Source organism: Lactuca sativa, chromosome 5 (genome assembly GCF_002870075.4).
Source record: "Lactuca sativa cultivar Salinas chromosome 5, Lsat_Salinas_v11, whole genome shotgun sequence".
Taxonomy (NCBI): domain Eukaryota; kingdom Viridiplantae; phylum Streptophyta; class Magnoliopsida; order Asterales; family Asteraceae; genus Lactuca; species Lactuca sativa.
This window is the reverse complement of record NC_056627.2, coordinates 36944604-37016692: the sequence shown is the minus strand read 5'-3', so window position 1 is coordinate 37016692 and position 72089 is coordinate 36944604. Positions and strand designations below refer to the sequence as shown.

Below are 72089 nucleotides of genomic sequence, written 5' to 3'. Positions count from 1 at the left end.
CATCACTTAAGTCCCGCATTTCGTCCCACTTCTACTCGGCAAGTTGGTCCTTCAACTTGCCGAGTCCAAGGCCAAAATGCGAAAAAAATATATAAATAGCTGATGAAGGAATACGTACCAAGAACCAGATACTACAAGAGTACAAAAGATCAACACTCAAGACCCTCTACAAGCTCACACACGCTCACAAGAGAAAGGTGATACACACCATTAGGGGTTTCTAGACAAAGGAGGTTAGTAAGGAGGCCAACCAAGGGACTTAAGGCCTTTAAATAGGGTGCAGTACCCTAAAAATTAAGGTTTCTCAATCAGCCTCCAACTCATTGAGTTCCATTCACCAACTCACCGAGTTGGTCCATATAAATGCACGTCCCAAAAATGTAACGCCTGTGTTTCTGGACCTGTCATTAATGTTGATATAATAGTCTAGGTTAACCTTTGTAACCCGTTTTGAAATAATAGAAGTGTATTATTTGAGTATTATGTGTTATGTGCTTAATTGCTTAATTATGTGGTTTGATTAATTAAGAATAAAAATAAGCGTCAAAATTTAAGTGTAAACTTGATATCTTTGGATAACGTTGTAGTAGTTGAAACCAGGTTTCCGAATATATATAGAACGCCCAAATCTGACTTCGTATGAGGAAGTTATGATTTATCGAAGTTTCGGCTTAGCAGTATGCAGCCTGAAATACTCGATTTGAGATCGAGCGGTTTTTAGCCGAAGCAATCTAAACGAGAATCGAAGATGTCGTTGTTGGTATCGAAGCGATGAAAAGTTAGGCGAGAACGGACGTCAAACGCAGAAGTTATGAATTTATAACGAAGTTTTTCTGTCCCGGCCTATTAAAAATAAATAATAAAAATAAAGTCAAAATTAGCCGACGAAGTCTAAACGAAAGTTGTAGAGCGTAGTCTCACCTACGCGTGGATATAAAGAACGTGGAAAACGGAGTTCGTATGAAGAAGATATGAATTTTCGAAGTTTATTAAATAAATTGTATTTAAATTTAATTATTAAACCCGACATTATCCGAAGGGGAGTCACCGGGCTTATCCGAAGTACGCCCAGCGTACTGCTGTACGCCCCGCGTACAGCGAAGCATGACGACCTTCGCACTCGAGTTCTTCGGATGACGAACGCAATGACGATTTCGGACGAGTACGCCCCGCGTACAGGCGTACGCCCCGCGTACTCCGAGGCTCCAGCCTCCTATAAATAGGATGCGAGGGTTCTTGGCTTATTTGCTCATTTCTCCTCGTTTTTGTGCCGAAGCTCTGCGCGTAAACCCCCGAAGCCATCCCGACACCCCGGATCTCATATCCAAGTTAAGAAGGAAGTTTTACGATCCCGAGATCCCGAAAAGTGCGATTCCCGAGCCGAAGCTCTGCCCGCGAGAAGTTCGATTTTTGTAGAGATCTTCCAGATCTGCTGAGGATTACTACTTCTACAAGCTGTAGTGCTGTTTGATCGTCTTCAGATCAAGTGAGTGTATACTACCTTTCATAAACACGATAGTAATACAAGTATGGTTTGAGTGTATTAAGTATATTGTTGTTTATGTGTATAATTTTGTTGTTATAAGTGTGAATGTATATTCATTCTCTACTATCTCATAGATCTGATTTACTTTCTATGAAATAGGTGTTATGTGGGTGTGCCTCATCTGTTGTGTGGAATATGTATTGAATGAAAATGATATACAGGTTTTAAACTATGTATGAAAATATATATTTTTATCTACTAATATGTTGGGTAGAACATGGGTAAATAGTTGGTGTGTAATAAACAGATGAGAGGCCTCGATGTTGTTGTTGCTGATCTAGTTATTCAGCGGAGTATGGATAAGGACCACAGACTCTTTCTAGACAGTCCTGTGGAACGCTAGCAGGTTCATAACCTGTAGGTGTTGTGAACGATGTGTTCACCGGTGTACTCTATCCCCCTCATGGTTGCCTTTAGGATATCTATTGTTGAGGAAACCCCTTAGCAGTAATGTCCGTCCCGATGAAAATCCTAGATTAGGTCCCTTGAGATAGATGTTGTTTTTAGGGACGTAAAGTGAGGATAATGGGAATGGGTAATCGGGATAGTGATTGGTTGGTGAAATTAAATATGAATATTTATTGTGGGTTGAAAACCCTATATGCTTACCAGGCTCCCAAGCCTGACCCACTCAGTTTTATTTGTATTACAGGAAGTGGCGCAAGGGCGTAAGATGGATGAATCATCGAGTTGTTTTGTTTACAAGTCTGTATATGTATATATTTGTTGAATGACTTGTAATGTTATCGTTTATGCTTTATGGTCTGTATCGGAACATGACATCCCGAGTTTTGATTATATATAATGAAAATGCATCTCTTGATGAAATGCTTTGATAAATATTATTTTATCATGTTTTGTTTTGGGAACAAATTCCGCAACACTTTTAAATCAAAAGGATTTACTCTGAAATTATTTTAAAAAGCATAAATGAAATCGGTCTTTTCTGGCCGAGATTTTGGGGATGTCACAAAAAGCCTCCAACATGTCGAGTTTCCCTTCATCAACACGGTGTGTTGGTCCCTAGGAAAGGGAATTTATTTCCACAATTATTCTTCTAGATTTCGGGTGTTATAGTAGGTGGCTTGACGTGGTCAAGGATTATGAATGTGAGATTCTGTATCATCCCGGGAAAACCAATGTGGTGGCTGATGCTTTGAGCCATAGGATGGCTAGTTCTGCGATCGGAGGCCTATATATGAGGATTTCGATTGATTCACCATTATTGGATTTGATCAGGGAGGCTCAGGCCGAGGGAGTCAAGAAGGAAAATTGGAAACATGTGAGATTCAGGGGTGAGATTAACTGGTTTGCTACTGACAGTCGTGGATTATTAACCTAGTATGGACATGTTTGGGTGCCAAATGTTGGTGGGTCGGACAGATTGTGTTGGAGGAGGCACACAAGTCCAGGTTTTCAATACACCCCAAAGTCACCAAGATGTATTGGGATTTAAGGCTTAGTTATTGGTGGTCATGCATGAAGAGAGAGATAGTATGGTATTGTTGGGTTTTACGCACCATAACACTCCTATGGTGCACATGCAACCCTAGATGATTTAGAACTATGCTTTCTCTAATTATACATGCATTTTTCAAATTTCCAAAGCATACAACTTAACTAGGCTATCATTGAATCATAACAACTAGTTAGATAGCTTACCTCTTGTGTAGTTCTTGGCCTTGGAAGCTTTAGCACCTCAAATGTAATGCCTCTAATGTGTTACAAATACCAAATGCAAAGGAGGCTTAAGAGAATAATACTTATATGCTCAAAATCGGTTCTAAACTCTTAGGGTATAGGCTTGACCGATTTTTGACTCAAGGGGGTTTTATAGTGTTTCAAACTCTAGGGTTTCATCCATGTAACCCTAATGCACCATGATCTTCCATATCGCTTAGGCTCCATGGGTTAAAGCTCCATGGACTATTCATGAACCATTTAGCCCATCCTAATGGATCATTGGCCCACACTATAAGAATGATTGATTTACACAATCAACCCTATATATTTAATTAGTATATTTTGACCACTAAATTAATTCCAAATTAATTCTTGACCAATACTAATTAAACAATATGATTCCTCAATTAATATATTATACTTATAGTATATTAATAAATTATCAATAACCTTATTATTAAAAGTCCATCCTATCAAATTGCACTGGTGAAGGCAACCCAAAAGGACCATGCTACAATCAAGTCAAGTACATACCAGTTATAGTTATGGGCTTAGACACCAAATCCAACAGGTATGTCGAGAGGTACTTGACATGTTAGTTGGTAAAGGAAGAGAACCAAAGGCCACATTTCAAGATGCAACTATTGGAGGTTCCCATGTAGAAATGGGAAAATATTACTATGGATTTCATCACCAAGTTACCTCGGGCGACTAAGGGGCATGATGCAATTTGGGTGATAGTCGATCGATTGACCAAGAGTGCCCATTTCTTAGCTATCCGTAAGAGCTCCTCATCCAATAAATTAGCCAATTTGTATGTACGCAATATCATTGCTCGACGTAGTATTCTGGTCTCCATTGTACCTGATCGAAATGTTAAGTTCTACAAGGAACTGAGTACAAGGTTGCATCTCAGCACTACTTATCATCCGCAAACGGACGATCAGAGTGAGCGGACCATTCGGACACTTGATGATATGTTGAAAGCTTGTGTCATTGATTTTGGTGGGAGTTCGGACTCCTACCTTCCCTTAGTTGAGTTTTCGTACAATAACAATTACCACTTTAGTATCAGTGTGCTGCCTTTCGAGCTCCTTTATGGGAGGAAGCGTCGCACCCTAGTGTGTTGGGGGGAGGTCGTTCATAGGATCATGGGAATGACTGAGGTAGTCCTTCAGACGGCATAGATCATCCAAAATATTAGATAGACTTCGGACAACTAAGAGTCAACAGAAGAGTTATGCCGACAGGCATCGATCCAAGTTGGAGTTCCTGGTCAGAGACATGGTCTTACTGAAGGTATCACCCTGGAAGGGTGTAATACACTTCAGGAGGAGGGACAAGTTGGGGCCCCGATATATTAGTCTATTTCGAGTGGTAGCCAGGGTTGACAATGTAGCATATAGATTGGATTTTCCTGAGGAACTCAGCCAAATCCACAACACCTTCCATATGTCTTAGCTTCGGAAGTATGCAGCTGATTATTCAGCGGTTATTCCTATGGATGATATTCAGGTAGATGATCGCCTGAACTATATTGAGAGACCAATGCCAATTTTAGATAGAAAGACGAAGGCCTTGCGCAAAAAGGTGGTGTCATTGGTTAAGGTTCAGTGGTAACATCAGAAGGGTTCCGAAAGGACGTGGGAATCCGAGTCGGAGATGTGGGAGTATTACCCTGAGTTGCTCACGGAAACGGAGTTCGAGAACGAAGTATAGTTCAAGTGAGGGAGAATTATAACATTCCGATGATGAGGTATTTCCAATTTAAACCAAAGTATGAAGATTTATTGTATTTTAGCCCTTGTGTATGAGAAATGTTGCAAAATGGCCCATATTGGCATTTATGTAATTTTTGGCCCGAGGTCACATATGCGGGGCGTATGTGCATGATCATCAAACCCTAATTTTTAGGGTTTGGACCCTTTATATTCATCATAATCTCCCCAATGCTCATTCTTTCTTCAACTACCAGCCCCATTTTGACTCTCTAGTAAACCCTTGTCCCTTTGAAGCCATTTTTGAGCATGGTGTGTGTGTTTTGGTGTTATTGAATGAGGCAAGAAGAAGAGGAATTCACCCTAGAAGTGTAGAGCACCTTGGATCCAAAATATCATCACCCTTGGGCACTCCTTGAAGGTAAAAAGCTCTAAACTTGATGAAGTTATGCTTAGATATAAGTTAGCCATGAAGCTTGTGTCCTTTTGGTCCCATTAGTTTGGTATTTTGAGTATGAGCTACTCCAATCTGTTTAAGCTATCCTTTCAGATATTTTGAGGTGCCTAGAAGCATAAAAATGTGGTCTTGATCATTATTTCCCTCCCATGTATGAGTTAGAAGGTCTTAATGGGTTAAGTAGTTAATGTTTTTAGTGTTAAGCACTCAATGGCCATGCAAGACCATAAAGCTGGAAACTGTATGGTCAAAGATAACATTTAGGGCTTGGATCTATAATTTGGATGTTATGGATTAACTATTAAGCATTTAATGAGTTGGGAAGGCATTCAACTGTGTATGTTGGGCGTACCAAATGGTAGTCATGCGTACGCGGTCAAATCCCCGTATTTTGGTAAGCAATTGAGAATTCCCCGCGTACATATGAGTACGCCTCGCATACCCGGCTGGGTTGACTCGGCTGGTTTGTTGAGTTTGACCAATTTGAACAAAGGGTATTTCGGGTAATTTGATATTAATTTTAAGTTGAGCAATATTTTGAATAATAGGTGTCGGGTAGGGCCGGTTTTTGGAGCATGAATTTATTCAGTTTTTGTTCGAACTAAGAGGCGAGTTTTCTTCACTGTACTCGTGGGTCGAAGGCAACAATTTCGCCCTATTAGATTATGTATCCTGGTTATAGGATAGTTTTATGCTAGTATATGATTGATTAGTAGATCTATATAGTTATTTGTATTTGCTAGTTTTGTGTTTATGTTTGTTTGCTACATATGTCGACATATTGTGGTTGGGTTGAGGCGGTCCTGTTTTGTGCTCAAGGCCAAGACACCCAGGGCAGTATAGATAGGCTGTAGGGCCCTACGAGGTGGTCCAGTCAGGCCAAAGGCTTGTAGAGCAGTCCAGATAGGCTTTAGGCCCTGTGAGGCGGTCCAGTCATGCTGAAGGCTCATTTTTCATGCTCTGTTTGCTATGTTGTGTGATGATACTTTGGGGGAACTCACTAAGCATTGGCTTACAGTTTTAGTTTATTGTTTCAGGTATTTCTTAGGATCGTGGGAAAGCGAAGGCCTAATTGTGCACATCTTCCTAATTCTATTATATTGATTTTTAGAACACTCTGATATGACCTTACTTTTGAAACAATGGTTCTTTTTGTAAACAATGATGGTAAATGGTTGTTTTTGAAAATTTTAAGTTTTTATGATTTTTGGAGCGTTACACATAACTTCTAACACTAGTAAGATCTAGAGAGATAATCATCAAGTTCAGAAATTTATACATCATGGGGTTGTTCAAGAAGTGTACAACTCAGATCTACAAATCTTGGAGGTCCTTCCTTGCTTTCCAATGGTTTCCTTCCTTATACAATGGACACCAAGCACCAAAAATGAGCTTAAAACACCACAAATGAAGATTAGGGTTTGAAAGGGACGAAGAAGGCAATGGAGGCTGATGAGGGAAAATGTCTTGGGAGTTAATGATGCTTAAATATGGCCCAAACTCTAAAAATTAGGGTTTTCACCAATGACGGCTACTATGTCGTGACCAAGGTTGTCAAGATCGGGATCCTACATAGTATCGTTTTTGGGTTTGCAAGATCGGGATCGAGATCCTAAGATCCCACAAAATAAAATATAATTTTAATTTATTATTTTTAAACATGAAAAATATTTCAAACATTTAATTTTTCGTTCAATAGTTATAAAAACTTCAAAATATTAGTCATAAGTCACAACACAATTTGATAAACGGTAAATTGGTAAAGGATGAAAGACATAAAGTGGTAAAAATAATTTTCATTTGCAAAAAAAAACCAAGGGAAGGTAGGATCGGATCGGATCTTGATCCTACGATCCTACCTGCGATCCTACCCAAAATACGATCCATTTACGATCTAGATCATTTTTCATACCTAGGATCATAGGATCGTACGGTCCTACGATCAGGATCACGATTTTGATAAACATGGTCGTGACACCTATTGCCACACCATGACAGTCCATTAAAAGCCCGCTACCCAAACAACATTGACACGTCGTGGTGAGACTCCCCACGCTGTGGCCACCTAGAATAACGTTTGACATTAGAAAATTAATTTTCTACCTGGAATAGGTGTTACATGAGATCAGAAACCATGTTTGACACATCCATTTAGCATGTCCTTACGTCATCAACCTCATTGTTAACGACACCCATTTCTCTTCCGACCCTCCCGTGTAGCCCGCGCAAGTCAGTATAAACATCCTCCCTGATCAATGACACCTCCAACTATGTTTGGAGGACGTTGATGACCATGTATTCTTCCTTGACTCCATTAGACTCGTCCTCTTCCAAACGACGACTGCTGAAGGACCAGACGGTAGGGGGATGGGAGTGACGACATGTTCTTAACGATTAGGGTATGACCTAAAGTACATAGAAAATGTAAGAAAATTTGGAATTTTGCCATTTTAGGGCACTATATTGTGTTTATTTACGAAGGCGGTTACGAATAGTGTTGATTTGGGCCCTACTATTCATACATAATACAACGTCATTCAGTTAAATGGTTACAGTTACGTGGTTGCAATGTCATGTTTGTTGTGCCAAATACTTTGGATGTGGCAAACAAACCGGTTAAAACAAGTCTAATGGACTAAATTGATAAGTTGCAAACAAGTTCATTTCGTCATAAAGCCACAAAAAGTATTAAAAAGATAACCCTAAAAAGTTTATAGGAAATTTGTGTCATTTCCCTTAAACAAATTAAACAGGAGTTAGCAAAAATTATAGAATGTATAGAAGAAATATACAAATCCCGCAAACTAAAACAATTAAAAATACGTCAAATATATTAATTCCACTATGATCAATTGTTGTTTTTATAAAAGATAATTGGGAATTTGACTTATTAAGGTAATTAAGTATTTCAAATGTTCACATATGGGTAATATTGTTTTTTTTTGTACTCATTTACCCAACTAACTTGTTTCAACCGTTCACAAATAACCAACATTACCGGCTATTGTAGGTTTTGGGTGATGTGGCATCTACGTGGCTTGTACGCTGCAATACCCATCACCTATGTGGCATTGAGAAGTGTTTACATTATAAGAGGGGTGAGATACGACAGCTTATTAATTAAAACCCTAGATCGATCGATGGCATCTTCTTCCTCATCCTTTTCTTCCAAACGACAAGACGAATTGCAACCAGATCATCCATGTGATTGCGATTTGCCATCTCGTGTGAAGACATCAAGAACCCCAGACAATCCTGGAAGGAAATTCAGAGTTTGTCAAAACTCACTGGCAATTCATATTTTTTACTTCTTCTTCATCCTTCAATTTAACATGTTTTTATAAATTTCTTGAAGAATGGAAAAAGTGCAAGCTGTAAATTTTGGCAATGGTTGGATGAGGATGAAGGAAGGAAAGATGGAAGAGGGCATTACAGGATGAAAGCAGAAGAAAGCTGCAATCTTACCTTGAAAATTTGTACCTTGGAGAATGAAATCAGCATATGCAGGATGAAGATTGAAGAAGAGAAGAACAGGAATAAATAAGAACTTGACAAAGTCAATTGGAAATTGTTTACCCATAGACTTGCATTAATTTTCTTGTTTCTCTTGTATGTAAAAATGTTGTTTTAAATTATGTATTATGATGTAGTATGACTAAATTATGTATGCTTTTGTGATGTTTTCAATGAAAAAGCTTATATTCTATCATTGTAATGGAATTGTACATTGTAATGGAATTGTTATTAAACTTGGTAGTATAAAAGATAGTAATAAACATTGTTATGGAATTGAATCATTGGAATGGTAGTGTATAAAACTTGTAATGTTATTGTGTTAATCACTTGAATTGAATTGTTCAAACAATGTAATGGAATTGTGATTACATTGTAAAGGAACTGTGATTACAGTTGATATTCTAAAAGTTGGTAATAAATTATAAATAATACAAATGGTATTAGAAAGATGTGCAAAAGATGGTAATACATTATAGACATTCCAGGGAACATTAACTTCAAAAGATGTGTCAAAAGTTTTACATAACATAGTTAAACATTCATTACACCCAAAAGATGTGCAAAAAGTTAAACACTACACACTTAAACATGCATTTAAGCTATTCCAACTAGTTTTCAAAAGATGTGCCAAAAGATTCCAAAGTTAAAAGATGTCAGTCAAAGATGCCAAAAACATTAACAACAGTACAATAAGCCAAAAGTTAATCCAAATCATACGGATTGTCATCACTGCTTCCCTGTTTTCCCTCTCACATCTTTCTTATCTTCAGTTTTGTAATTCTTTCTGAAGGTTTCCTTGCCCTCTTTCCCACTACAACTTGAAAAGCCGGTATTTCCACTTGATCTTCAACTACAATTTGGTTAGCATCTTCAACTTGAACTTGCACTTCAGGTTCAACTTCAGCTTGAACTGCAGGGTGAACTTCAACTTGGTTAACATCATGAACTTCAGGATGATTTTCAGGTTCAACTTCAGCTTGCACTTCATCTTGAACTTCATGTTGCACTCCATCTTGGACTTCAGGTTCTAATCCATCTTCAACTTCAGGTTGCACATCATCTTCAAATTCAAGATCAAAAGAGTCAACATCACTTTCAGGTTCTATTTCAACTTCACTGTCACTGTCAATATCAACTTCATGTGCCAATATAACCTTCACTTTATCTGTTTTGCATTACTTGAAAAGTTAAGTTATGCCAAATATGTTAAGTTATACAAGTTATATATAAATAAATATATCAAACATACCAGCTTTCTTAGATTTCTTTTCTTTGAACTTGCATTTGATGATTCCCCAATTGGTTTCTAAGGACGGGTTGTTCTATTGTGCCCACTTTCCCTACATATGTTGCATTTCATCACACTACCTATTTTTGTGATTGAATGCTTTTTTCCTTGGTTTTCCCTCTTAATCTGATCCCTTTTCCTTTTTGTTGATGGTCTTCCCGGTAGCCTTCTCCTTTTGGGGGGCAATGGGCTGATATAGTCTACATGAGCCCACATGTCACTACCATTTAGTGGGTTAATGGTATATCTGTAACAGTTTAGGTACATTGATGTGGTAAACCATGGTGACACATACTCCTATACATCCCTGTTGAGGCTTGCAATGCAAGCATACCCATGCACACAAGGGTAACCTGTTAACTGTCAAGTTCTGCAGGCACATGTCCTGCTACCAATATCCACAACATATGCATCATACCCAAGTCTGACTTCATACTGTTGATAACCAGATGGTATTACTTTCCAAAACCTGTCCATATACACATGTTTAAAGACAAACATATATCAGTACAAACATGTTTAAAGACAAACATTTCCCCTTAATCTTCTGTTTATATAGCCTCTCCATCACATAAATTCGAATTTCTTCTAACATGGTGATTAGTGGTCTCTTCCCGGCAACTTCAATCACCGAGTTGAAACTCTCAGATATACCATTTTCATATGCATCACAAGCCCTATCAGTCTGAAAAAATGCTTTACTCCAAGTTTTAGGGTCCCTTTCCATCAAATGGTCATAAGCTAGTGGCTCTAATTTCTTGATTTCATTCATGTGTTGTTCAAATTTTGCAGGGGTAGTAGCTGCAACAGCATACCAGAAAAGCTTTCTAAACACTTGGCCATTAAACCTTTTCAGGAAGTTAGCACATATGTGCCTAGCACATTGCCTATGCTCTGCTGCTGGGACCCTTTCCTTCACAGCCTCAAGTAATCCCTGTTAGCAATAGACACAAAATTTAAACAAAAAAAACATAATATAAGCTAAAATAAAGATGAAAATAATAGAAATTGATTACTTTGTGTTGGTCTGATATCAAGGTTGTCCATGCCCAACTCCTATTCCAAGGTCCTCAATTAGAAGGTCAATAAACCACTTCCATGTTTCTTTACTTTCCACTGATACAACAGCCCAAGCAATGGGATATATTGATGGGTTTTGAGCATTCTAACACTTCCTAAGTTTACATGCAACCCTAATAAACCTTGGATCTATGTTTGTCTAAGATACATGCATATAATTATTTTTCCAAGGTTCATATCCTAACTAGCATGGCATGGGGAACATGAATCAAATAAAGCTAGTAGAAATACTTACCTTGTAGTAGTAGTTGATTGCTTGGAGTTTTAGATCCTAGCACCAATAGTGTGAATGCCTCAAATGGAAATCACAAATCACCACAAACTTGGAACTTTGAGAGAATAGTCACTACTATCTTGAAATCGGCCCTCTTGCTTTACTCACTTCAACTAGTGTGATTTCAAGAACCAACGCCTCCTTTATATAGTGTGGTGGATTAGGGTTACATCCATGTAAACCCTAATACCCATGTCTCTTCATTTCCATGAGATCCATGGGTTAAAGCTCCATAGAGTATCCATGGACTTTCCATGCAAGCCTAGCCCATTCCAAATAAGCATTAGCCCACACTATATAAATATAGAAGCCCATATTTAATTAGTAATATCTTTCATCTCTAAATTAATCCTAGATTAATTATAGATCAATACTAATTAAATAATATGATTTTATATTAATATATTAGAACTTATAATATATTAATAAATCATAACTTGTACTATTCTCAAAAGATTATCCATAAATTGTTCGGGTGAAGTGCAACCCAAATGGACCATGCCGGGTCGGGTCAAGTACATACCAAATATAGTTATGGACTTAGACACTATATCCAACAGTCTCCCACTTGGATAAGTCTAATAACTATAGTTGCAAGTATGACTTCAGGAACCGATCAACAATCGTAGCTCTTTAAACTCTGTTGAACTAGAACGCGCCATTTTAGATAAGTGATCATATAATCCTCTGTTCTAGATATCAGCCAGACAAATACATGGAACATGGTCTTACTTATCGTCCAACATTTGTTTCCCGATTTCCGATTTTTTGACATAGAACTTTAACTGAACACGTCAATTTAGTTCTGACCGGGCCTGGTACATAGGTCAAAACAAAATCATCGAGGGGCCCAGATATCGCTTCTAATCCTAGAAGGAACAGATAAACTTCGACTCATATGTTTGTTCTACCACTCATTGAATTATACACAAAGGCACGTTTTATAACATCGAGTTACCAATGCGTTTTCGTACAATCAATGCATAACCAACTCGTAAGTAACAAATCATATCTCTAGGTTTGAAGACTTATATGATATTACCGTCTCACAATCACTCGAGATAAAATTCCATGAAATGATTCTAGTGAGCGTGGGTTGAGTCCAATGTTCAAAACTTATGAGCACTCATGATTGTTGTAGCCATGTCCAACACCTTAGACCTCTGCAACCAATCATGACAGTCTTGATTCATACCTACTTCCGACATATGACCGACCGTGGAGGTTTGAATAATATGATATACCAAACATAATTATTCTGGAAGTCAAAACATGCAAACGAAATATAGTAAACGGTCGACAAGAGATAGCAACACTTTACTCATGAATAAAACACCTTTTATTCATCATCTAATGTCAATTACACTTTACAAGTTTCATAATTTATCTAACTACTAAAACTTATATCATCCTTCAGCCCTATGCTCCGAGCATGTTGGAGATGCTTAACCCTACTCAGTCCCTTCGTGAGGGGATCTGCTGGGTTCTCATCCGATGATACCCTCTTTGCCACGAGGATTCCTTCTTCTATTCGATGTCTGATGAAGTGATATTTTTTGTCAATGTGTCTGGATCTCCCATGATCTCTTGGTTCCTTGGCTAAGGCAACCGCACTATTGCTGTCACAGAAAATCTCCATTGGCTCCTTTATAGCTGGTACAAATCCAAGGTCTCTGATGAAGTTCTTTAGCCATATAGCCTCCTTTGCTGCCTCGCTTGCTGTTATATACTCTGATTCACAAGTGGAATCAGCCACTGTCTCCTGCTTGGAACTTTTCCAAGTGATTGCTCCTCCGTTTAAGGTAAAGACCCAGCCCGACTGAGAGCGGAAATTATACCTATCGGTCTGAAAGCTAGCATCACTATACCCTACAACTCTCAAGCTATCACTCCCACTAAGGGTAAGGACCCAGTCCTTAGTCCTTCGCAGGTACTTGAGGATATTCTTTACCGCAATCCAGTGTGCCTTGCCAGGGTTCCCCTAATACCTACTCACCATGCTCAAATCAAAAGCTACATCAGGTCGAGTACACGTCATAGCATACATGATCGATCCTACAGTTGAAGCATAAGGTAGTCGACTCATTTCTGCTATCTCAGCCTCAGTACTAGGGCTTTGTGTCTTACTCAATCTGGCGTTACTCTGAATGGGTAACTCACCTTTCTTGGAATTATGCATGTTGAATCTTTTCAACACTTTGTCCACATAGGTGCTTTGACTAAGTCCAATTAGTCTTTTACTCCTGTTTCTCAAAATCCTTATCCCTAGGATATAGGCAGCTTCACCAAGGTCCTTCATAGCGAAACACTTCCCAAGCCAGGACTTTACTTCCTGCAGGGTTGGGATGTCATTTCCTATGAGTAGTATGTCATCCACATACAGTACCAAAAAAATGACTATGCTCCCACTAGCCTTGATATAGACACAAGATTCATCTTCACTCCTTGAAAAGCCAAATTCCTTGACTTTCTCATCAAAGCAAAGATTCCATCTGCGAGGTGCCTGTTTCAATCCATAAATGGATTTCTCAAGTTTACACACTCTATTGGGGTACTCTGTACTGACAAAACCCTCTGGGTGAACCATGTAAACATCTTCAGCCAACTTTCCATTAAGGAAAGCGGTTTTGACATCCATTTGCTATATTTCATAGTCATGAAATGCAGCAATGGCTAACAGAACCCTAATAGACTTTATCTTGGCCACTGGCGAAAAGGTTTCATCATAATCAACTCCCGGAGTTTGAGAATAACCCTTTGCAACTAGTCATGCCTTATAAGTGTGTTCATTACCATCCATGTCGGTCTTCTTCTTGAAGATCCATTTGCACCCAACTACCTTAAGATCAGGTACATGGTCAACCAAGTTCCAAACTTGATTGTCATACATGGACTGTATCTCGCTATCCATAGCCTCTTTCCATTTAGTAGCCTCAGGGCCTGCCATGGCTTCCGTGTAGCTGTTAGGCTCATCCAGACCTACTAGTGTCTCATCACTAATAAGTGTCTCACCTTCTGCAGTAATATGGAAACCATAGTAATGCTCAGGTGCATTCCTAACTTTCGTGGAACGCCTCAGAGGTATAGACTCATCAATTGTCTCAACAGGAGTTTCCCCCTCAAGTTGAGGGCTAGGGTTTGAAGTTCCTTCACCACTTGACTCTTGAATTTCTTCAAGATCAATTTGCCTCCCACTGTCTCCTTGGCTTATAAACTCTCTCTCTCTCGAAAGACTCCTCTTCTTGCTACAAAGACCACATTATCACTAGGTCTGTAGAAGAGGTAACCAAAGGATCTTTGTGGGTAGCCGATGAAAATACACCTCTCGCTTCGGGGTTCTAGCTTATCATGAGTCTCGCACCTCACAAAAGCCTCGCAACCCCAAATCTTGATGTGGTTTAGTTTGGGTACTTTACCAGTCCACATCGCGTGAGGAGTTTGGGCAACTTTCTTTGTAGGGACTAGATTAAGAATATGGGCGGCAGTCTTTAAGGCATACCCCAAAAATGAGATTGGTAGAAAAGCTCGACTCATCATGGAACGAACCATATCCAACAAGGTTCGATTATGCCTCTCAGCTACACCATTCAACTGTGGTGTCCTGGGAGGTGTCAATTGTGAGACAATCCCACATTCCCTAAGATAGTCGAGGAACTCTGAACTAAGATACTCACCACCTCGATCGGATCGAAGCATCTTAATGTTCCTGCCCAATTGATTCTCGACTTCCTGTTTAAATTCCTTAAACCTTTCGAAAGTCTCTGACTTATGCTTGATTAAGTAGACATATCCATATCTACTGTAATCATCAGTAAAAGTCAAATAATAACGATTAGCATCCCTTGTGGCATGTTTGAATGGTCCACACACATCCGTGTGTACAAGGTCCAACAAACCTTCACCCCTCTCACAAGAGCCTGTGAAGGGTGACTTTGTCATTTTTCCAAGTAAGCATGATTCGCAACTATCATCTGACTTTAGGTCAAACGACTCCAAGACTCCATCCTTTTGGAGTTGGCCTATGCGTTTCTTGCTTATATGTCCAAGACGACAATGCCATAATGATGCTTTATCCAAGTTATTATTATTAATAGAATCAATACACATTACATTATTTCCTAAGTTATCTACAACAGACACAACTTCATACACACCATCATAAGGTAATGCTTTAAAATAAAGAATATTAAAGAAAGCATCAATAGAACCAACTTCATTATTAAATGAAAAGGTAAACCCTTGTTTATACAATGCATGAAAGGAAATAATATTTCTTTCCATTTCTGGCGAGTAACAACATTTATTCAAATCCAAATTTAACCCACTACTTAGCGACAAAGTATAAACTCCAATCTTGGTGACAGGTGTAACTTTCCTATTCCCCATGATTAAGTTTATCCTTCCTTGCTCCACATTCTCACTTCTTCTTAGTCCCTGCAAGTCACAACAAATATGAATACCACAACCGGTATCAAGGACCCAAGAGTTAGAATTGGGTGAGTTATTAGAAATGATAGTGTAAATACCTGCATGGTTGGGTTTAACTTTCCCATCCTTCACATCTTGCTGGTACTTTGGACAGTTCCGCTTCCAATGGGCCTTTTCATGGCAATAGAAGCATTCAGCCTCTTTTGGGTCAGAAGAAGGAGTGATAAAACCTTTCTTGGTTCCACTTGAAGAAGAGCCATCAAGGTTCCTAACCTTGGTACCCTTCGAAGAACTCTTTCTCTTCTTCCCTCGTCCTTTCCCGATTGCCAAGACAGGGCGGTGTTGGTAGGAGTAGGAGTAACAATCGCCTTACCCTTAAGACCACTTTCCGCGGTCTTTAAGAGTCCTTGAAGTTTGCTGAGTGTGACCTCTACCTTGTTCATGTGGTATGTCATGCGGAATTGATCATAACATGAAGGTAAGGAGTGCAAAATGATATCTATTGCAAGCTCCTCGGTAAAGTTCACATTAAGCTTCAGCAAACGATCCACAAATCTTTGCATTTTCTGCATGTGGCCCGTGATGAGTTCACCATCCTTCATGCGAGTTGTTATCATGGAGGAGATAATTTCATACCTCTCTTGACGAGCACTTTGATGGTATCTTTCCATCAAGTCTTGGTGCATCTCATAGGGGTAGAAATCTTCATAGGATTTTTGGAGATCCGCGGTCATAGTGGCCATCATGATGCATGCCACTTTGGTGGCATCCCTTTCATGTGCCCTAAACTCAGCGATCTCTTGAGGAGTGGCAACCGTCTCATCAATCTCCTTAAGCTCCTTATCGAGGACATATTCTTTGTCCTTGTAGCGGGTAATCATTCTGATGTTTACTACTAGAAAAACAGCCTTTTACAACGCTCATTGCGCGTCGTAAAGGGCTCAGACGACGCGCAAATGCGCGTCAAGGAAGACCCTGCCATAAAGAGAGACGACGCGCATTTACGACGCTCATTTACGACGCGCAATTACGACGCGCGTTTACGACACGCAATGCGTATCAAGAAAGGCCTTGTCATAAAGGAAGACGACATGCATTCGTGTGTCGTAACCTTACGACGCGCGTGTTAATGAAACGCAATGCGTATCAAGAAAGCCCCAGTCAAGAAAGGCCATGTCATAAATGAAGATGACACACATTTTTGCGTATCATAATTTTAAATGTTTAAAAAAAATATTATTTATAGATTTACTAATTTTCAAATTAAATTTGTATTTAATGTCTCATAATAGAAAATAAAATATCATATACAAAAAATACAATCCATTGCATAAAATTTAATGTCATACAAATAATCATATAAAAAAATACAATCCATTGCATAAAATACAATCCCTAACTATCTAACCTATTATTACATTGCTATTAAGAGACACCTTGTTTAATTTTTAATCCAACCTGTCTTCTGGTCTCCCAAGAGCAAATCATTAATATCACCCCTCAATCTTACACCATCAAGTAAAGTTTGTAGAAATAGAGGAAATGAGCTCATAAATGATTAAGTACAGACAACAATATTCAAGGTTAAAGTTGGCATTATACCTTCCTTGATCCTCCAAACAGGAGACATGCCACAACTTTTTTTACATATTCATAGCCAAATATGGAAGGGGCAATCTTGGAACATATGGTTTCATAAACATTGCCTTCTACTGCAAAACTCTTGAATTCTTCAATAGCTTTAACTGATCTCTCATATCCCAAAACCTAAATCTTTTGGTGCCCGTAACAATTTTTTTTAAAGAAGGGACAGAGTGGGGAAACTGTTGTACCTCAAAAGTTTGATGTTCCTTCCTCTGCCTGCATTACAGACCTAAAAATAGCATGCACATCACTAGTTAGATGTTCTAAGAATATATTGTATATCCATAACCTAGACCTAGTTCTTGCTCTTGCAATGTATGGATGCAAGCCATGACCGAATAAGGTATGATGTTATACAAGCTCATGTTTCGCCATCGTGATTGAGTGATGATGATAATTTATAAAACAGAAGAGGAAAAATTCATGCTGGTGGAACTTGTATCCAATCCTCAGGTGATAGCCCTATGGCTGTAATGTTTATGGACCAAGCATTTTGCATGAGTACATTGACTAATATGAAAGGGATTAATTTTACTTACACTAATAGCACAACGTAAAACAATCTCTGAAATCTTGTGAATAATTGGTGTCAACTGTCCAATCAGCTTCTCCTTATGTCCAGGCTGTAAGTACCAGTTGATTTCTCTCTCCTTTTCAGGGCCTAATAGTGTTGCAACTGCCAGCTGGCTAAAAGCACTCAACATTGACCTTTTTTAATTTAATGTCTATTCATGGTATTATTATTTATATACATAAAAAAGATGAATCACACCTTGATTTCCTTGTTTATTTGTATGGTTGTTGCTCTCATTTTCTCAATGTATTTGAACAATGGGACAATCTTATGCCCTTATTATCCGATAACTCAATTTCCATGTCTTCAACTCTTGTCTGTGTCAACAACAAACATTTAAACAAACTGCCACCAAATATTTCAAAATAATGATATGTGAACATACCTGAAGCAGCAACCACTGTACGTTCTTGTAATAAAATAGGATTTTATCCAGATAAACATTATACAACATTTCATTATAAAGTATTTATAGTTTAAAAATAAATTTAGGGAATGCAAAAAAATTAACCTTTTGTAATGAACTAGTGTTGCATGCTCAAACAGACAAACAAAATTACATCAGATTAGCCCTACAAATATCATACATACACATATACTTCCTAGATTACTTGATTATTACCTCTGTGTCTCTAGATTGAATATATACTCATTTCCAAAACAGTTGGCTGTAGGTGGTAATTCTGAATTTGACTCCTTACAACATGGGATGAATCAGTGACTTAAATTCTGGCTTCCAACATTAACAACCTAAAAAGAAATATATATCATTATCATGACATAACTCAACATTTGAGAGAAACAGAAGGATTTCTTACATATAACATTCTCTCATGTCCTGATATCATTAACCGAGAAGAATCACAAGTAAATATAATGAATTGGGCAGAAGGTCTTCTTTAGCAAAATACACCTAGCGAGGGATTGCCTTCTGTTCTTTCAGACACACAATACACCTGGTAAATCTCTTCTTTAGCACCATCATCTCAACTGCAACTTCCATTTGCTTAATTTGCTCATGTAATTTTGAGAAAGTGTAGAAGGGTAAAATAGAAATACCTTCTGGCAGCAGTGTTGGGTTAGGGCAAGCATTGCTGTCATTTGAGAACGAACCAATGCTGACGTGTACACAATGTCAAATGGCATTGTACTGATTCTCTTTCCAGCTTCAATTGCTTATTCTACTCCTTTTCTTGTTAAGGGCACATCAACACATCCAGTAAACAGATTATTTTCATTCCACATTGATTCTTTTCATTCCACAGAGTAGTTTTAAGAACAATCTTTTTTTAAGCCAAGAAAATAATTCAATGAAATATCATCATTGGTACGCCAGTTGATTCTTCTTGATGATGCTTTATCAAATCCATCACACTTAAATAGTAATGACAAATGATGTTCCTTTAATGTTGTATTGGAACCCAAATCACCAATTTTACTTTGCATCCAGCTCGCCCCATAGCCATTCTAATCATATGTCAAACATAATGGAGTTCATAAGTTGCCACAGTAAAAGAGTTGAAATTACAGTATTACACTATTTAGAAGTGACTTACAAGTAGATTTTCAAGTATCAAACGGAATAAAAATCTGAACTGATTACACTTTTTGCTGATGATTTTACTTCTCTTGATCACAAACTTTTGGTGAAATTAATTTTCCTTGCACCCAAATTATACACATAATCGCTGAATTTTTTTCTATCAGTTGATCGATGCACATATTATGCACCCAAATTTCAGCATTACTCATATGCCCTTGTTTTATCAACAAATAGAAATGAAGACGATGACACTTAACAGACCTTGTAAAGCCAATGTGGACTTTATTCACATAATATCATAGCAAGAGCAAGTATTGTGGATGGAATTGTAGATAACCAAAAGCAGATACGCCACCTGGACATACATTCAAAAAATGAATCCAAATCCAAAATGTTAATTACAGTTTTAGAGGTAGACAAAGCTTTGTTACCAGCCTGAGATGCTCTTTACTGGAATCCCGATTAAAAGAGCTCCCATCAACCCTAAACATGTTGAAATTTGAATGAAGCTTCCATAAGTACCACGCACAGCAGGTGGTGAAACCTGTGATTCCAATTCCATTCCACTATGTTGCAATTCCATTTCCATTGCCTTCCCCTGATGGCAACTCCTCATAGTCACCAGTTTCTTGGTTACATGAACACCTGGAAAATACAAAACACAAACACATTACTTTATATATAACCACATTTTATCTCCAAATCAAAATCACTATAATTCAAATAATACTAAATCAGGTTGAAAATAGTGACCACATTATATAATATATTACCACTGTCCAGATGCTGCACTGCAATACAATCTTGAAGATGGGTCATAATAATATCCTAAACTGATGCTGTAGTAGTAACTGTAAAAAAAATTAAAAAATAAAATACAGAAACAATAAGATGCTGTTTCTTTTTGACTAAATGTAAATCTGAATGGAAAACAAAAAGAGATGCATACCCTGAGGATTCATCAAATACATAATCGTTTTCTGTAGATCCAATGCCTGCAAGTGAAAACAGAATTGAGGGGCAATATTGTAATAAACCATCTGAATGAAACAAAAAAAACTTCATGTCTGCTTACCAGCTGATGGATCAACAGTAGATTTGTCATCATCTTCAGCAAACATGTCAAAGGAATCATCCTCATTGTTTGAAGTATTATCTGTAGAAGGTATTCCATTGAGACCATAATCACTCATTCCAGAGGAATTAGGTTGCTTGTTTCCTGAACTAGAAGAGGCCCCTTCCCCTCTAGCATGTGCTAGGTTCTCAAATCCCTTTGTAATTATAAAAACAAATGAAATCAAAGTTTCACTAATAACATTCCCAATAATTAAGAATATAAGAAATACTGTATTATTGATATTTAAAACATTTCATTATTAAACTTATAAAGAAATGCTAATTACCTGCTTCCCTCTAAAAGGCCTCCTGTTTTTCATCATACACATCTGCATAAATATTTATGACATAAATCAGAATGTTGACAAATTTATAATAAATATAAAGAAAAATGTTGAAAGAAGATTATCTCAACTGTAGTCAGCATCCTCCATCAGCTTCATGGCATCTTCAGTTAGTTGATCAGACACAATTTTTGTTTCAGCTAACATCTTTTCCTTTCTATTAGAACTTCCTTTCAGCCTTCTTAAAGCTTGAAACACCTGAAAAGAATATTATACTTATTATTTTCATCAATCAGTTTGAAAAATAATAAAAGAGAATTGAACAATTTGACATAACAAGAAACTTATTGTCTCCCCAGGTTGAAGCACATCAACAATTCGTCTCTTGATATGAGACATGCTAAACACATACGAGAAAAATTAATTCATAGAGTTCACAGAAAAAAAAAAGTAAATAGAAACAATACATCAAAAAACTTTGTTTATGCCCTTGAATTTCTAGGCATCTGAATCTTTCTTTCCAGGTTTTGTCTTCTCCATTGAAAGTCTCTGGTCGATAGAAACAATAGAAAACCTAGATTTTATGTGCTATCGACAGAGAAGAAGCGTCTGGACTCTAGGGTGAGGGGTTTCATTTGAAATCACGATGGTTATTGAGGATTCTTATTCAAAAGCTTGAAATTTCTCTTCAAGGTTTGTCTGTATTTTATATGTTGAAAACACGAGAGAGGTAGAATATCGAGTGAGTTGCCTTACCAAATCTTCCTCATTCATAAATGCAACATATCTAGGGGCAGGTTCTTGACACCGATACGCACCGATTCAATAGCTACCAAGTTCAATATAAAATTGAGGAAAATCGTCTTGAGATGGGAAGTTATTTGGGAAGAACTTGAAGCATTTGAAACCCTAGACCTTGATTCGATGTAACTTGACAATGGCCATTGTAGATTGATAGATTGAAGACCTGGAGCGATCCCTTGTGAAGAAAGCTACGCGATTACAGAGAGTCCTTGTTGACCGAATCCAGAGATTCCGTCAATGGCTCTATCGGGTTTGGTTAAATCCCCAGTTTGGAATGTGCTACATCTGGTTCATGAACTTGCCAAGTAAATTAGGGTTTTTTAATGAAAAATGAAAGGGGTTAATGGATTGGGATGATGTCGTACCTGAGAAAAAAAAAGAAAAAAAAGGAGACCTCGCAGATCAATTACGATTCACCTTCGAGGTTTACAGAGAGACGGGAGGTAGAGAATGAAGGGAGATCTAGAAGAGAGAGTATCAGAGAGGGGAGAGTGAATTGCAAGGATGAAAAATAGATAGAAGATAGAAAAAACAAGGCAGGTTTTCAAAATTTTGGGGATTTCGTTTCCCCCTTGTCTACTAAAAGCGCGTTTCATTAAAATTATAAAGCGACAGGTACAGACGACGCGCGTTTAAGATAAAGCGCCCTCTGTGTTTTTAATTTTTTTTTGAGACACTATATTAAGGGCACGCAATAATGCGTGACGTAAATCCTTAAATTTTTTGGAGAGATAACACTATTTTAAGGGCACGTCCTTTTGCGTATCATTAATCAGCGCGTGTCGTAAAAAGCACGTCATTAAAGGTCGATTTTCTAGTAGTGATTTCTGATCCATTCATTAAAGTTGGATCCATCAAAAGTGACTTTCCCACCCAAGTTCATAAGAGAAAAGGAGCCACTAGGATTAGAGCCAGAAGCAACGTTGTTTGTAGACATCTGATAAGAGAAGAAAGAATGATTAGTTTAGATATAGAGATAGTCCTTAATAAAACACTCAAATGTAGTATTAAGGCTAGGACCCAATCACAATATATTATACTTAGAAGAGGTATGCCGTAATCTAAGTAATAACATATTTGAAAGGTAGGTGAATGACGATTCACCAATTTCCACTAAAGTCGAAATATTAAAAATATTTAATTTGGTTTTTAGAAACTCCTAGATTCTTTTGAGATTCAATGAACTTTTCAAAGACATGTTTCAATCTCGAGTGTGCCCTCCAAGTTTTGTGACTGGGATGCCGAGGATCACAAAACGATGTGTGAAGTAACCATGCAAATTACTTGGTACCCTTAATAAATTACCCCTCAATTGATGTGCCGGTTAACCACACACGCTCCATCGATACTATGATAAATATTAAGTCACCCTTTACCTACCTTGTTAAGTCCAAGTTAGTGTGCCGGTTAACCACACATGCTCCACTAACGACTTAGACAAAGTGTAAAGTGTAATTTCATGGATTAGCACCTTATTCACATTTTTCCTAAAGTAACTAAGATTGGGAATTTAATAAAACATTTAGTTACTTTATAATATTCATCATACTTTTAATGAGAATTTATAAGTCCTTGTCTTACCCATTCGGCTAACGACCCCCACCAGTCAAGCAAGCGGTGGGTGAGAGTGGACACCCATTAAGTTGCCATTTTATAGGCAACAACCTTATACCCACCTTATAGTCCGGCTTCGTGAATGAGGCGTACTAGGGGTAAGACGACTTTAATCTTATACATATATATATTATTATTAACTTATAATATTATAAGTATAAGGGTTGAATTTAACTTTTAAAATTCTAAGGGTTGGAACTAAAGTTTTTAATATGACTTTACTTGTTCCAAAACTTGAGGGCAAGTTTTGTAAACTTTCGAAACTTTTCATTTCTTGTAACTTATGAGTTAAATAGAGTAATAAAAATGAAGACTCTTCATTTTTCTAACTCTTGTGTTCTTTTAATGGTTTTAATTCAAGTGACTTTTGGTTTTCCATAACTTGAGGACAAGTTATGGACTCCATTAAAACACATAATGATCATGAATTAATCTACCACATAGGTCACAAATAATTCCTATGATCATCTAAACATCATAAGATCAAGAACATGAATATGAACACTTTCATGAATCAAAAATTACACTTAAAACTTTGTAATTTTGATAACATGTTGTTGTAAATGGATTAGCAAAGACATTACACCATCTAAAACAATTTTTCAAGTACCAAAACAGTTTAGGGTAATGTTTCTAGTCCATTTCCAGCAACTAAAGTCGAAAATCTGCACTCTGAGGCTTCTACTCGCCGAGTGCATGAACCTACTTGGCGAGTAGGTTGAAGATTCACATGAAATCGGCGAGTCCCCCATGGACTCGGCGAGTTCATCAGGCAGACACCAAGTTTTTCGAATTTTTCCACTATTTGCATCAAGTATCAAACAAACAAGCCTGGGCTTTGATACCACTGATGGGTTTTGAGCATTCTAACACTTCCTAAGTGTACATGCAACCCTAATAAACCTTGGATCTATGTTTGTCTAAGATACATGCAAATAATTATTTTTCCAAGGTTCATATCCTAACTAGCATGGCATGGGGAACATGAATCAAATAAAGCTAGTAGAAATACTTACCTTGTAGTAGTAGTTGATTGCTTGGAGTTTTAGAGCCTAGCACCAATAGTGTGAATGCCTCAAATGGAAATCACAAATCACCACAAACTTGGAACTTTGAGAGAATAGTCACTACTATCTTGAAATCGGCCCTCTTGCTTTACTCACTTCAACTAGTGTGATTTCAAGAACCAACGCCTCATTTATATAGTGTGGTGGATTAGGGTTACATCCATGTAAACCCTAATACCCATGTCTCTTCATTTCCATGAGATCCATGGGTTAAAGCTCCATGGAGTATCCATGGACTTTCCATGCAAGCCTAGCCCATTCCAAATAAGCATTAGTCCACACTATATAAATATAGAAGCCCATATTTAATTAGTAATATCTTTGATCTCTAAATTAATCCTAGATTAATTATAGATCAATACTAATTAAATAATATGATCTTATATTAATATATTAGAACTTATAATATATTAATAAATCATAACTTGTACTATTCTCAAAAGATTATCCATAAATTGTTCGGGTGAAGTGCAACCCAAATGGACCATGCCGGGTCGGGTCAAGTACATACCAAATATAGTTATAGACTTAGGCACTATATCCAACATATATATGGTTATTTGCATCTCTACTTATAGCAGAGAGCAACTGACCTCTGCATATGCCTTTTAGGAAGCAACCATCTAGTCCAATTACCCTCCTACAACCTTCAATCCATCCATCATTCAATCCCTTGAAACATACATAAAACTTTGAGAAATATGTGGTTCCATCAGGCATGACATCTACATCCATCTTCACTGTTGATCCAGGGTTAGTCCTTCTTATCTCTTCTCCATAGCTCCATGTTTTTGCATAATGCTCTTTCAAAGTACCCTCTATCTCCTGAAATGCATACTTTATTGCATTTCTGCATTGACCAACACTTGCAATCAAATTAAATTTCTTGTTGACTTTAGCTTTCAACTTTCCTTATACTCATCTTTGGTTTCTGAAGTATATGATTCATGAAATGATTTGCTATCCATTTATAGGTAACAATGGACCCAAATTTGAACACTCTTTCACAATTATGCATATCATTCAGAGATTTAATCTGGAATGTTTTTTCACTGCTCATCCAGGTTGCCCACGACCTAAAGGGACAACCTTTACCCTGTTTATTTGTCTTACCTTTACAACATTTTACCAATAACCTTTCATGATCACTTTTCTCATACCATAAATCATATCCATTTTCGACTGGATAGTTGGTGATACACAACTTTAATTCCAATGGATTAGAAAACTTCATACCCAAAACTGGCACCATTTGCTCCCATTCTTGATTCTCATTATGGACAGGGAACACAACATCCTTAAGCTTCCCATTATTTGCTTCCTCTTCATCATCATCACTAATATGCCCTGAAAGTTTGTCCAAGAATGGGTCTCCAACAGTTTTATCAAAAGTATGTTCATCTTCATCATCCCATTCATGTTCATATTCCATTGTCATTGAAACTTTAGAATCCTTGTCATCCTCTTCATCCAACTCATCCAACTCATACCCTTTACCATCTGCTAAGAAATCGTTATCAGCCCAATCAAGAATTGGTTCATTTCGGTGGTCAATGTACACATCTAACTCACTCTCAAGACTATCACTCTGCAGACTATAAATTGTTGGATTAGTGTCTAAGTCCATAACTATTTTGGTATGTACTTGACCCGATGGTGCATGGTCCTTTTGGGTTGCCTTCACCAAAACAACTTGATAGGATGAATTATGGAGATAAATGATTAATTATGATTTATTAATATATTACGTGAATAATATATTAAAGGAGAAATCATATTGTTTAATTAATATTAGTCAAGAATTAATAAGAATTAAGTTTGTGGCTAAAAGAGATTAATTAAACTTAAAGGACTGGAATTGTAATTTTAAGATAATTACAATTAGGCCATGGGTTACCTTATAATATAAGGTTGGATGAATTCTATGGGGAAACCCGTTAGAAATCGTCCAAGGCTTGTTAAGGAAGGAGTCCATGGGTTGCTTGGGGCTTAAGCATCCAAATTAGGGTTTCCTTGTTAGATAACCCTAATAGCCTCACTATTTAAGGACCTCTTGGGCACCAAAAACGTGGGCAACTGGATCCTTAGGGTTTCTACACGCTTTTGGGTGTTTCTTCTCTTCTCCTATTCATCCTCTTGCTCTTGGTGTTTGTGAACCATTAGAGGAGTGACATTTGTGACTCTAAGCTTTCTAAAGTCAATACAAGGAGGATTTGAGATTGTTATTGCTACATAACAATCAAGGTATGATCTAAACCCTAATTCATATGTTATATTGATTATTACATACTAGATCTAGGGTTTATAGTCTTGGATGACTTGCATGTATAATAGAGAAACCTAGATCCAAGCATTAGGGTTTGTATGAGCACATAGGATGTTCTTATAGCCAAAACCCATCAGTGGTATCAGAGCCTTGATTGGTTTCTATTGTATTGATGCATTATGTGTTTGTTCAAGCTGCAAAATCATTTTTTGGCCTCCCTGCCTGATGAACTCGGCGAGTCCCATTGTGGACTCGGCAAGTAGGCCCCTACTCGGCGAGTCCATAGGGGTACTCGGCGAGTTCGAGCGTCAGAAAGAGGGGATTTCGGGATTTCTTGCTGTTTTACTCATGGAAACTTGCCTTATCTATTTTAGATCATTAAAATCCAATTTTATACATATTTATGAGTATATCCTTGATTAAACAAAAGATAATTACCAATTGATTAGATAATAACTTCCTTATATGATAAAGTTTGATTATTTGTATTAATTGGGTAACTTATTTTGCAAGAAATTGAAATTAGGTCAAATATAGATAATGACAAAATTAATTGTTTAATTTATATTATTTGTTACTTGATCCTTGTGTTATGAAAAGTTTCAATTTTCCCCCTTAGGTTTTATAATTTAAATTTGAACTTAAAAGTTTTGTTTTTGAAATTTAAATAGTTAAACCCTAATGTTTTGAAAAGGTTTCAAAACTTGCCCTCAAGTTTTGGAATTTAAATTTTTGATTCAAAGTTTAATTTTGATGTATATTTAAATTCTAAACCCTAATGTTTTGAAATGTTTCAAAACTTGCCCCCAAGTTTTGGAATTTAAAAGTTGACTAAAGGTTTAATTTAGGAATGTTAAATTCTAAAACCCTAGTATTGTTTTGAAAAGTTCATATCACACCCTTATGGTTTTATTAACTAATTAAGGTGTATAATTAAAAGAGGTTTAATAAATCCATAAAGTTTTGGTTTACAATATAATTGAATTAAAAGTATAATTATTGAATTTGGCCACCTAGTATTTTAAAAGTGTAAAATACACCCTATACTATATATAACATTAAAAGTCTAACATTATATATATATGTATGAGTAAAAGTCAGTCTTACCGTTAGTAGGCCTCATTCACGCAGCTGGTCTATAAGGGGTGTTTAAGGAAATTGTCTATAAAATGGCGATTGAATGGGTATCCACTCTTACCCACTGCACTCTTGACTAGTGGAGGGTCATTAACCGAACGGGTAGGATAGGACAGAACCTTCCATTATAAGTATAATGAAGTACACAAGTAACTAAATGTTTTACAAAATTCTCAATCTTAGTTACTTTAGGCAAAAGTGAATTGATGCAATTCCATGAAATTACACTTTGTACCCTTGCAAAGATGTTAGTGGAGCATGTGTGGTTTACCGGCACACTAAATGGTTCTAAGCGAAGGTAGCAAAGGGTGACTCAATGTTTGTCATAGTTCGGTGGAACGTGTGTGGTTTACCGGCACATCGAATAGGTGACTGTAGCATGTGAGGGCACCATGTAGATTTGCATGGTTATTCACACCCGCTTTGTGATCCTCGGCATCCCAGTCACAAACTAAAGGGGCATATCGAGATTTAAACATGCCATTGAAAAGTTCAATGAATCTTAAAGGATCTAGGAGTTTTCAATACATTTAAAAAATTAGTCTGTTTTTCGTTTTTCATGGTGGAAAATTAGTGCATCGTCATTCACTTACCTTCAAATGTTCTGCAATTTGGGTTACGGTATCCCTCTCCCGAGTTGTAGAATATTGAGTTGGGTCCTAGCCTTAGTATCTCATTTGGGTGATTTACTAAGGACTCATTCAATCAACTAACTTGAATTTATTTTTTCTCCCGTTTTGTAGATGTCAAAGTACGACAACTATGGTCTTCCCAAATCCCGTGGAACAAGCATTCCACATAAAGATGATATTCCACGATTCGATCGAGGAACAAGATATCATGCTTCACTTCCTCCACCTCCTCCAGTTATTCTCCCTAACCCACAAGATCGAAGAATTGAAAGCTTCAATGTCACTAAAGCCCTATTGGAAATGAAACATGAAGATGGTAAACCCGTGTGTGCCCACGTTCTAGGAATGAAATCACACATCGATAGGCTGGTAATGTTGGGTGTGTCATTCCCTGATAAGTTGGTTGTGAACTGGGTTCTACAGTCACTTCCTGAATCATATAATGAGTTAAAAAGAAAGTATTATATGATGGATCATGACAAAAACCTCATTGACCTACCTTACATGCTCATTGCTGCTGAATCAGAAATGATTTGGCAAAGCAATGGAGCGTATTTGTTGGGAAAGTCAACCAACCATGCTTCCGAGGACGTTCTAGGAGAACCGACCTGCGTTTTCTGCCAAGAGAAAAGGGCGTTGGATACAAGTCTGCCCTAAGAACCTGAAGAGTCCAGAAGATGAGATAGTCAAAGAGTATGGCTGTGCTTTAGGTAAAATCCACTATCTCCATTAAGTTCCTATTCGTTGATTCATAATACATAATGTGATAAGATTACATTTGAATGTTTTGCAGGATCAGTGAAAAGAAAGGAAGCTTAATGAAAGAGCAAGATAAGTCTAATCACGAAGAAATGGATCTCGATCGTATGGATTTGAAGATTAGAGCTTAGAAAGTTATGATAGAGTTGTTAGGAATTTTTCTTTTGACTACATAGTTTTCAGTTGATTTTGCATTGTAAGGACAAATGTTTTCCGCTGCTTTTATGAATAAAATAATTTTTGGTTTGACTCATTTATTTATTTATTTATTTCCTTGCAATGAAATCATTATGAAAAATTGATGTTCGTATATTTCTACAACGAGTGGATGTGATTCTTAATTATGTTTGTGGAAATGTCAAGAATTTACCAAATAGGGAGAGTTTCTCATCGCCCAAGTTTCAAGTGGACAAAAACTTGGAATCATGCAACTTGATTGCACGATGAATGAGAAATTTCATATTTGGAAATTAGATAATTCAATGAAAAGTGTCAAGTGAAGGACTAAGAGATCGAGTACACAAAGTTGTGTGTTGATTAAGTCCACCACAAGAGTAACAAAGATATTCGTCATGATTTACTAAAAGTTTAGTAAATGTGATTATACTTACAAGATTAAGTGTAATTCTGAATTGATTGAAAAAGTTTAAATCAATAGCAGAACGAATAAGAAGAATCAAGTAGGCAGAAAGATAAAAGTTTCTCTATTCTAAGAAGAAGGGAGAGTACTTTTATGCTTTATGATATGTCTTAATGATTAAGAACCATATCTCAATTGATCCTCTAAGTGAGTCTTAGTACAATTGTATGTCTAAGAAGAGGAATGGTTAAAATAAAAAGTCAATCATACTTCATTCCAATAATAAGATTGTGACATTGAGTGACAAGTCTTAAGAAGGTTTATAACATTCATCAAATGTGGAAAGTTGAGATGTCTTGGATTAGACAAAGACCAACGAGGACCAATTTGTGAAGTGTTTTGTCTTGGTAAAAGCTACACTAACTCTTGAGTATCTGTTTGTCAAGAAATGTTTATTGACAAGAGAATCTTATATGTCAAGGAGTCAGTGGGAGTCTTAATGGTCTTGAAAGGTTTCAAGAACAAATCAAAATAAACCTTATCGAACATCACTAGCACACGACTTGAGGTTTACAACCTATCGTGTTGACACTATCTTGTTTCTGTGCGATTCCAATTGAGTTAATTATGCATGTGAGTTCTATGAGTTCTCATTTGAATGCATTAAAGGCAAGGACCTTGATCAATGAAAAGTACATTGATAAGAAAGGGTGAGCTGCTTAACTACTTGGAAGACATGGTGGGCAGCCGTGTTGCCATAAGGCAAGAAATCAAGATTGAGAAGGTTCGGTCCATATGAATTTGGATTTGTCGCAAACTTAGGTTTTGACAAATTCGCATGGATAGGAACACATACACCGTTAAAATCTAAGTGTCATAAGATCCCCTCCTTCATGGAAATGACTGTGAGGAAATGCTTTCACTAAGAGAGATTTTAAGAAGATAGTGATTGTAAAAATTGGATTCTCGAATTCGATTATGGTTACGGTATCCCTTTCCGTGATTCGAATTGTGAGATTTGGCAATTAGTCTGAATTGTTTAGACACACACATGAGCTATCTAAGGCAAAGGTGTATAAGTTTAAGAAGCCTTGATAAAAGATTATCAAAGCATTGGGTATTAGAAATATGAACTTAAAGAAATTCAATAGGCATTGTTTTCTGAAAATTAAGTTGTTTCTGAATACATGTCAAAACTAGTGGGAGCATAAGTGTTATGTTTATAATAATCATCGTGATAGTGGGAGCATAAAAGTTATGCTTGTATTATTATTAAGGCAAGTATTACAAGTTAGAAATATTAATTATAGAAAACAAGAGTCATACCTTGCGAAGTTGTAAGGGTTGAATAGTTGTTTTGCTATAATTAAGGGAGAGAATATTATGCTTCATTTCAAATCTAAAGGCTTAGGTTGTGGAATGTTAATAAATTAGTCAATGATACATAGTGCGTTCTTAAATTTCGATTATGATTACGACATTCCTCTTCATAGTTCGAATTGTGAGAACGTAGCACATAAATTTATTATGGCAGAAGATTGATAAAGTATCAAATCTTTATGTAAGACATTATGCATCATGTCCCATACGCTTCGGGTATAGGATCGATTGAAAATGCAATAATATTTGACCATTCTAAAATTTTCCAAATGTCTAGCGCATTTAGAGGGAAAAGGACAAGAATCGGTTTTGACTAAGATAATTAAACAATTATCAAAGGACAATCCAAAGTTCGTCGAGGATTGGTCGCTTGTGAGTAGTTGGAAGTATGATGGGCCATATCGACATTATTATGAATAGATAAGATTCTATTAAGAATGAGTTGTCATATGACAAATATGGAAATGTTTCTATATTGGGAGTTGGATATTGAGAATTAATGTCTAGATTAGAAACTTTTATGCAAAAGGATGTTCAAAGGAATGTACTTTGAGTGAGAGACATCACATTTGTGGAGTTGTCTTGTAACAATCTCTAATAGAGGACTTTGTAATTTCGTTGGCAATAGTCATTGTGACTTTAGTACAGTGATATTACGAAAGGATCATTGCATAAAATGTCAGAATCTAACATATTCCATAAGTGGCAAGAATCTGATATTCTTTCACTTGTGAAAAGGATTAGGAGTTGTGAAATGAGTATGATTGGAAATGTGTTCATTTGATCTATTTCACAAAGTAAGAACCGTAAGTAAACATTGTGTGCATGCTGAGAGCATGGGACAAGTGTTGTAACAATTCAAGTAAGAAGTTGATTACCGAAAACAACAAATAATGAGTATTCGATATGGTGATAAGTAAAATGTGTTTTATTTATACTCAAAGGTTTGAGGCCATATGGGATTAGTATTATTCTTGTGTTTCACTTTGCATGTGTTGACTTTCTGAATAATTTAATTGGTTTAAGAACAATCAAATTATTCAAACGGACCACATTCGTTCATATGTTGGAAGTAGGTATGAATGAAGACTGTCGTGAATTGGTGTGTGGATTGTCTAAAGTGTATTAGACATAAGCAAATGTTTGCTGCAACGTTCATGAGTGCTTATGAATATGATTTGAGCATTGGATTAAACCCACGCTCACTTGGATCACTTCATGGATTTTATCACGAGTGATTGGTGAGACGATAACATCTTATATTCTTGAAACCGAGATGTGTGAGTTGTATCTTGCGAGTCAGTTGCACATTGATAATATGTAAACGCACCAGTAACTTGGTGTTATAAAACATATTGTTGTGTGTGATTCGGTGAGTGAGTGCAAGCAAACATTGAATCAAAGTTTATCTGTTCCTTTTATCCAAAGTAGGGTGAAAGCGATATCTGTGGGCCCCTCGATGATTTAGTGATGGTACCTAAGTGCTTGGCCAAGCCGGGACTAAATTGATGTGTTCAATTGTAGTTTGTTGTCAGTCGTCATAAATCTGATTTCGGGAAACAACACATAGACAGAGAGAATGATTTAGATCCATGTCTCAGTCTATACGATATCTAGAATGGAGGAATATATGATCCCTTATCTAAAGGACATGCGTATCTGATAAGATCAGAGTTGACAGCGGCTTTAGAAAGCTATGATTGCAGATCAGGATCTGAAGTCGTATGCAGAATAGTTATTAGACTTATCCAAGTGGGAGACTGTTGGATTAGTGTCTAAGTCCATAACTATTTTGGTATGTACTTGACCCGATGGTGCATGGTCCTTTTGGGTTGCCTTTACCAAAGCAACTTGATAGGATGAATTATGGAGATAAAGGATTAATTATGATTTATTAATATATTATGAGAATAATATATTAAAGGAGAAATCATATTGTTTAATTAATATTAGTCAAGAATTAATAAGAATTAAGTTTGTGGCTAAAAGAGATTAATTAAACTTAAGGGACTGGAATTGTAATTATAAGATAATTACAATTGGGCCATGGATTACCTTATAATATAAGGTTGGACGAATTCTATGGGGAAACCCATTAGAAATCGTCCAAGGCTTGTTAAGGAAGGAGTCCATGGGTTGCTTGGGGCTTAAGCATCCAAATTAGGGTTTCCTTGTTAGATAACCCTAATAGCCTCACTATTTAAGGACCCCTTGGGCACCAAAAACGTGGGCAACTGGATCCTTAGGGTTTCTACACGCTTTTGGGTGTTTCTTCTCTTCTCCTATTCATCCTCTTGCTCTTGGTGTTTGTGAACCATTAGAGGAGTGACATTTGTGACTCTAAGCTTTCTAAAGTCAATACAAGGAGGATTTGAGATTGTTATTGCTACATAACAATCAAGGTATGATCTAAACCCTAATTCATATGTTATATTGATTATTACATACTAGATCTAGGGTTTATAGTCTTGGATGCCTTGCATGTACAATAGAGAAACCTAGATCCAAGCATTAGGGTTTGTATGAGCACATAGGATGTTCTTATAGCCAAAACCCATAATAAACAATTTCCACAAACTCCCAATAATCAGCATCACTGTCGATTCTTCTAATACCCTCACACAAGCTTTCCTTTCTCATACAGTAGTAGACATTATCACAGGCTCCATTGGTTAATTTCGTAAGCCACAAAAGAAACTCTTTATAGGTAAATCCCCCAAAATCCACATCACGTACATTTGTTTTTACGGGGTCTAAGTACACCAATGAGTTTGGTGAAAAGAATCCATTGTAATGAAAATCTACAGATACATACATACCTGTAGATGAGGATGCCATGCTAGCAGTCGACTTCAATTCCAAGCCCTAATCGTCGATTTGATGTATCGATTGATTTCTCACCGAAGAAGGTAATCGAGGTGTGTTAGCTGACGATGACGAACCCTAATTAAATGAGAAAAGGGTGTAATGGCCACGTAAGATTCCACATAATGTTTTCAACCGACCTAAATCAATGTTACCGGCTAAAACAGATAATAGCCGGTAATGTTGATTATTTGTGAACAGCTGAAACAAATTAGTTGGGTAAATGGGTATAAAAAAAACAATATTACCCATATGTGAACATTAAAATACTTAATTACCTTAACGATTCAAATTCCCAATATAATTTAAAAAACATATTTATAAAAGTACATAAATATAAATATTGAGCAAACGGATACGAGAATTTGTGTGTGATTTGGACCGAAAATCCATTATCCATTCGTCAATCAATAACAAATATCAAATATTCCAACCCGTCCTCGCCATATATTCTCCTTCTCTCACGTTTCTCCGATCTTTGCGGATCCCTATTCGTCCTCACAAAAAATCTTTTTATTTTCCAGAAAAGTAATCGAATCTAGGAAGGGATTGCACTAATTTCAGTAGAAAATATGCATTCGATGAGCTTAAAGTTGTTTGTGGATTTTAATGATGTCAAATCGAGGCATACGACGCCAGGTCAGGTTAGTTTTGGTGCCGGAGAATCTCCGGTTAGGTTGAGTTTTGGAGATCAAGGGAGGAGGAGTTGTAGAATTATTGCGCATGCTTCGGAGAGAGATGGTGGTGCTGGTGCCGGAGCTGAGGCTGGTGGAGCAGAGAGTCAGAGTCAGCAGAATAAGAGTTCGTTTTTCGCACGGAGTCAAACCTATGCTTTGATGAAACAGCAAATGGAACTTGCCGCCAAGTCTGAGGTTAGGTTTTTGTTCATTTCTACAATTGATTTTGCGTTTATGAAATTCTCAGTCCGATTACTGCTTTCCGTACTTGATTTGGTTGAGGAGTGATAGAAAATGTATTTTTGCTTAATCAATTTGAAAATTGGGGTTGTTTACACTAATAATAACTGAAAATGTTGATATAAATGTAATACATCTGTAGAATTTCGAAGAGGCTGCTAGGCTTCGTGATTCTTTGAAATCATTCGAAGAGGAGGAACCAGTTCTACGTCTACGAGGTTTGATGAGAGAAGCCATTGCAAACGAGAAATTCGAGGTACTATTTTATTATTATTATTATTATTATTATTTTCTGATTTACCGGTTGCTTTACTCACAAAAACAAAGTATCATATAAATTTAAGCTTTTCCACTTGGACATAAGTTTGGGTATATACGAATACAGTTTACAAAGGAAAGCTGTTGAAAGTGCTTTAACTACAATTTCTCCTATTATGCTCTTTTAGGATGCAGCAAGATATCGTGATCAGATCAAAGAAATTGCTCCTCACTATCTATTGAAATGTTCAAGTGATGCTACAACTTTGGTACAATAACTCTCTCTCTTTTTCTTTGGTTCTATTTTACTTGTTTACTTTCTTTGGAATCATTGCTTTAGAATCATGGGAGTGTGACAAAAAAAATGATGATTATTTCAGGGGATTAGGGTTCAAGTTAGGAGTGTGTACATTGAAGGGCGCAGCCAACCTTTGAGAGGCCAATACTTTTTTGCTTACAGAATAAGAATTACTAATAATTCAAATCGTCCTGTTCAACTTCTCAAAAGGCACTGGATAATTACCAATGCTAATGAGAAATCTGAGGATGTTTGGTATGATCCTTATACACTGTCATATTCATATATAATTCATTAACCAAGTTATTATATTTCTGATTTATTCTTACTTTGATTATAGGGGTATTGGAGTTATTGGTGAACAGCCAGTTATTCTTCCTAATAATAGTTTTGAATATTCATCAGCATGTCCTTTAACTACTCCTAGTGGGAGAATGGTGAGTATATATTTGCTTTGTATTTGCTGGATAGATTTTTCAATAAGTGGAATGTTTTAATGAGAAGAAATGGAATTCCTACGTTGCTATTGCTTGCATTTATGTACAATATCTGAATCTGATGACATGGCAGGAAGGGGACTTTGAAATGAAGCATATTGATAAAGTAGGGTCAAAGACATTCAATGTGGCTGTTGCCCCTTTTGCTCTTTCAACGTTTGGTGATGCTACTGATAGTATTTGAGGTAGTAAATAGCTTAATATCATATTCTACTCTTCTTATATTCTTGTAGAAGGTAGTAAATATCTGGCAAATGTTGGATATAAGATTTTTGTTTAAAGAACTCAACTCTAGAGCTACTTGTATAGATTTTCAGATTTTGGGAGTTTGAAATTCGAAAATTGTGTATTCTTGTAATCACGAATCACAGGCAAAAACATTAAAATTGATGTTTGTTGTGATGATACTTGAAACATTAGCATAGAGAGCTTTTGTGGATACTTGTACGTGACACATTTGAAGGAATTTTTGTACCTTTTTTTAAGATATATTTTTCAGAAAAAACGTATCTATTCTCTCTAGGTGGATTTAAACTTAAGTTATGTTGCATACAAATTGCATTTGAACAAATCATTATGCAAATTTTGGGGAAAAAAACTCATGGCAATTATATTATATGTAAACAAATATGATTTAAGTTGTGCGTTTACCTAACAATGATGTGTTTGTTATGTTCTATTTGCAAATGAAAAAAAAAATCACTAAAAATGATAAAATAAAAGGTTAACAAAATGATGTTAAACATGCATCACAAAATAAACACATTTCGTGACATGACATCAATATTTCACAAATTTATAAAAATTTCTTTCATCGTATCGACCTCTCATGTTACAAATTTATTTATTTATTTTTGCAAAATGCCAAAATCCATCCGGCAAATGTGTAAAACACGATTTTTGGATTTTGGTTATATTATTCAAAATTAAGGATGTGACGTCTTGAAATCTTTTTTTAATATAATTTAGATTACTATTTTAATTGCAAAGTCAATCATATCATATGCAATATGTAATTACTTATAAAATTCATCCTACAAATAAAGTACGATGCACCCAAATATGAATCTAACAAGGGACAAAAAAAGACCTTTTAACACTTTTCCAAACCCAAATATGAATCTAACAAGGGACAAAAAAAGACTTTTCACTCATTTCCAACCATATACAAGCCAATCCTTACAATAAAAAATAAGGGGTATAATAAGTATAACAAGAGTTTCCCAAATAATAAAAGTTCAATCAGTGAATCAAAATATTTGGTAAAAAGAAAGAAGTAAACAAAAATTTCACAAAGAAATCAATCAGCGGGAAGAGCTGGGTAAAGAACCCATAGGTATTACAGTATCATTCTCTTTATGTCCCCAAAATTTTGAAGAACTGGCCTTGGATAACAGCCCTGACAAGAATCCAATTGAAGACTTTGATTCCGTACCTTGTTGCACCAAGTTGTTTGGAGGGGCAGAAACGTCATTTGTGCTCCTTATGGACCTTGCTCCAAGATGTACACCACATGGACAAGTATCCATCTTCTTAAAGCAAGCCTTGTGATAAACCAATTCACAAGATTTACACCTCTCAACCTCACCTTCCTGTAAATGCAAAGTGCAAACCCCATTTGTCAAGCATCACATAACAGATTGTACTGCATTTGACATGCATCGAATCTTTTTTTTTTGTGATAAATGTTGAAAAGATGGTCAAATGGCATTTATGTAATTAATAGAAAAAGATTTTGATAAAAAAATTACCTGAAAAGGGAAAATGAGAGAAGATGGATCATCACATGCTTGTCGAGCACCACAAGGGACACCCACATCATAACATATCAAACACTCATCCGTAATATGATCCACTATTTTCTTGGATATAGTTTCCACCATCACTGGTAATGCTGCAAACACAATTACAACCATTTAAAAAAAATAATAATAAATATATGGCAAAAACAGTAGGCAGATAACCAACCTGAAAATATCCCTTTGGAAAGATCAACAAGATCTTTGAGAGCAAAAAAGTCACTGCTTTCAAGAATATATCTCCTGGATCCAACTCCTTTGTATATTGACATACGAAATGGGCAACGAACATATGGCAACATTCGCCCGATTCTTTTTCTCACATTTATAACATGTTGTAGAGGTGGAACTTTCGAGAACAAAAACGGATTCACAGCACTCACACAAAGCATTGGCTGAAAAAATAAATGATATTCATACATCAACAAGAATCAGGGTCTGTTAATGTTTCCTTTTTTACTTAATGGGTTAAGTTAAGCCAAAAAACATGGCTTAATTAATGTATCAAGACACAAAAAAAAAGCATTACTTTACTCATACAGGATATGATTTAGCCAAAAAACAGCATAAGTTAAAATGCCAAATTACCTTGTCATGTGTAGAATCAAGATATGATTTAGCCAGCTGGGACACCGGATACTCTGTAAAATCCCACCAATGCAAAACTCTCGCAGGTAAAATAGCAGTTTCATTTAAATGACAATTCGAACAAAACACCTGTCCACTATATTCACAAACACGAGGCTTCCCCCACCCAAGTGTCTGTACAAATTCCCATAATCTAGTTTTTCCATCATCAAAGTGTTTATGGCATCCTGCACATGTATAGTGTTGTGCTTCCAACATCTGTCTCATCGATTTATGAGGCCTGATTTCAACAATAAGTGATATCGATTGCCCCAAATTTTGTGAATGAGAAACAGGTGAAATTGGACTGTTGTTTGGTGGGGATAGAAACCATATTATGGAAGTAGGAAGACTTGATGAAAACTTGGAGTTCAAAATAGACTGTAAGCATTCTTGAATGAGAACGCTTCTTTCTGACACGACACCTGGCGAGACGTTCCCAAAGTATTTTCTTGATTCCCGGTCAACGGTTGACCAAGGAGAAGGGAGTTCCCATCCTTTGTTGGAAAATGATGTTTTTAATCGGCGATAAAGAGTGAAAAAATCACGGTATCTTCGTTCGACTTCCCATTGGTGGGGCCCGCTAAATACGCGTAATTTGTAGACTGTGTATTCCTTCACTCCGACTAATCTTTCACCGAGTGACACGTCACCCTTTTTTTGGCTTGCGCCGATTACTTGGATTCCATCGATTTTGTAAGGATTTTGGAGAAAAGAGGGAGAGTTGTTGAGAGTTGAAGTTGAAGCGGTTGAGCTACCGTCTCTTGAAGGGAGAGAAACATTGGAATGGGAATGATGATTCCGACCACGGTTGAATCTGGCTGCGGGAGACTCGCCGGAATCGAGTAGGATCTCTTCCATTTCGTAGACAACTTCATCATAGAATTCATTCAGCTCATAGCTTTCTACCTGCAAATTGTGGTTTTGTGTTGTTAAAAAGGGCCAAATGCAATAAATAGCAACGTATTTGTCTATTTTTGCATGCTATCACAACACACACACACAAATAAAAAAAGAAGAAGAAGAAGACTGGTTAATATAGAATGAAGATCATAACTAACCTTACTTGCCATTTCAAGATCTTCAGGAACATCTAAAGGAGCTGGAGTAACATTTTGTCTTTTCTCCACATTAATAGTTGGCAATGATGGCAGTGAATAAGGCTTATGGTCTTTGGGTGTTTCAGCTACATGATCTTCAACATCTTGTGTCAAACTCAAGGAAACATCACCAAATGTAAGATCGTGTGTTGTTTCACTTGATTTTGTAACTTCAGGCTTCGTATGCAACACATCCATCAAAGGGACCTTCTCCACTCGAGTAACCTCTTCCATCTTGAACTGATTGATGTCTTCTGCTTGTTTACCAATGGCTAATGTATCTTCCTCATGCTTCAGGAGATCAATATGGCTCATAGAATGAGTCATGGAATATGTTGGTGAGTCACAGGAAACATCAATCTGATTGTCCACATGAAGGTCTTTCACATATTCTTGTTTCTGTGTGTAAGTGGATTTTGAGGTGTGTCCTTCACTTTGAATTCCATTTTGGTTGTGTCCTTGAATTTCATCTATGACAAATAAATCTTGAGGGGTTTCCATGGTTTCTTGAGTGAAATCATTCCAATCATCTGCACCATATGCTATTGATGATGTCATAAACAATGTATCATCACTATTACTTTTCTTCTCGGGTGAATAATGGACATAACCTCTAGGAGGCAACCCACCAGCTTGTTCCTCATTATCTGAACCATATCCATACATAGAACCTTCAGATTCTGAGTGTTCTAAATGAGACGAGATTTCCCCTTCAGAACATTCATCCAAGTGCCTTCCACCTTCAAATACATTGTTGACCTGATCAACACCCATAAAAGACTCAGAACCTTCTTCCACCCCTACATTTTCCATGTGTTCCTCTGTTGTTTCTGCACTTAAAGATTTATCAGTAGAAGTACTTGGCATTCTTTTGGAGCTAATGTTGTCTTTCCACATTTGGACACCTCCTTCATCTGGTAGATCATCCATTTCATCATATAAATGCATTTCATTTTCCATTGTCATCAACCTTTGTTCCAAATTTCCATTGTTTCTCTCCTTTGAACCTGTAATTACATCATGTGACTCGCTTCTCTGACCATAATTGCCTAATTTGCCCAAAGCTAAAGAACTCTTACTCTCAAATTTTCTTTCAAACTTCCCACCCAAACTGAAACTCTCCAGACTACCTACATCCCCAACTCTGGGACTTCTGATAGATCCGAAATCAGAATCAGTGAAGTCCTGAAATGTACCAACAGAGCCACACAAACTAGGTGTACCCATTGCAGAGTTAGCACTACAGTATCTATCAAACTCTGATTCTCCACATGATGAGTAACGTGATGAAACTGGTGATACATCGTTATTTCTATCCAAAAGTTGCTGGTTTGAAACTTTACAGGTTAACCCCTTGCCATCAAGTTTATCATCATTCAAGCACACGGCTTCAGGAAGAGTTTCACTACCCCCTTCTCCCTCTCCATTCATCATCCTATTATAGGCAGAAACTTATCAAAGACATGTGAATAATAAACTAACAGCACCGCATCTTTCAGTTAATATCGCCAGATGGTAAAAGCAATCAACTAACGACTCCTTTCTTCTCACTAGAGAAGAGATTGCATCTACTTTACAACTTTCCCGCCTTGACCTTCGTACACCACAGAAGTTCTAAATCAGTATCATCAAATTGATCGAGAAAAACTAAAATCACAAGCTGAAACTAGAAAAAAATCAGAGGATCCAGATCAAATGACCCTTAATCTACTGACCATAACGATTTGATTTGATTTGACTTAAAATTTTTATAACTGAGTGATCGTGAAACAATTCGTTACTTCAAATCATGAAAGTGAATTACAATCGGAAAATTGAATTGACGGGTAAGGCAGGGTGCTAATTACGAGGAATAGGGTTATTAATACTTATAAATTTATGGTGAAAAATCATCAAAACACAAAGATCGTATAGTTGAATCGAGAAAGAGATAGAAAGCGGACCTTGTCGGGTTAATCAAGTAACGGCAGGGTGAGAGTGAATGAGAGGAACTCAACCCCAACAATGGTGTTCTTCGAGTTGAGATACGAACGATGCTATTGTTGTTGGCTGGTTTCTCACGTGTTTTCACCACAAATTAATATAAACAGGCCGATAGATCAACAGCTTTGACATTTTAATTAATTAGTAGTATTTAATTATTTATAAATTTGGATGGCTTGTTTTAGTTAAATTGATACATAATTCATTAATTTTTACTTTCTTTTTTTTAATCGAAATCAGAAAAAGACGACTATAACCAAAAATTAAAAATTACATTTCAAAATTTAGCCAAAAATTAAAAAATTATCCATATTAGCCATTTTCGAAGGTGTCCGTTGTCCAATGAAAAATAGGTTAATGGACTGCAAAATTAGATAATTGTGTTAATGGACCCTAAGAACAATTCCAACCATATGTGATTTGTTAACACTAAAAATGTGTTTGCATTCCAATCAATCATTAAAGTTGTGATTTTTAGAGGTCATATAGTTTGGCCTTCATATTTGGTGTGTGAAGTTATCTCAAACATTAAAATAGTGTTTTTTAAAGATTGATTGAAATGAAAACGCCATTTTATTCGCTTTTATAATTGTGTTTTAGTGGTTGGTTGGAGTTGGTCTAAGTGATCTTATATTTTTTTCATTTAATTTGATACCATGTATTTTTATTTTTATCAATTTAATACTTTATTCTGACAATATAAGACATTATATGATGTGAACATAATCTTCAAAGATTACTATCACAAAAATCTTTAAAAAAAATGTCTTTTGACAAAAAAAAATCATGAACGACAATTTCACAATTCTTGACCTAGAGGTGCACAAATTTCTTTTTTCAAACTGAACCGGTTCGGTTTAGCTTATTTAAATCAATACCGGTTCGATTTCAAACAGGTTTCGTCATAAAAAAATCAAACCTATCTAAATCGGTTCCAAACCGGTTTATACAATGCAAACCGGTTCATATGTTACTAAACCGGTTACAAGGACTCTAATCTCGAACAGGTGCAAACCGACGGTTTGGTTCTTGAATTAGATCAATTCATAATGAACCGGTTTAACTTTAAACCGGCTCCGTCATAAAAAAACCCTATGTAAACCATTTTATACGGTGCAAACCGGCAGTTCCAAATTGGTTGATACGTTACTAAACCGATTCTAAATCGTTTACAAGGACTACAATCTCGAACGGGTGCAAACCGACAGTTTGGTTCATGAATTAGATCAATTCATAGTGAACTAGTTTACCGGTTTTTTGGGTGGTTGAACTTGTGAACCGTTTTTTTTGTGCAAGTCTATCTTAGCCTACAAAGTTATTGTTTTTATATTTGCATTTTCACAGTAATCAAAATTACGATCTTCAAAACGAAATTGTTTTTGGCAATTTCACATATTTGATAACTATTTTCTTAAGAAAGACCTACAAAAACTTTTACCTAATTGGGAAATCCTTAATTTTTAAAGCTTAGTATTTTTGCTTACATTTGTCTTTTTCTCCTAAAAGATAATTATATATTTTTTTTTATAATATTATCATTTTTAAAAATTTAAAATATTTTTAGTATAATCATTTGAAGTTATATAAATCATTAAATTTTCTTTATTTTTATTCTAGAGTTATTATAATTCTTTAATAATCTAATTAAACTTTTTGTTTTTCTATATTGTTTTTTGTTTTTTTATTATTTATTTATTTATATTGTATTTTCCGTCTCTATTTCACCATTTTCATATCCAACAATCTATGTAAGATAACTTTTAGTATAATTGAGTGAATTTCATGTTATAACATGTATATTTAATGAAGTTTACAAATTTGCACACATATTTCAAACTTATACATAAATTTTGCTTATAATTCTTTAAAATTTAAAATATTTTTAGTATAATCAATTGAAGTTATATAAATCATTAAATTTTCTTTATTTTTACTCTAGAGTTATTATAATTCTTTAATAATCTAATTAGCTTTTTTGTTTTTCTATATTGCTCTTTGTTTTTATTATTTATTTATTTATTTATTTTTTGTATTTTCCGTCTCTATTTCACAAATATCCAACAATGTATGTAAAGACAACTTTAAGTATAGTTGAGTGACTTTCATGTTACAACATGTATATTTAATGAAGTTTACAAACTTGCACACATATTTCAAACTTATACATAAATTTTTCTTATTTAGGAAAATACAACCTTTTTTTTTTTTAGAGTGGCGGGTTAGTATATCCTTGGGATGAAACCCAGGACCTTCTTGTTAGAAACCTTATTAGTCAAGGGAGCTAACCCCAACATGTAACATGATAAAATTATATCATTTACCTAGCAAACATATGGCTTCTCATCCAAATTCTTCACCACAATTAAATTAGACATTAAACTAGTTTTCAAGAATTTTTTTAGCTTAATTCAGCAAACCAGTGGAAAACAATACAATAACATATTATTGGGCATATTATTATATGAAAGAACTGCTCTCAAATGGTTCTCCCAAGCTTAATTTTTCTCAATAATCTAGCTTAATATATTATTGTAAAAAAAATCTGTGTGAAAACTCATCCGTTTCTAGGAAAAACCGAAAAAGGCACAAGTTCATTGGTTATGTTCTTTTAGTCGTGGATAGAAAAACAGAAGTATGCTACATTAAAGAGTAAAAAATCAAAGTTTCGGATAGTTGGTTGCCAAAAATGCTAGAAAACAAGTACCACCTTTTTATTATAAAGAAACAGTATATAACAAAAGATAAGATTATAAAACTACGTTTTAACTATCCTATTAACCACTTAAACTAACATAACTGACTTGTTACAAAATTTGGATCCACAAAGCCGTATATGATCCACACTCTTTCTGTATTTTGATCACATTTTGATACATCTGGCAAAATACATACTCACTGGATTTGGTAAACCAATATTTCAGAATTCATGTGACACTGCTATAAAATTATTATTCGCTTGTGCTTCCTCCAAGCCTTTCAATAGCAGCACCTACACCCCCCTTTGCTTTGTTGCCTTCAGGAAGAAGAACCACACTCTCTCCTTCATTTGCTTTCTCCACTAGTTTCAAATGCAGCCATCCTATCATTATCAATCACCACATCATTTCACAATTCAAAACACTTCTCTCACTTATTACAGGTATAAAGTATATTAATAAACTATATTCAGATAAATCACCTAAAGGGAAGCAAAATGTTGCGCCCAATACGGATCCTAACAGGACATTCCTTCCACGCCATGCAAGTGATCCAGGCACTAAAAAAAATAAAATAAATAAATTGGGCGTTAAGACTTAAGATATGATTTAAATGGGATATAAAAACTTATGATTTTTTTTTTTTTTTTTTTTGAAATTTCTTACTGATTAGACCAAATGTAGCAGCAGTAGCAGAACCAGCTCCAACTACATTATAAACATCATGAACTCCTCTTTTTTCAGCAAGAAGATTTTGCAATCCATAAAATGCAGCTGTGAACATTCCAAGGCGAACACCACCTACTATTGAACCACGTGTAATTCTGATAAACCTTTTCTCCATTGCATCTCTCATTAATCTATATTGTTCTCTCTTGTCAGATGTGCTCCCAAGTTTCAATGTTACTTCTGCATCCTTGCTCTTAAGAACATCGACACCATATTTATAAATATTCATTAGTTTCTTGAATGAATGATGAGCATATTTTAATGAAACATCTTTTTTTGGGTACTTACAACAGAAGCAGAGGCTTCCTTGCTGCCTCCATATAACATGCCAGCAAATACTCCAACAATGGTTGCTGTACCCCAGTTTACAGTTCCAGGCAACTTTGGAGTTTTCTGTGTTCAAATTGAAAAAGGGGTTTACCATAAGGCGAATCAATGTATTGAAATCTTGGAAGAAAGCAAATTGGGGAAGTGATTCTTACACGATGAACACTTTCTTGTGGTTCTTCATGGACTTCCATTGTCAAGTATAATTGATTCCAGTCTCTCTAGAAATAAACTTTACCCTGGAAATTGCAAGTCAAAAACAACACGATCCTACATAGAATCAAGATGTAAACTACATAAATACTTGTTAACAGATTTCACAATCAACCAATTCATAGACAAATAAACCTTTGAACACAGGAAATCGATTTCACCATAAGTTAAACATATTTCACCAAATTTATACATGTTAACAGAAAATGGAGTTGATAAACAACAAACAATAATCAAATCTAGTACAGGTAAGCGTCGATCAAACAGAAAAATGGAGTTGAAAAACACAAACACTAATCGATTTCTGTAACAGGTATCTGATGAACAAAAAAACGTTCAAACAAAAGAGTTCTGCTGTGTTCTGATGGAGTGTAGAATCGACACTTCAAGGGTATTTCAGGTAATAATCGATCAAACAAAAAAGCGTAGATGGTATATGATGAACACAGAAAATCGAAAATTGGAACAAAGAACTCTCATATCGATGTTGAAACTTACCGGATCGGAAATCGATGTAGGCGAAGACGCCGGCAGCGGTAGTCTTGATCGGAAATCGGAGGAGGAAAGCTGGTGGGAGAAAAAAACGAGTTCTGCTGTGTTCTTGTGTTCTGATGGAGTGGTAGAGAGCGACACAGGGGAGACGCCGAGACGAGGATACAACAAAGGAGATAGGTTTGGGGGGATTGTTTTAAGGTCCCTCACTTTTAGTTCGATAAGTTTACCTGGGATTTGATGCTAAGAAACGCCGCTTGTGTGCTTTACCAGTCGCCGGCGATCGACGGCGAAAAGGGAGGATTCCGAAGAAATGAATCTTTTTGCCAGCGGTTGAACACGAAGGTAGACTACGTCGTTTTGGTATTACTGGACCGACTAGATTGGGCCAAGCAAAATCTTCACAGATCTAATAATAGTAAACAGACTAACACATTCCGGCCCATATTTGGATTTTTACATGCTAGTTATTATTTTTTTTCGTATTTTGAAAAAAAATCAAGCTTATATTATTTTTTTTTAACTTAAATATAAACATAAATTATATGTATCGAGACTATATTTGATGAAATAAAAACTTAAGATGTTTATCCATGATTATTTATGATCATTTTGTGTAATAGGCCTTTAAACAAAGATTTAATATTTGATAACCGTTTTACAACCGAATAAAAAAATCACAGGGAGAAAGAGAACGAGAGAGAAAGAGACCTAAATATTGTAAGACTCTCGCAATATTTAAATAAAGTACCCAAGCCATTTTTATGGAATTTTCATGATATATGTGACCTAAATATTTGATTATGTATTGATATAACTGATAGAAATATTGAAAAGAATTCCATCAACCTTAGTAATATGTCAAAACATGGTGTAATTTTCCTTAAATTGGCTGAACACACCAAAACTTTCATTAATAATCAAATAGTTTTCTAAATGAGATTCAAAATTATCAATATAGTCGGAAACCATCTTGTACCCGATTATAGTAGTTTCAAAAATCAATGTCTAGGTGGTTTACTTAGGAGAACATTCTTTTTGTTGTTAAACCGAAAAAAATCTAAACAACAGTGTTTTTTTTATATAATTCAAATTATTATGGTTATCAAGAAACCCCTATACTTGTTTAAAGTGATTTTTTGTTAAAAAAAAAACAAACGTTAAACTAAATAAAATTAAAATTACAATCATGTTTATGGAATTAAGTCTTATATTATTTATGACGAAAGTAATTATAACATACCCTAATAGATAAACACATGATTTTTTATATCTAGTATATTCAAGATTCTAAAAAGTCTGTCATGGCTTCACCATGACATATCATGACTCCAAGATTTGTACTTGACGCTACGTGTTAACAAAATGTCGCCTTAAGTTATATATATATATATATATATATATATATATATATATATATATATATATATATATGCAAAATTGCCGTCTTAAGTAATTTCTTACAAACGATGTGGTTTGTCAAGACTCGAAAAAATTTGAGGCTTGATATTGCAGTTAAAGTCATGTCTAACGTTATTTAAAACCTTGTGCGAATTACATAAGTATATTAATTAAAATAAATAAATTTATGGCTTGTTCCATCTATATCATACTAACTTAATTGCACCAGACCGACTTATTTTTCTAAAGTAATTTGTGTCTCGTTGCATTGCACGGGTGAATATATATATATATATATATATATATATATATATATATATATATATATATATATATATATATATATATATATATATATATATATATATATATATAAAGGGTCAAAAAAGACTTTTCAAAATTGATGGGATCAAACCACAATAAAAATAGGCCAAGGTGACTATATGTCAATTTTTAAAGCCAATGGATGTAACCAAAGAAATCAAGCAAACGCATGTCCAAATTTTCAATTTTCTCTAAAAGCAAAAATGTGTTAAATTTTGGTAAAAGAACTAATTACACTACTCAATATTAATCCATTTTTTTTATAATAATAATAATAATAAAAAAGGAGCGTGTATGCATTAAACTTTTGACCAGTTTCATTTTTAGTTATTCTTTGTTTTATCTATTTGATATGTTGCAAGTAAAACGTAAACATATCTTAAATGGACACATTTATAAAAAAAAAAATGTTTGTATCCTTCAAAAATTAACAAAGAAATTGAAGTCAATGTAGTTTATGCAATTCTAAATTTACAATAAACATCAATTTTATCACAGTAATGGTTTGTTTCTAACAAATATATTTAACGTACTACTCTAAAATACCAGACTAATTATTCTATCTACAAATTGCACAAACTCTAAACTACCAGACTAATTATTCCATCTACAAATTGCATAATCAAGTTTTCTATTCATCAAAACAAACCATTCGTACCAATTTATGCTCTAAAAGCATACTAAAGCAAAAAATACAAAAGTTGGGCTGGGCCAAAATATTAAAATAACACAAAAAGTTCATAGAATAGTAAACAATGCACCAACATTATATTCTTCATTACGAAGACCTTGACAGCATTAAAGCAAAACACTTTCAACCATCACAAGCAAAGCATCCCACTCACATGTTACTTCAATTCCTAGATCCATACGCTCACTTTGAGTCATATGTATCTTGTTACTTACCTCTCTCACCATGGCTAAACTTAGGTCCATCATTTTGTTTATCTTATTACATGTCTTTGTGTATAGTGTAGGTGCATCTCATGTATGTCGATCCTATTGTGGCAACATAACTATAGATTACCCGTTTGCTCTCCGGTCGGGATGTGGTCATTCAGGTTTCAGAGACCTTTTGTTTTGCATCAACGATGTCCTTATGTTTCACATTAGCTCGGGCTCATATAGGGTTCTAAACATCGACTATGCATATCAGTCCATGACTTTACATGACCCACATTTGTCCACATGTGACTCCATCGTGCTAGGAGGTAGGGGAAATGGGTTTGTAGTGGAGCACTGGCGGGCCCCATACCTAAATCCAACCGCAGATAATGTGTTCATGTTATTGGGTTGTTCGACCCAATCACCACTCTTCCAAGGGTTCCCAACTGGGAACCATGTACCATGTAGAAATGTCTCGGGTATGGGTTGTGAGGAGTATTATGGTTGTCAAGGTTGGATGGATCTTGGGCTAGCCCGTATGGGCTTGGCTTATGGGTCAGGGCCACCTATTTGTTGTGCATTACCCTTTGATGCAATCAAAAGTGTGAATCTTAGTAAACTAGAGTGCCAAGGGTATAGCAGTGCATACACCTTGGCACCTCTACGAGTAAGCGGTCCTTCTGAGTGGACTTATGGAATACGAGTCAAGTATGATGTGGAGGTAAGTAATGATTCATTTTGTAAAGCGTGTGAGGCAACTGGTGGGTCTTGTGGACATGATGTGGAACATTTTGGAGAATTATGTATGTGTGGGAGTTGGAATTCTACCTCAAATTGTGATACAAGTAAATCTCTTTTACTTTGATTTATTAAAATTTTTTAGTAAAATTACATATTTTTGTCCATCTATAGAAGTCTTAGTGTGTTATATAAATTTTTTCCAAATTTCACTATAAAGTTCATATGTTTTGTGCAGTTATGAAATTATCGGTCGGGGGAGCCTCGTTGCCAAGAGACAAGTTATTAGGTTATTATAATGCCTTTCCATTTTAATACTATGAAAATAATGTTATAAGACTTATTTATCTCAATTTTCACATGATGATTTTGTCGAATTCTATATTTTACAGGATTACTGATTGTCATATCTACCTTCTGGTTAACATCTTTTCGAATGTGAAATGTCTTTTCCATCGCAAATCTATAGTTTGAGGAGGAAGAAAATGCATACTCAACTTGAAAAGATGCCAAATGTGTTCTTCAATGTTCATTTAAAGGAGGCCTATATGTAGGCTAAATATAGAAAAAGTAATTGTGCCTAATTGAATGGGAATTTCTTATTTAAGTATATTGAGTGAAGTTTTGTTTGAGAATGTCATTGTATTTGTTTTGGACTTTTCACTTTTAACGTTATTAGAGGAAACATAGGATTTTGATGAATCTTTTTATACATAACTATGAATATAGAAGATATTAAATTATTTAGATGTGTCAACATATCAAAATGGGGTCGACAAATGAAATGATAATGTTTAGTTCACATTAAAAAAACAAATTTCTTTTTCAAGATCTAAGTTGCACATTTAAAAAAACATCACGAAGCAATGATCTAGTCATTTAAGTTGGATAATTTAACTTAAACAACATTTGCATAATATAATTTTTTAACTTACTTACAATATATCGAGAGTTTGAAAATAACAAACCGGTAAATTCCAATATATTCAACTTGTGAAAACAATGGAGTTTTAGCATCGTTTCAACGTGACCCACACATGGAGATGAACCAAATTCAAGAATATACGAGATAAGTGTTAGAATAGGATAAGGCTATAAGGGTTTGTAGACCTTATAAGATGGTCACTATTAGTGTTTCTAGGTTTAATCTCAAATTGCAAACTTGTGTATAAGAGAACTTCTTCATGTCCATGTACGTAATGTCATATTGTTACATGGACCAAACCATATGTGTTCTTGTGCTTGTTTACTTCTATATATTCAAAGTTTCTTCCAAACAAACTTGATAGATCATGTGCTAAAATACAACAAGCAATAAGAGGAATTTAATAGTTTGATTGTCTTTATCATGTAATTAGTAACACAATTTAAAAAAAAAATTGAACGGCGAAATTTGTATGAAGCCGCTAGCAAGCAGCTAGGGGCAAAAGTAAAACTGTAGAAAAAATAAAAGTACAATAATTACGTCAAAGGGAAAATGTACCAAGAAGACCAATTTAAGGAGGTACACCCTATCCTGTTTTTTATCCACATGAAAGAGTTCGCCTTGATATCTTCAAAAATACAGGCTTGAGATGGAGCAATATTGTTAAAGGAGCAGTTGTTTCTGGCTTTCCACAAAGACCAAAGAGCCGAAAGAATGATCGTGTGAGTCATCTTTAGGTGAGAAGGCGATTTGGCAAAGGAGTGGAAGACAAAGAGGAGATGTTCAACAGAATTAATATCAAAGAGATCAAGCTCGCACCAGTCTTGAAACATACTCCAGACATCTCGAACCCAACAACATTCCCAGTGAAGATGTATAACATATTCATCACCTGCACCACATAGATTGCATGTACCGGAGCTCAAAACAATAGACCTGACAAACGTGTCGTGTTAACCTGTTTATTTCCGTGTCGGTTTCGTGTCAAGTTTCGGGTTAAGGTTTAGACCTTGTAAATATGTTGTGTCATGTCGCTTGAAACATTTTAAAGGTTGGAAAGTAGGAGTTATGGATGCAAAAATGAAAAAAGGAAACACTAAAGTTAGGAGATGGAATGACAAAAGTTTTAGTAAGTTTAGAAGGCAAAATGAAAAGAGTTAAAGTTGGGGAGCAAAGAGGATAGGTGGTGAGGATGAGTACAATTAAGTAACTTTGAAATTTTGAATATTATTTCTAACTCTTGAGTTTGACCTACTACAAGTCTATAACATATAATATATTTATAAGAATGTGAAATTTGTAATAAATAATATCTAGTTAAACGGATCATATTCGAGTCATCTTTGAGTTAAAAGTCTTGACCCTAACCCTACCCGTTTAATTATCGTGTCGTGTCGTGTCAACCCGTTTACATAAACATGTCGAAATCTCTGACCCTAACCCGCTAATTTTGTGTCGGGTTCGTGTCGGGTTTTCGTGTCGTGTCATGTTTTTCCAGGTCTACAAAACAACCCCTCTATTTATGAGCTCAATTTTCACAGGTAACCTATTCAGTATAGCTCGCCAGGCAAAAAAAAATTTGATTTTAATAGGTACCAGATTATTCCAAAAGTGTTTATACTCAAGTGGGGAATAGACTTTTGATTCCTAAGCTCCATGTAAAGAGCTCACAGAGAAAACCCAGAATTGCAACCAAGCCAACTCCATTTATCATCTGAGGTACCGAGAGAAACCAATGAGAGATCGTTCAAACAACTATCAAGTTCCGACAGTTTTGTGGTGAAGCTAGGCAATTCCATGAGACAACCAACGAACCGTCCACTTTCTGACATCTATCTGTAATGGAGCAGATTTTAAAAGATTATAGAGCAAAAAGAGAAGGGTATTTAGATCTAAGATCAAAATTCTCAGCCCTATTGTCGAACCAGAAGGAAAGAGAGTTCCCAATCCCTATTACTCTTTTGAACATGTCTTGAAGCGCAATATTTTGAGAACTGAAATCAGAAATAATGCCAACAATATTTTTCAAACCCCAGAAGCACCTAGCTGAACAGGGAACATTTTCGAAGATCTATGCAGGCATTAGGTTGAGATTGAAAGTGTATACTATGTTTCGCGTGCATCAGGTTGAGATTGAAAGTGATATCATTAAAAAAAATGTGGTACTAATACCTAGTGAATTAATTAACTGATGTATTGATTCGGTCATACGGCTAATTATTTTTATGATGATTACGTATTTATATTCCAATTGTCCATCTCCGCATCAACTACAAACCAAACTTAAAAAATTCCAATTGTTTCTCTATCCTGAATTGGTATTATCTTTTGACGAGGAATGCCGTGGATCAACATATTTAATCCCATCAAATCATCACTGCCGATTTCTCGGCTGCTTTCCGTAAGGCTAGAGGGAGTGGTACCACAGAAACCGCACTCCCTCCTATGCCACGTAGACGCCAACTCATAATTGTTCTCATTTTAATACTATGAAACCACATGGTGGGAGTGAGAATATGGCAAAGAGAGAGAGAAGAAAAAAGAAAAGAAAGAAGGTGATTGGTTGAAAGAGGAAAGAGAAAGCAAATAAAATGAGGAGAGAGTGTGTGGAGAGTGCAACAAATATCTACCGCATTGCGGCCTAGACCGCACCCAAACCGCACTCAGGGGGCGGTGTTCCCCTGCCTATGTGGCAAAAGGTGCGGTAGAGACCGCACCACTCCCCATAGCCTAACCAATTCCCATTTTACGTCATTTCAATTTAGGTTTTTACTGATCATTTCTGCCCCTCAAGTTTCCTCCTCCTTCAATTTCCATCTCATAATATTATAATTAACATAAATAAACTTATTTCCAAGTTACACAAAAGAAAAGCAATTCCTACAATCATGAAACTCGTATATGACTATGGACGTTAGGTTCTACTAGTCATAATTATTCTAATAAATGAATAAGTTTATTCTCTTATTGACAAGTGTCACAATATTAAAAATTCTTATTAATATTATATGTCACCTATCATATCACATGTCAACCTATTAATTATCCATTTAAAATTTTAAATTTTAAATTTCTCACTCTATGTAACGCCCCGATCCTCAGGTATTTATATATTAAGAATTTCTGGATAAAAGCTCTACTCGACGAGTTGGTCGACCTACTCGTCGAGTAGCAGCGGGGTAAGAACGCGTGTTTAGTGACCTAGTCGGCGAGTCCACTATTGGGACTCAGCGAGTAGGATCTAGCAGATGAAACCCTAAATCCCTGGGTTTGCACCCCTATTTAAAGGATCCTCAGCCTCCTTTGGGCTTCCTTACAGTCTTTGAGAGCCCTTATAAACCCTAAATTATGTGTGTGTGCCTTGGAGTGGTTTTGAAGCTTGGAAGAGAGGATTTTGGTGGAAGGGAGTTAAGACTGCAAAGGAAATTGAAGCAAGAAAGGAGGGGGAAACGGGTTTTGCCTCAGCTAGCATCTTTTGAAGGTATCAAAGTGCCATTCTTACTTCCTTTTCTTTCCTCTTGTTGAGTTCTAGGGCTTTTTATGGATTTTCAATTTGGGATGTTGAGCTATAGGCTAGATCTGAAGTTGTAACTTCAGATCTGGACCCTCCTTAGGTGCTAGAGTCATAAAGTTGCTGTATTGGTTGTAGATGAAGTCCCTCTTCGACTAGAAGCTCCATTAAGAACTTAAAATAGACATTTGGAGCCTTTATAACCATGCATGTACGTAAAGTTTGCAACTTTACGTGGTAAGTATGCCCTAGAAGCTTGGATCTGTGATTTGGAGCCGCTGCATGGCTCAAAACAAGTCTGTATGGAGAGAAGAATGGATGGACTCGGCGAGTCGCAAGGATGACTCGGCGAGTCACATGAAGATGGTCATTGAACTCGGCGATTTGGATGAACAACTCGGCGAGTCCGATGAAGATCACCATAAAACTCGACGAGTTGAAGAACAACTCAGCGAGTCGGATGGTTTTTCCTTTGATTAGGCATGCGTGTGTACCCATCGAGTTGCAAGGAGGAAACTCGACGGGTGGCCCTTAAGGATTTATCAGGATTTGAAGGAACTCGACGAGTCACTCCGATGACTCGGTGAGTTGGAATGTGCTCCATGGACTCGACGAGTGGTCGAGTGCACTCGGCGAGTTGAGGTCAACATGGACTATTGACCTTGACTAAGGACTCTAACCTCGATCAGGAATTACTAAGTGATTATCGGGTGTCTCATAATAGCAAGAACTTATGAGTATATTGTGCTATGGTTATAGGTGGTGGAGCCGGTGTCAAGTGATCCGATAGTTGGAGTTTGCATTCTATCGACATCTGCGAGGTGAGTTATCCTCACTATATCGATAGGGTCTACGGCACCAAGATCGGCCCTTTATGATTTACATCCTGGGTTAGGATGGTTGCTTTGTTTTTGCCATGTTAGATTTCGTCCTGGTTAGGATGGGTGTTATGTTATTGCCTTGCTAGAATTTATCCTGTTTAGGATGGTTGTTATACTAGAGATCGGTAGTTATGGTATGCTGCATAAGATTCTGATTTATTGGATCAGAATCAGGATAGATAGTATGTTATGCTTTTATGATCCGTGAGGATTAGTATGTTAGTGACCTGCTAGGTCGATACTCTAGCTATGGGTGAAACTCTATGATTGATGGTCAATGAGATAGATATGTTTGCTAAGTGTACATGTCAGTATATGATAGTATGCGTACATGGTTAGTTGCTTGTTGGCTGGGTTGAGGCGGTCCTACTTTGTGCTAAAGGCCAACACACCCTCTGAGCGGTCCGGGGAGACTGTAGGCCCAGTAGGGCAGACCAGTCTGACCGATGGCCCAGTATGTATGTTGTTTGTGATGGGTTTTGGTCATAAGACATCCTATGTGCTCATACAAACCCTAATGCTTGGATCTAGGTTTCTCTATTGTACATGCTTTGAATCCAAGACTATAAACCCTAATTCTAGCATATGGAAATCGATATTAACATATAATTAGGTTTAAGAACATACCTTGATTGTTATATAGCAATAACAATCCAATTCCTCCTTGAATTGACCTTGGAAGGCTTAGAGTCACAAGTGTCACTCCTCTAATGGCTTACAAACACCATAAGCAAATGGAGAAGGTATAAAGAGAGAGGAGGGAGGTTAGAATTCGTCCTTAGGACTTCTTGGGAAGGGTTAGACGAATTCATAAGCCTTAGGGGGTTTATATAGGTGTAAAGATTAGGGTTTTAGTCCTTATCCTTATCTAGTTGCTTGTCCACCAAGCAACCATAAGATAAGTCCTAGAAATCCTTATCCTAGTCAAATTCTAAGGGATTTACATCTCAAATTCGTTCACCATATATATAAGATAATCCTTACCTTATTTTGTAACTATCACATAATTACAATTCAGCCCCTCTAGTTTAATTAATTACACTTGATCACAAAATTAATTCTTAATTAATTATTGACCAATATTAATTAAACAAATATGATTTCTCCTTTAATATATTATTCTTATAACATATTAATAAATCATAATAACCTCTCTCTCTCTTTATTTATTTCTCCAATCAAGTTGCTTTGGTGAAGGCAACCCAAAAGGACCATGCACCATCGGGTCAAGTACATACCAAAATAGTTATGGACTTAGACACTAATCCAACAGTCTCCCACTTGGATAAGTCTAACAACTATTCTGCGTATGACTTCGGATCCCGATCTGCAATCGTAGCTTTCCAAAGCCGCTGTCAACTCTGATCATATCAAATACGCGTGTCCTTAGATAAGGGATCATATATTCCTCCATTCTAGATATCATATGAGATATGATTTCAAATCATTCTCTTTGTACTATATCTCGATTCCTGATTTATGACGACTGACTAATTGAACAAATCAAATTAGCCCTAGCCCGGCCGAGCATTTACGTTTGTCATCACTAAACCATCGAGTGGCCCAAAGATATCGCTTTTATCCTACTTTGGATAAAAGGAACGGATAAACTTTGATACAATGCTTGCTTGTACTCACGCACCGAATCACAAACAACAATATGTTTTATAACACCAAGTTACTGGTGCGTTTACATATTATCAATGTGTAACCGATTTGCAAGATACAACTCACACATCTCGGTTTCAAGAATATAAGATGTTATCGTCTCACCAATCACTCGTGATACAATCCATGGAGTGATCCAAGTGAGCGTGGGTTTAATCCAATGCTCAAATCACATTCATAAGCACTCATGAACATTGCAGCAAACATTTGCTTATGTCTAATACTCTTTTAGACAATCCACACACCAATTCACGACAGTCTTCATTCATATCTACTTCCAACATATGAACGACTGTGGCCCGTTTGAATAATTCGATTATTCTTAATAAACTCAATTATTCCGGAAGTCAAAACATGCAAAGTGAAACACAAGAATAATACTAATCCCATATAGCCTCAACCCTTTGAGCATAAATAAAACACCTTTTATTTATCACCATATCGATTACTCATTATTTGTCGTTTCGGGTAATCAACTTCTTACTTGAATTACAACACTTGTCCCATGCTCCTAGCATGCACACAATGTTTACCTATGGTTCTTACTTTGTGAAATAGATCACATTGAACACATTTCCAATCCTTCTCATTTCACAACTCCAAATCCGTTTTTCATAAGTTAAAGAATATCAAATTCTTGTTACTTATAGAATATGCTAGATTCTAACATTCTATGCAACTTATCCTTTCGTAATGTCACTGCACCAAAGTCATAAAGACTATTGCCAATGATATTACAAAGTCCTCTATCGGAGATTGTTACAAAACAATTCCATAGACGTGATGTCTCTCACTCAAAGTACATTCTTTGAACATCCTTTTGCATAGAAGTTTCTAATCTAATCATAGATTTCTCAATATTCAATTCCCAATATGGACACACTTCCATATGTTCCATATGACAACTCATTCTTAATAGAATCTTATCTATTCGTAATGATGCCAATATGGTCCATCCAATATGGAAACATTTCCATATTTTCCAATACTATACTTCCAACTACTCACAAGCGACCAATCCTTGTCGAACTTGGATTGTCCTTTGATAGTTGTTTAGTTATTTTAGTCTAAACCGATTCTAGTCCTTTTTCCCTTTAAATGTGCTCGACATTTGGAAAATTTTAGACTGGTCAAACATTAAAGCATTTGCAATCGATCCTATACCCGAAGCGTATGAGACACGACGCATAATGTTTTATTTGCTATGTTCTCAAAATTCGAATAGTGAAGAGGGATGCCGTAATCATAATCGAAATTTTAAGAACACATTTTGTACCTTTGACTAAATTTTATTAACATTTCTCAACCTAAACCTTTAGATTTGAAATGAAGCATAATATTCTCTCCCTTAATTATAGCAAAACAACTCTTCAACTATTGCGACTTTGCAAAGTATGACTCTTGTTTTCTATAATTAATATTGCTAACCTTGCAATACTTTCCTTAATAATCATATAATCATAACTTTTATGCTCCCACTATCTTGATGATTATTATAAAACATAACACTTATGCTCCCACTAGCTTCAACATGTATTCATAAACATCTTAACTTTCAGAAAAACAATGCTTATTGAATTTCTTAAGTTCATGTTTCTAATACTTAGTGCTTTGATAATCTTTTATCAAGGTATCTTGAACTTATACACATTTGCCTTCGATATTTCATATGTGTGTCTAAACAATTAAGACTAATTGCCAAACCTCACAATTCAAATTATGGAAAGGGATGCCGTAACCATAATTGAATTCGAGAATGCAATTTTACAATCACTATCTTCTTAAATTTTTCTTAGTGAAAGCATTTCCTCACAATCATTTTCATGAAGGAGGAAATCTTGTGACACTTAGATTTGAGCGGTGTATGTGTTCCTATCCATGTGAATTTGTCAAAACCAAAGTTTATGACAAATTCAAACTCTTATGGATCGAACTTTCTTGATCTCGATTTCTTGCCTTTATGGTAGCACAGCTGCCCACCATGTCTTCCAAGTAGTTAAGCAGCTCACCCTTTCCTATCAATGTACCTTTCATTGATTAAGGTGCTTTGCCTTTTATGCGTTCAAAATGAGAACTCATAGAACTCACATGCACAATTAACTCGACTGGATTGGCACAGAATCAAAATAATGTCAACACGATAGGTTGTAAACCTCAACTCATGTGCTAGTGATGATCGATAAGGTTTATTTGATTTGTTCTTGAAACCTTTCAAGACCATTAAGACTCCCACTGACTCCTTGACATATAAGATTCTCTTGTCAAAAACCATTTCTTGACAAACAAATATTCAAGAGTTAGTGTAGCTTTTATCAAAAGACTTCATAAATTGGTCCTAGTTGGTCTTTGTCTTATCCAAGACATCACAACTTTCCACATTTAATGAAAGTTACAAACCTTCTTAATACTTTTCACTCAATGTCACAATCTTAACTTTAAGACTTGTTATTGGGACGAAGTATGATTGACTTCTTGATTTAACCATTTCTTCAATTCTTGATTCCTCTTCTTAGACATACAATTGTACTAAGACTCACTTAGAGGATCAATTGAGATATGGTTCTTAATCACTAAGACATATCATAAAGCATAAAAGCTACTCTCCCTTCTTCTTAGAATGGAGAAACTTTTATCTTTCTGCCTACTTGATTCTTCTTATTCGTTTTGCTATTGATTTAAACCCTTTAATCAATTCAGAATTACACCTAATCATGTAAGTATAATCATATTTACTAAACCTTTAGTAAATCATGACGAATATCATCGTTACTCTTATGGTGGTCTTGATCAACACGCAACATTGTGTACTCGATCTCTTAGTCCTTCACTTGACACTTTATCAATGAATTAGTTTAATTTCCAAATATGAAATTTCTCATTCATCGTGCAACCAAGTTGCATGATTCCAAATTTCTGTCCAATTGAAACTTGGGCGATGAGAAACTCTCCCTATTTGGTAAATTCTCGACTTTTACATAAACACCATAAATAAGAATCATATCCATTTGTTGTGGAAATATTCAAACACCAATTTTCATAACGATTTCATTGCAAGGAAATAAACAAATAAATAAATAAGTCAAACGAAAATTTATTTTATTTATAAAAGCAGCGGAAAACATTTGTCCTTACAATGCAAAATCCATTGAAAACTATGTATTTCAAAAGAAAATTTTCTAACAACTCTATCATAACTATCTAAGATCAAAATCTAATCTTCAAGTCCATGCGATCAAGATCCATTCCTTGTGATTAGATTCATCTTGCTCTTTCACCAAGCTTCCTTTCTTTTCACCGATCCTGTAAAACATTCAAATGCAATCTTATTACATTATGTATTAAGAATTAATGAATAGGAACTTAATGGAGTTAGATAGTGGATTTTACCTGAAGCGCAGCCATACTCTTTGACTCTCCCAGCTTCTGGACTCTTCAGGCTCTTCGGGCAGACTTGTATCCAACGCCCTCTCTTTTGGCAGCAAACGCAGGTCGGTTCTCCTAGAACGTCCTCGGAAGCATGGTTGGTTGACTTTTCCAACAAATACGCTCCATTGCTTCGCCAAATCATTTCTGATTCAGCAGCAATGAGCATGTAAGTTAGGTCAATGAGGTTGTCGTCATGATTCATCATATAATACTTTCTTTTGAACTCATTATATGATTTAGGAAGTGACTGCAAAACCCAATTCACAGCCAACTCATCTGGGAATGACACACCCAACATTATCAACCTATCAATGTGTGATTTCATTCCTAGAACGTGGGCACACACGGGTTTACCATCTTCATGTTTCATTTCCAATAGGGCTTTAGTGATATTGAACCTTTCAATTCTACGATCTTGTGGGTTGGGGAGAACAATAGGAGGAGGAGGAGGAGGAAGTGAAGCATGATTTCTCGTTCCTCGATTAAATCGTGGAATACCATCTTCATGTGGAATACTTGTTCCACGGGATTTGGGAAGACCATAGTTGTCGAACTTTGACATCTACAAAACGGGAGAAAACAAATTCAAGTTAGTTGATTGATTGAGTCCTTAGTAAATCACCCAAATGAGATACTAAGGCTAGGACCCAACACAATATTCTACAACTCGGGAGAGGGATGCCGTAACCCTAATTGCAGAATATTTGAAGGTAAGTGAATGACGATTCACTAATTTCCACCATGAAAAACGAAAAAGAAATTTAAGTTTTAAATCTATGAAAACTCCTATATCCTTTGAGATTCATTGAACTTTCAATGGCATGTTTAAATCTCGATATGCCCCTCTTGTTTGTGACTGGGATGCCGAGGATCACAAAGCGGGTGTGAATAACCATGCAAACTACATGGTTCCCTCACATGTTACAGTCACCTATTCGATGTGCCGGTAAACCACACACGCTCCACCGAACTATGACAAACATTGAGTCACCCTTTGCTACCTTTGCTTAGACCCATTTAGCGTGCCGGTAAACCACACACGCTCCACTAACGTCTTCGCAAGGGCACAAAGTGTAATTTCATGGAATTGCATCAATTCACTTTTGCCTAAGTAACTAAGATTGGGAATTTTGAAAAACATTTAGTTACTTTTATAATTCATTATACTTATAATGGAAGGTTTCGTCCTATCCTACCCATTCAGCTAACGACCCTCCACTAGTCAAGAGTGCGGTGGGTAAGAGTGGATACCCATTCAATCGCCATTTTATAGGCAATTTCCTTAAACACCCCTTATAGACCAGCTTTGTGAATGAGGCCTACTAATGGTAAGACTGACTTTTACTCATACATATATATAATGTTAGACTTTTAATGTTATATATAGTATAGGGTGTATTTTACACTTTTAAAATATTAGGTGGTTCAATTTAACAATTATACTTTTAATTCACTTAAATTGTAAACCTAAACTTTTATGGATTTATTAAACCTCTTTAATTAAACACCTTAATTGATTAATAAAACCATAAGGGTGTGATTTGAACTTTTTCAAAGCAATACTAGAGTTTTAGAATTTAACATTCATAATTAAACTTTTAATCAACTTTTAAATTCCAAAACTTGAGGGCAAGTTTTGAAACATTTCAACACATTAGGGTTTAGAATTTAAATATGCATCAAAATTAAACTATTTAATCAAAATTTAAATTCCAAAACTTGAGGGCAAGTTTTGAAACCTTTTTCAAAACATTAGGGTTTCAACTTTTCAAAACATTAGGGTTTCAACTGTTTAAATTTCAAAACAACAAAACTTTTGGGTTCAAATTTAAACTATAAAACCTAAAGGGCCAAATATGAAACTTTTCTCAACAACAAGGATCAAATAACAAATAATTCAAATTAACATTTAATCACATAATTATCCATATTTGATGATTTCTTGCAAAATAATTTATCAATTTACTTAAAATAATTAATCAATTATCTTATAAGGAAACAATTATCCTATTAATTGATAAATATCTTCAATTAGATTAAAATTATAGTCAAATATATCATATAATCGGATTAATATTAATCTAACATGATAAGGTAATTATCCCAATGCAAAAACAGCAAGAAATCCCGAGATAAGCACTGTCTGACGCACCGACTCGCCGAGTCACCCTCTGGGACTCGCCAAGTAGGGCTGACTCGCCGAGTCCAAGAGTGACTCGCCGATTAAGGTCGAACAGTGAGGCCAAAACACGATTTTCAGTTACATCAAGCATCAATACAATAGAAACCAATCATGGCTCTGATACCACTGATGGGTTTTGGTCATAAGACATCCTATGTGCTCATACAAACCCTAATGCTTGGATCTAGGTTTCTCTATTGTACATGCTTTGAATCCAAGACTATAAACCCTAATTCTAGCATATGGAAATCGATATTAACATATAATTAGGTTTAAGAACATACCTTGATTGTTATATAGCAATAACAATCCAATTCCTCCTTGAATTGACCTTGGAAGGCTTAGAGTCACAAGTGTCACTCCTCTAATGGCTTACAAACACCATAAGCAAATGGAGAAGGTATAAAGAGAGAGGAGGGAGGTTAGAATTCGTCCTTAGGACTTCTTGGGAAGGGTTAGACGAATTCATAAGCCTTAGGGGGTTTATATAGGTGTAAAGATTAGGGTTTTAGTCCTTATCCTTATCTAGTTGCTTGTCCACCAAGCAACCATAAGATAAGTCCTAGAAATCCTTATCCTAGTCAAATTCTAAGGGATTTACATCTCAAATTCGTTCACCATATATATAAGATAATCCTTACCTTATTTTGTAACTATCACATAATTACAATTCAGCCCCTCTAGTTTAATTAATTACACTTGATCACAAAATTAATTCTTAATTAATTATTGACCAATATTAATTAAACAAATATGATTTCTCCTTTAATATATTATTCTTATAACATATTAATAAATCATAATAACCTCTCTCTCTCTTTATTTATTTCTCCAATCAAGTTGCTTTGGTGAAGGCAACCCAAAAGGACCATGCACCATCGGGTCAAGTACATACCAAAATAGTTATGGACTTAGACACTAATCCAACAGTTTGATTGATCGTTATGGCTATGGTTTCTGCCAGTGTGGTATTGGTATTTCGAGGGTAGCTCACTAAGCCCTCGGGCTTACAATTTTCATTTTATTGTTTCAGGTACTTCAGAAGAGCGAGGGAAGGCGAAGGCGTGACCGTACCGCTCCTCATCCTCATGATCTATTTTGGGACACTCTGATGATAAATGAATTGGAAATGTTTTGTAAAAACAATTACTATTTGAATTTTTTGTTAGTATTAAAAGGTTAAATTTGGAGTAAATTTTATGGGTGTTACATTCTACTTACAATAAATTAGTAATTGATTCTTCATTTCAAATGTAACACTGTAAATTTCAAGACAATTTTTCTTTTGAATAATTATAAATCTCAATACATATTTCACAGAACATCATTTATTAAAATTACAAAAACATCGCTCCATGTTTAATAAAATGTGTAACATCCCAAAATTCGAGCCCAAAAATTTCATTTTTGATTAATTAATTCATAAAACATTCATTAGAAAATTTTGTATAAACACGTCATCTGAAAACCAAGTATCATATTTGAAACCCACAACCATGAACAAATGTCATATCAGAGTACAATCCCAGAAAACACCGCGCGGAAATCATATGTGAGTGTGTGTGATGCCATGCTACGCCGCCGGCTCCTCCCCCTTGGATGAAGAGGTACCTGAAACCAAAAACTGAAACCGTAAGCACAAAGCTTAGTGAGTTCCCCCATCATACCACATACCATACAATACCATTGGTATCTTTCAACCGGTAATCATCATCGGTATCTTTCAACCGGTAATCATCATCGGTATCTTTCAACTGGTAACTGGGGACTATTCCACCCCCTACCACTAGCATACAATAGCAAGATATAAGCACACATTCAGACATATCCGGGTACTGACCTACCCCTTGGTCCTAAGGACCACTATCAGGGAAACTATCCCTATCATGTAACATATCATACAGATATAACTCATAACCAAACGCAAACCAGACCAAGATAAATTATCACAAAGACAATTATCTTCTAAATACTCCTCAATGGTGGGCCGGCATTGTGGCCTTAGACCCACCCCTACTGGAAGGTAACTCACCTCGTAGCTGTTGAACTGTGCGATAATCCTCTGATTACTACCACTGCTGCTCCGGTAATCCTCCGGCTATAATTCCCACAAACATTTAGTCAGAAACTGACATCTACCCTTAGGGTAAAATGACCATTTTACCCCTTGACCAAGTCAAAGTCAAAGTCAACTTCCAGTTGACCTGACTCGCCGAGTTGGCTTGCCAACTCGCCGAGTCCCTATCCTTCCATCAGACCTCATACCCGTCTCTAATCGTCGAGTTAGTCGATGACTCGACGAGTTTTCCTTCTAATTGAACACCGACTGAACCCACACCCGACTCGCCGAGTTGTATGAACAACTCGTCGAGTTCATTATCAACTGATACTCATGTCCTGTCTTGACTCGCCGAGTTGTATGAACAACTCGTCGAGTTACTCTTCATCCTATGAACACGTTCTATCCTCGACTCGCCGAGTTGTATGAACAACTCATTGAGTACCATGAAGATTGTCTTGGACTCGCCGAGTCCAGGACTCGACTCGCCGAGTCCGCAGCTTAAACTCCGCGCCTCATCCCACTTCTACTCGGCGAGTCCGTCCTTCGACTCGCCGAGTCCAAGGCCAAAAAACAAAATAAATGAAGATTTAATAATAGAATACATACGAAGAACCAGGTGCTACAAATCTCCCCCACTTATTTTAGACTTCGACCTCGAAGTCTGCCGCTCGATCCTGAAACAGCTCGGGATAGTGCTCCATCATCTCACTCACCGGCTCCCAAGTCCACTCCGAACCCTTCCGGTGCTGCCATTGCACCTTCACGAGTTTCACTCTTTTGTTCCTCATATCCTTCGACTTCCGGCCACGAATTGCCACATGCCGCTCGATGTAATTCAGGTTGCCATCAACCTGAGTGTCCTCCAAGGGTACCACCGCCGTATCTTCCACTAGGCACTTCCGCAGTTGAGAAACGTGGAAAGTGTTGTGGATCTGACTGAGTTCGGCTGGCAGATCCAGCCGACATACCACCTTGCCCACCCGGGCTACAACCCTGAACGGTCCGATATACCTTGGGCCCAACTTGCCCTGCTTCCTGAATCGGATGACGCCCTTCCATGGCGACACCTTCAGGAGAACCATATCCCCGATCTAAAATTCCAGGTCTGATCGATGCTTATCGACGTAACTTTTCTGCCGACTCTGAGCAGTCTGGAGCCTGCTCCGGACCTGCTGAATCTTCTCTGTCGTCTTGAGCACTACTTCGGTGCTCCCCATGACTCTCTGGCCAACCTCGCCCTAACATATCGGGGTCCTGCACCTCCTCCCATATAACATCTCGAAGGGAGGACGGTCGATATTCACATGATAGTTGTTATTATACGAGAACTCCGCCAACGGGAGGTAGGTATCCCAACTACCTCCGAAATCTAAAACGCATGCCCGCAACATATCCTACATAGTCTGGATGGTTCGCTCGCTCTGGTCATCCGTCTGTGGGTGAAAAGCGGTGCTAAAATGCAGACGAGTACCCAGCTCGTCATGAAACCTCTTCCAGAACCTGGAAGTAAACCGCACGTCTCTGTCTGAAATCACTGAAACTGGCACTCCGTGCCGCGCCACCACCTCCCTGATATAGATATCGGCCAATTTCTCAGCCGAGATGCTCTCCTGAATCGGAATAAAGTGGGCGCTCTTGGTCAATCGATCCACGATGACCCATATCGAATCCATCCCCCACGCGGTCCTGGGAAGCTTCGTGATAAAATCCATTGTAATATCCTCCCGTTTCCACAGCGGGATATCCAATGGCTGCATCTTGCCGTGAGGTCTCTGATGCTCGGCCTTGACCTTCCTGCAGGTCAAGCACTGTTCCACGTACCATGCCACATCCCGCTTCATGCAAGGCCACCAATAGTCTAGACGAAGATCCCTATACATCTTCGTCGCCCTGGGATGAATGGAGAATCGGGATTTGCGTGCCTCCTCCATCAGGACCTGGCGCACTACTCCAGGATAAGGGGGCCACACCCTACGGTGAAGAGTTAATAACCCTCGGCTATCATAGTCGAAAGAGGAAATCTGCCCCACAATCTGCTCACTCTTCTGATGTTCCTCCTTCATAGCCTCCTACTGAGTCTCTCGGATCCGCTCCAGAAGCGGAGTCACCACTGTCATCCTTAGACAGATATCCTTGATCGGCGCTGCCTTGTGGCTAAGCACATCGGCCACGACATTGGCCTTCCCTGGATGGTATAGGATCTTACAATCATAATCCTTCACCACATCAAGCCACCGACGTTGCCTCGTATTCAGATTTGGCTGGTCCATGAGATGCCTCAAACTCTTGTGGTCCGTGTAAATCGTAAAACGAACCCCATAGAGGTAATGACGCAAAATCTTGAGGGCAAACACAACAGCGCCCAACTCCAAATCATGCGTCGGGTAGTTCGCCTCGTGAGGCTTCATCTGCCTCGACACGTAGGCGATGACATGCCCTCTCTGCATCAATACCGCGCCCAATCCTGCGATGGATGCATCACAGTACACAATAAAATCCTCCATGCCCTCTGGCAGGGCTAAAATTGGCGCCTCGTACAATCTCTGTCTCAGCATCTCAAATGCGGCCTGCTGCTCAGTCCCCCAGCGATACACCACCGAATTCTTAGTTATTCGAGTGAGCGGAACTGCTATCTTGGAGAAGTCCTGAATGAATCTCCGATAGTAGCCTGCCAAACCTAGAAAGCTCTGAATCTCAAATGGAGACCTCGGAACCTCCCAATTCATCACGGCCTCTACCTTGACCAGATCTACCGAAATCCCGTTCTGGTTGACAAGGTGCCCAAGAAATTGCACCTCGCGCAAGCAGATGTCATCAATAGATACTATCACAGACCGATCCAACATCGGTCTACACACGCGGTTCATGAGGTCAATGAACGCGATAGGAGCATTGGTGAGCCCGGAAGGCATCACCACAAACTCATAATGGCCATAACGCGTCCGAAACGAAGTCTTCTGCACATCCTCCTCTCTGACCCTCATCTGATGATACCCTGAACGCAAATCAATCTTGGAGAACCAAGATGCTCCCTGTAGCTGGTCAAAGAGGTCATCAATCCTCGGGAGTGGGTAGCGGTTCTTCACCGTTACCTTGTTCAGCTCTCGATAATCTATACACATCCGATGCGACCCGTCCTTCTTCCTTACAAACAGAAGCGGGGCTCCCCAGGGTGAAATGCTCGGTATAATGAAACCCTTGTCTAACAGCTCCTGCAGCTGTGTAGACAACTCCTGCATCTCAGGAGGAGCCAACCGATATGGTGCCTTGGCTATCGGAGCCGCACCAGGAACTAGGTCGATCCTGAATTCCACCTGTCGTTCCAGAGGTATCCCAGGCAACTCCTCGGGGAATACGTCCGCAAACTCCCATACCACAGGTACATCGTCCACCGTCGCCCTACCCGTTTCCCGGGTATCCATAACATACGCGACATAACCTGCACAACCCTGCTGAAGGTAACGCCTAGCTCTCGCTGCTGAACATAAAGCTGGTACTCGCTGTGGCCTCTTGCCCTAAATCACCAGCTCTCCCCCACTTGGGGTCCTGACCCGCACCAACTGTTGCGCATAGTCGATCACTGCCCCATTAGGGCTGAGCCAATCCATGCCTATAATCACCTTGTTCCCACGCAATGGAATGGGAACCAAGTCTACCAAGTAGCGTTCCTCAAATAACCTCAGCACACAATCTCGAAATACCGTTGATGCCCGCACCGAACGGTCGTCTGCAATCTCTACCTCTAGAGGGCAATCCAAAATTCCCGAAGACTCGGAAAATCTCTTGCTAAGCGCAAGAGACACAAATGATCGGGTAGCGCCCGAGTCAAACAACACCAGAACTGGGATGCCGTTCACATGGAGCGATCCTAAACAGAGCACATATCAATAACACAATCATAACAAAAGAAGATTAGAGGGAAAGAATCATACCCGTCACCACATCAGGTGCAGCGCGTGCCTCCTCGGCTGTCAGCTGAAATGCTCGGCTCCACACCACTGGAACCTATGTCTTGACCTTCCGACCATCTGTAACCCACGCCGCCGCTGAGACCGTCGCTGTCGCTGGCACTGCTGCTGACGCTGCTGTCAATCTCGGGCAATTGACCCTTTTGTGGCCCCTCTGATTGCAATGGAAGCAAATCAGGTCTGTCATCTGTACCGCAGGAGCGGGGGCAGTACAATCCCTGCCAAAATGCCCCACCTTGCCACACTTATAGCAGCCTGGACCCGACCCAGTGCGACAAGCTCCCTCGTGTAACCGACCGCATTTCCCACAGCGGTCCCGTCCTGCTTGGCCTTTCGGCCTACATTTAGATCCCTTGGGCTTCTTCCTCGAAGCCCCAGTCGTCAGCCCCTCCACTGCTTTCCTCTTCTGGACGTGCTCCAGATCAATCTCCCTCTCCATAGCCCTGGCAATCATGGAATCCAAGGTAGGGCAAGCCGAAAAACTAACATGCTCCCGAATGTCAGCTTGTAGCATGTCTTGGTAGCGGGTCCTCCTCATATCCTCATCACCCGCATACTGGGGCACCAGCAATGCCCTCTCCCGGAACTTGGTGGTGATCTCCGCCACAGTCTTCGTAGTCTGCCTCATATCCAAAAACTCCCTGGCCAGCCGCTGAAGCTCCACAGCTGGTGCAAACTCTGCCCTGAATCTGGTCACAAAGTCCGACCAAGTCATTGCCTCAACAGCCGAGGCTCCCAATGGGTCACTAACAGACTCCCACCAATCCCTAGCCCTGTCTCGCAAGCATCCTGCTGCATATCGCACCTTCGACCCCTCTGGGAAGAAGCTCATCAGCTGCGCAGACTCAATGTCTGGGATCCATCTCCTAGCAGCAATGGGGTCTTTCACCCCATGGAAATCTGGCGCACCACTTCCCCGAAAGTCCTTAAAGGACAGTGTACGCGCACCCATATGGCTAGACGCCATATCACTCCTGAATGATCGGAGATGATCCTCCATCAGCTCAACAATCCCCTCCTTGATCGACCTGAAGATGATAGGGGTCGACTCAAGGATGCCTCTCGTGATCTCAGACGCGATGAACTCGCGTAGCCCGTCATCAACCTGCTCGGATCCCGAACCTGAGCCTGATCCTGATCCTGATCCGGATCCGGAACCTCCTGCTCCAAGTCGTGTGGTCACCATACTGAAAACACACACAAAAAAGTCCAGGATCATACATATACTCGAGAGATCTAACACACTCTCCAAGGTTCCCGATTTCATCTAGGCCCTCCTTGATTCGAGTACGGTTCCTCTGCTTTCAGTAGTATGGGCCCATACTACCTTCCACATCTATCCGTGCTTTCCTCAAGGATTGCTTCGACTTCACCAGGTCCCTTTACCGATACCCCTTCCCACTAACCTCATCCTAGGCTTCCCTAGGGCACTCTCCGACCTACTCTCCGCCATCAGCTGCACAGGTGCCCCTACCATTTCCCCCTAACTAACTTGCAGGTACTGTTACATATCCGCTCCTTAGTTAGTTGGAAATAGCCAGAACCCCCATAGCACAAAGCAAGCAGCATTCGTGCATCGAGTAACCAAATCAGGCATAACCTATACAGGCCATCCTACTGTTGACTAAACAGCCCTAGCATACAGCTCATACAATAGGCATATAAGGCATCCTCCTAGATCCTTAGCCCTAACTAGCATGCGATTATCAGAATCATATATCAGGCACACAAGGCATCTTCCTAAATCCTTAGTCCTATTCTAGCATGCAATTCTGAATCAAACCATATAGCATAACATAACACGTATGAGTATCTTGGGGAAAACTTACTTGAGCCCGACCGGTCGCATGCATCACACACCTTATCTTTCGTAAAATCCTTTCGCTTAGATTTTTAGAAAACCATTTTATTGTAAAAATCTTGTAGCCCCTTAGTTTGAGTCCAGACACCCCCGAGGGCGTGTTCGAATCCCTCAAACCAGGGCTCTGATACTAACTTGTAACATCCTAAAGCTTAGTGAGTTCCCTCATCATACCACATACCATACAATACAAATGTCATATCAGAGTACAATCCCAGAAAACACCGTGCGGAAATCATATGTGAGTGTGTGTGATGCCATGCTACGCCGCCGACTCCTCCCCCTTGGATGAAGAGGTACCTGAAACCAAAAACTGAAACCGTAAGCACAAAGCTTAGTGAGTTCCCCCATCATACCACATACCATACAATACCATTGGTATCTTTCAACCGGTAATCATCATCGGTATCTTTCAACCGGTAATCATCATCGATATCTTTCAACCGGTAACTGGGGACTATTCCACCCCCTACCACTAGCATACAATAGCAAGATATAAGCACACATTCAGACATATCCGGGTACTGACCTACCCCTTGGTCCTAAGGACCACTATCAGGGAAACTATCCCTATCATGTAACATATCATACGGATATAACTCATAACCAAACACAAACCAGACCAAGATAAATTATCACAAAAACAATTATCTTCTAAATACTCCTCAATGGTGGGCCGGCATTGTGGCCTTAGACCCACCCCTACTGGAAGGTAACTCACCTCGTAGTTGCTGAACTGTGCAATAACCCTCTGACTACTGCCGCTGCTGCTCCGGTAATCCTCCGACTATAATTCCCACAAAACATTTAGTCAGAAACTGACATCTACCCTTAGGGTAAAATGACCATTTTACCCCTTGACCAAGTCAAAGTCAAAGTCAACTTCCAGTTGACCTGGCTCGCCGAGTTGGCTTGCCAACTCACCGAGTCCCTATCCTTCCATCAGACCTCATACCTGTCTCTACTTGTCGAGTTAGGCGACGAGTCGACGAGTTTTCCTTCTAATTGAACACCGACTGAATCCACAGCCGACTCGCCGAGTTGTATGAACAACTCGTCGAGTTCATCATCAACTGATACTCATGTCCTGTCTTGACTCGCCGAGTTGTATGAACAACTCGTCGAGTTACTCTTCATCCTATCAACACATTCTGTCCTCGACTCGCCGAGTTGTATGAACAACTCACCGAGTACCATGAAGATTGTCTTGGACTCGCCGAGTCCAGGACTCGACTCGCTGAGTCCGCAGCTTAAACTCCGCGCCTCATCCCGCTTCTACTTGGCGAGTCCGTCCTTCGACTTGCCGAGTCCAAGGCCAAAAATGCAAAATAAATGAAGATTTAATAACAGAATACATAGCAAGAACCAGGTGCTACAAAATGGTAATCCAGGATCCTCTTAACTCTTTCTCTGGTGTGTATAATCAAGCCGGTGCCGTCCCGCGATCCAGATAAGAAAAACCTGAAACACATAACACATAACACGGTAAGCACGAAGCTTAGTGAGTTCCCCAAGATACCACATACAACACATATTAGCCACTCGAGGCTATAACTCTGTTTGACCCTCTGGTCAATGTGTCTCAGTGGGACCCTCCAGTCCCATAACTCTGGGGACCCTCCGGTCCTAACTCTGTAAACTCTGAAACATACATAGCATAAATCACATAGAAATAATGTAGTGTATCACATAATATAAATAGCATACAAAATACTCTATCTCATAACTCTAATTACCATTCTAGGTAAAGTATGGAGAGGATACCCACCTCGGATGAAGAACCACTCCTATAAACATTACTGCCATGCACCGACCTCTAACTATGTGCCAAACCCACAATTATCTCAATTAGGAGCTAAGTCCAACCTCTCACTTATTTGGGTCTAAAGACAGCCATCTACCAGCCCATTAATGCCCTGAACCTATTGGGCCCACCGAGGCCCAATAATAAATGGGCCCACACACGGCCCAAAACCCAAACAAAAAGGCAAGCCCAACTCAAGGTCCCAAAGCACATATATATAGTTTTCTGGTCCAAGACTCTAATGCATGAAGCCCAAACTCCA

General features: G+C 37.4%; 4 protein-coding genes and 2 long non-coding RNA genes across 7 annotated transcripts; 2 read left to right on the top strand and 4 right to left on the bottom strand.

Moving 5' to 3' along the window:
- Nucleotides 1-17298: 17298 nt before the first annotated feature.
- Nucleotides 17299-18602, bottom strand: LOC111900715 (uncharacterized). The gene is made up of 3 exons (XR_002853267.3): nt 18407-18602; nt 18174-18321; nt 17299-17863 (listed from the first exon to the last, which is right to left on the bottom strand). It is a non-coding gene; the product is annotated as an uncharacterized LOC111900715 (long non-coding RNA).
- An 894-nt stretch (nt 18603-19496) lies between these two features.
- Nucleotides 19497-20753, bottom strand: LOC128126194 (uncharacterized). Its single transcript, XR_008223957.1, has 3 exons — nt 20701-20753; nt 19765-20602; nt 19497-19675 (listed from the first exon to the last, which is right to left on the bottom strand). It is a non-coding gene; the product is annotated as an uncharacterized LOC128126194 (long non-coding RNA).
- A 13907-nt stretch (nt 20754-34660) lies between these two features.
- Nucleotides 34661-36632, top strand: LOC111900689 (uncharacterized). The gene is made up of 6 exons (XM_023896568.3): nt 34661-35127; nt 35315-35428; nt 35619-35699; nt 35811-35983; nt 36069-36165; nt 36299-36632. The coding sequence occupies exons 1-6, from the start codon at nt 34828-34830 to the stop codon at nt 36407-36409; spliced, it is 876 nt and encodes a 291-aa protein (XP_023752336.1). The 5' UTR covers nt 34661-34827; the 3' UTR covers nt 36410-36632.
- A 724-nt stretch (nt 36633-37356) lies between these two features.
- On the bottom strand, nt 37357-41840 carry LOC111900688 (uncharacterized). Its single transcript, XM_023896567.3, has 6 exons — nt 41695-41840; nt 39713-41345; nt 38613-39560; nt 38194-38419; nt 37977-38119; nt 37357-37817 (listed from the first exon to the last, which is right to left on the bottom strand). The coding sequence occupies exons 2-6, from the start codon at nt 41183-41185 to the stop codon at nt 37530-37532; spliced, it is 3078 nt and encodes a 1025-aa protein (XP_023752335.1). The 5' UTR covers nt 41186-41345; nt 41695-41840; the 3' UTR covers nt 37357-37529.
- A 2581-nt stretch (nt 41841-44421) lies between these two features.
- LOC111900686 (uncharacterized) lies at nt 44422-46529 on the bottom strand. Of its 2 annotated transcripts, none has more exons than XM_023896565.3 (6): nt 46198-46529; nt 45642-45756; nt 45448-45552; nt 45097-45352; nt 44913-44990; nt 44422-44813 (listed from the first exon to the last, which is right to left on the bottom strand). In XM_023896565.3, exons 2-6 carry the CDS (start codon nt 45678-45680, stop codon nt 44683-44685), a joined length of 609 nt encoding a protein of 202 aa, XP_023752333.1. In that variant the 5' UTR covers nt 45681-45756; nt 46198-46529; the 3' UTR covers nt 44422-44682. The 2 variants fall into 2 exon arrangements, with proteins under 2 accessions (XP_023752333.1, XP_023752334.1); XM_023896566.2 differs by having other exon boundaries at nt 45642-45725.
- Nucleotides 46530-48733: 2204 nt separating this feature from the next.
- On the top strand, nt 48734-50196 carry LOC111900685 (uncharacterized). The gene is made up of 3 exons (XM_023896564.3): nt 48734-49646; nt 49778-49828; nt 49932-50196. The coding sequence occupies exons 1-3, from the start codon at nt 48833-48835 to the stop codon at nt 49979-49981; spliced, it is 915 nt and encodes a 304-aa protein (XP_023752332.1). The 5' UTR covers nt 48734-48832; the 3' UTR covers nt 49982-50196.
- The last annotated feature ends 21893 nt before the right edge of the window (nt 50197-72089 follow it).

Coding starts and splice junctions, on each gene's coding strand:
- LOC111900689 (XM_023896568.3), top strand. CDS start 34,828: ATGCATTCGATGAGCTTAAAGTTGTTTGTGGATTTTAATGATGTCAAA. Junction 35,429..35,618: donor TTGCAAACGAGAAATTCGAG/GTACTATTTTAT, acceptor ATGCTCTTTTAG/GATGCAGCAAGATATCGTGA. Junction 36,166..36,298: donor CTACTCCTAGTGGGAGAATG/GTGAGTATATAT, acceptor ATGACATGGCAG/GAAGGGGACTTTGAAATGAA.
- LOC111900688 (XM_023896567.3), bottom strand. CDS start 41,185: ATGATGAATGGAGAGGGAGAAGGGGGTAGTGAAACTCTTCCTGAAGCC. Junction 38,420..38,612: donor TTGATTCTACACATGACAAG/GTAATTTGGCAT, acceptor TTATTTTTTCAG/CCAATGCTTTGTGTGAGTGC. Junction 38,120..38,193: donor TTCCAAAGGGATATTTTCAG/GTTGGTTATCTG, acceptor TTGTGTTTGCAG/CATTACCAGTGATGGTGGAA.
- LOC111900686 (XM_023896565.3), bottom strand. CDS start 45,680: ATGGAAGTCCATGAAGAACCACAAGAAAGTGTTCATCGT. Junction 44,991..45,096: donor TGCTACATTTGGTCTAATCA/GTAAGAAATTTC, acceptor TATTTTTTTTAG/TGCCTGGATCACTTGCATGG. Junction 44,814..44,912: donor AACATTTTGCTTCCCTTTAG/GTGATTTATCTG, acceptor TGATAATGATAG/GATGGCTGCATTTGAAACTA.
- LOC111900685 (XM_023896564.3), top strand. CDS start 48,833: ATGGCTAAACTTAGGTCCATCATTTTGTTTATCTTATTACATGTCTTT. Junction 49,647..49,777: donor TACCTCAAATTGTGATACAA/GTAAATCTCTTT, acceptor TGTTTTGTGCAG/TTATGAAATTATCGGTCGGG. Junction 49,829..49,931: donor GCCAAGAGACAAGTTATTAG/GTTATTATAATG, acceptor TATATTTTACAG/GATTACTGATTGTCATATCT.